The sequence below is a fragment of the Mytilus edulis genome, chromosome 14, assembly GCF_963676685.1.
Source record: "Mytilus edulis chromosome 14, xbMytEdul2.2, whole genome shotgun sequence".
NCBI lineage: Eukaryota > Metazoa > Mollusca > Bivalvia > Mytilida > Mytilidae > Mytilus > Mytilus edulis.
Window position 1 is genome coordinate 36,858,866 of NC_092357.1, and position 54,235 is coordinate 36,913,100.

General features: G+C 32.3%; 3 protein-coding genes across 3 annotated transcripts; all 3 read left to right on the plus strand.

The window, feature by feature from the left end:
• The first annotated feature begins 21,303 nt into the window (after window positions 1-21,303).
• LOC139503073 (uncharacterized) lies at window positions 21,304-27,881 on the plus strand. The gene is made up of 2 exons (XM_071292745.1): window positions 21,304-21,372; window positions 26,051-27,881. Exon 2 carries the CDS (start codon window positions 26,131-26,133, stop codon window positions 27,844-27,846), a length of 1,716 nt encoding a protein of 571 aa, XP_071148846.1. The 5' UTR covers window positions 21,304-21,372; window positions 26,051-26,130; the 3' UTR covers window positions 27,847-27,881.
• A 1,068-nt stretch (window positions 27,882-28,949) lies between these two features.
• LOC139504169 (transcription intermediary factor 1-alpha-like) lies at window positions 28,950-30,664 on the plus strand. The gene is made up of 2 exons (XM_071294233.1): window positions 28,950-29,910; window positions 30,492-30,664. Exons 1-2 carry the CDS (start codon window positions 28,950-28,952, stop codon window positions 30,662-30,664), a joined length of 1,134 nt encoding a protein of 377 aa, XP_071150334.1.
• A 3,273-nt stretch (window positions 30,665-33,937) lies between these two features.
• Window positions 33,938-38,201, plus strand: LOC139503760 (uncharacterized). The gene is made up of 2 exons (XM_071293636.1): window positions 33,938-34,528; window positions 36,181-38,201. Exon 2 carries the CDS (start codon window positions 36,266-36,268, stop codon window positions 37,985-37,987), a length of 1,722 nt encoding a protein of 573 aa, XP_071149737.1. The 5' UTR covers window positions 33,938-34,528; window positions 36,181-36,265; the 3' UTR covers window positions 37,988-38,201.
• The last annotated feature ends 16,034 nt before the right edge of the window (window positions 38,202-54,235 follow it).

The following is a 54,235-nucleotide window of genomic DNA, read 5'->3' on the forward strand; positions in this document are numbered from 1 at the left end:
TTGACATGCGCCAGTGCGCTGCAAAAGGATCTTCTTTCCCTCTAATTCCAAAAATTGCACATGATTTTTTTTTCTCACAGAAACACATGAGTTATTTGGTAAATAAAACACTTGTCATTGTTTGAAACTTTCAGTAATAAAATTCGAGTTTAGCCTGTTTGAATGTTTCACTGATTGTGTGAAAATTTCAACAGAAAATGTACAAAACACTTGATAAAATTGCATTATCTGCAGAATTATTGATAAATTTCCTCACAATATATTCACAAGGACATAGAACTAACATATTGTCCATGCTATTCTGATCTGAGTTTTTATTCATACATATACTGGCATGGTTGGTGTTGTTTCAAGTTGTCTTCTTTTTCGGTTTCTTGAGAAGTATTTGTTTAACCTGTTCAGTCACTACAAAGTGTTACAATTCTTATTTAGACGCAACACATAAATAGTGACCAAAAAGGTACTGCTTACACATGAGAGAAGCTAGAAAAAAAATTAAATGTACACATTTTCAATATTTTTGTAGGACTTACTATCATATGAAATTAAGTAGATATGTAGTTATAGACTGCTAAATAGAAATATGTGGGTTCACCTGATACCTATTTTCAAATTAGTCCATATTGAAGTTTAAAGGAACTTAAATTAAAATATGTTTGAATTCAAGTGACATACAAAAAAATGGTGTTTTTTATATGCTAAATATACATCTGTGGTTGTATCAGGCTGTGCGTGGCGAAGCATTTTATTGCCTTTAGGTTTGTACTTTTTTTTTGCTTTGGTCATGAAAATAAATGTGTAGTTCTGTTGTAAAGTTGTTAACATGAGAATACCCAAATTGCACCTAAATTGTCATTTTTTGAACAACTTTTTTTATGTACCAGACAAAAGTTTATTCTGTGCTTATTTTGTAGACTATATAAAAAAGAAGATGTGGTATGATTGCCAATGAGACAACTATCCACAAAAGACCAAACTGACAGACATTAACAACTATAGGTCACCGTATGGCCTTCAACAATGACCAAAGCCCATACCGCATAGTCAGCTATAAAAACAAAACAATTCAAACGAGAAAACTAACGGCCTTATTTATGTGAAAAAAAATGAAAGAAAAACAAATACATGTATGTAACACATAAACAAACGACAACCACTGAATTACAGGCTCCTGACTTGGGACAGGAACATACATAAATAATGTGGCGGGGTTAAACATGTTAGCGGGATCCCATCCCTCCCCCTAACATGGGACAGTGGTATAACAGTACAACATAAGAACGAAATATATCCTTGTTTACAATTTAGTTACACCAATTTAATTTTGAGTCCATGTAGAGTCATTGAAAATGGGTTTGAAATTACATCCAAACAATCCATGATACTGTAATGAGCCTCATTATGAGGTCAGTACCCAAATTCCATACATCATTACATGTATGGTTAATTTCAAATCCTTAAAACTGGGATATAAACAGAGATTTTGTTTTATTTCTTCAAATATTTCGAACAATTTGACATTATTCCATGCTTTTACTATTATTTTTTGAAGAAAAGTATGCTGGTAACAAATTTAATTTGCTCATTTTAAAAAGATGATAATTAGATAACTTCACATGGTGAAAGACAACTTGTAAGATTTTTGCAGTTTTTTTGGTTTTTTTTTGCTGAATAGGTGCAATTTGGTTACTGAGTACAATTTTGGTACTGTGATGTTAATATATAACCATAAGTGTGTATTGCTAAAAAGGTTGAAATGTGAACCTGATAGTGATATAGTGATAAAGTACTTGGTAGAGTGAAAATGTTTTGATCAGGTTTAAACTGATGCATAAAATATGCAGGCGACTGCTGCAGCTTGAATTTTAAAGGATGTAGCCCACATACTTCCAAGTATCATGCCCTGTATATACCTATCAAAGTCATGGTATTCTCATGGGTTATCATTATAACTCCGTCTTCCCATAAAATCCAATTTTGGACCTTTATGAAAAAATACCAACTACGAAACACTCAATTATGTATGATTTCCCAACTAAAAGACATTTCAGTATATTCGCCCAACTAAGAACTGGCTATACAGAACTCAATTACTACAAGAACCGAGTAGGCCAAACCAACGCCATAGAGTCATGCAACTGTGGAGCATCTGAAACGCCTCAACATTTCCTTCTGGGGTGTCCCTGCTATGAAAACGAACGAGAAGATATGTTACACCAAATATCCAAAGAGGTCGGGGTCAGAAACTTGAATTTAGCTACTATGCTAACGAGACTGGACGGCGAGAACACAGAAGAGACAAAAGCCAAAGTTTAACTACAAACAGTGGCACATTACATTGACAGAACGGGTAGATTTAATACTGCTGTTCTACAATCCCAATCTTAACCAGCGCATACCAATTTAAAGCACAGAGAAGAAAATACGTCGAGGAAAACCGGACATTGGGACGATTCGTGCCAACAGGCCTTAAGATTGAGGATTGAGGATTTGGACAATATGGAAGCATAATTATATATACAGTAGTCAGTTCTAAATGTACTACTCAGACTCAAGTCTCCTTTTGTGATTAAACTTAGAGAGAGAAAACAAAACAGTTTCCATCTCCTGGGACTGTATAAGGTGCGACATAATCAATGAAAAGATTTGTTGAGAGTTTGCCAAAGGAAGTACAAAATTAGAAGATTGTGAATTATTTGAATAATTTTTTATGTTTTAAACTTTTGTTAAGTTTTGAATTAGTCTGTGTGTTACCATTGGATCCAGAGGGGGGACGGTCCCCCTTTTCTTGGGATTTTTTTTTTTTTATTATATAGGGAAGCACTGAAGCATGACCGTCAGCGGGCCCCCTTATGAAAAATTTTTGGATTCGCCATTGTCTACAAGAATAACCGTGTTCACATCTAACAGTATAATTATCACTGGTCCTTGATGTGGGGAATAACGTGGCAGATGAACATCAGGCCCGTAGCCAGGAACTTCCAAAGGGAGGTTATTAGACCTCAAAAACTCGACTTTAGCAGTCACAATTTGAACAGAACGTTGACTTAAACAGTCCTTATTTGTTTTCAAGGGGTGGGGGGTTCGTCTGAACCCCTGAACCCCGCCCCCTTGTCTACAGGTATGAACATAAGTAGTCATGGTCAACCAGTGCACCGGAGTTTACCCCGCATGCCGCATGGCCATTATAAAAAACAAATTCGAAATGTATTGCTTGCAGAGGTTTTTTCTGTGTTCCCATGGTTGGACGGAACTTTTACGCTAAATATGTTATCGTTAACTATGATTGTGTGACTTTTAAATGAAGTACCTGTGATTATTTAGGTAATTTGTTTTTGACCTCACTGATAATGGAATGTTGAAGCAGACGAAACATGGCGTCAGATGTTGTTCTCCTAACTTCGGTAATTTCCGTGGTACAATAACATTTAAATAAGCTACACAAATTACCAAAATTTCTGAATTCTTGTTTTTGCAAACAAATAAAATTCATGTCGTATTTAACATCGAAATTATTTCGATCTGTCCCGTTTTTTCAAGATCGAGTTGAAATGTTAAATTCGGCCGCCATTAAAAAAAATAATCGTACGAGATTTAATGAGAGTGACGAAACTTTTCAGATGGGTCGTGTAGAGAGAGTTATCGTTCTTTATTCCAAAACGATGCTTCTACCTAAAGCTAAAGCTGGCATATGAAGACTTTAACCACGGATTTTGAGATTTTTTTCGAGGTTTCTAAATTTTGATAATTGATAAACTATTACAAGGTTAATAAGAGAACATCCATAGAATGCAGGTTCAAGATTTACCGCGCTGAAGTACGTTCATTATTCATTTTTCATTATTCAAAATTCAATAATGAATAATGAAATAGTTCATTATTCACTATTCAACGTTAAATGATGAATAATAAATAATGATATAGTTTATATTTCAGTATTCAAGTTGAAAAGTGCATAATGAAATAAAAAAAAATGACTGTGACACTAGTACTTAGTCTTTATCCCGTATTTCGGAACTCGTCGATTTGGTGCTATTCAACAAATATTCAAATTAATATACTAAGAAAAAAAAATCACCCTTTGAAATTTTCCTCTTTATCTATTTTTTTTTCAGTTTCGGAGCTTAAACTAGTTTATTTCCCTAACCATTTTAACAGAATTTTCTTTGTAAATGATAATAAACGATATAAACGACCTACATACCAAAAGAGTAATAAAAGGTATATAGTTAATATGTTCCACGACACCTATTGGAAGAGTTACGGAGAACCTAAATGTCGAAATACGCGTGAACATTAAAAAAATAGCTTATTTTGAATAATGGACTGCTGCGACCCGCCATTCCTTACGGACAGAACACTTTATACACCTTTTGAAAGCTTGTTGATAGAAGAACAAAATGGATATAAACAATATGTGCCACAGTGACCATTGGAGGTGTTACGGAGGACAAAAATGGCAAAATACGCGTGAAAATTCAGAAATATCCAATTTCAAATATTGGAATGGATATTTTAAATAAGGAAATGGATTGCTGCGACGCTTTAGCCCCGGCCGGCCCTAATTACAGATATGTCTTATACCTTATTCGAAAGCTTCCCAATAAAAGAACAAAAGGTATATAGTAAATATTTCAGCAACGCGTATTAGAAGAGTAAATGGAGAATCTAGATATCGAAATACGCGTGAACATTCAGAAATAGCTTATTTGGAATAATGGAATGGACTGCTGCGACCCGCCAGGCCTTAGACAGAAGACTGTATACACTTTCTGAAAGCTGGTTGATAGAAGAACAAAATGGATAAAAACAATATGTGCTACAATGACGTTAGATGGGTTATGGAGGACATCAATACCAAAATTCGCATGAAAATTCAGAAATAGCCAATTTTAAATAATGGAATGGACATTTTAAATAAAGAAACGGATTGCTGCGACGCTACATAATTACAGATATGTCTTATACCTTATTCGGAAGCTTACCAATAGAGGAACATAAGGTACATAGTAAATATGTTCAGCAACGCCTATTAGAGGAGTCACGGAGAACGCAAATGTCAAAACACGCGTGCATTTTTAAAAAAATAACCTATTCTAAATAATGAAATGGACTGCTGCGACCCTTAAGCCTGTATTTTCATACATATATTATACCCACTTCGAAAACTCATCAATAGAGTTACAATGGGTAAATAGTAAATATGTTCTGCAACGCCTATTAGAGGAGTAACGGAGAACCTAATGTCGAAATACGCGTGAACATTAAGAAATAACTTATTTTAAATAATGAAATGGACTGATACGACCCACTAGTCCCTTTATTAGAAAAGTTTATACACCCTTAGAAAGCGTGTTGATAGAAGAACAAAATGGATATGATAAATATGAGCCGCAATGACTATTAGAGGGGTTACAGAGGTCATGAATACCAAAATACGCATGAAAATTCAGAATTAGCCAACTTTGAATAACAAATTGGACTGCTGCGACACTTCGGGCCATAATTACAGATGTATTTTATACCTCATTCGAAAGCTTACCAAAAGAGGAACAAAAGGTATATAGGTATAAAGTAAATTTGTTCCGCAACGCCTATTAGAGGAGTAACGGAAAATATAAATGTCGAAATACGCCTGAACATTAAGAAATAGCTTATTTTGAGTAATGGCATGGACTGATGCGAGCATCTAGCCCCTATATACAGAACAGTTAATACACTTTTTAAAAGCTTGTTGATAGTGGAACAAAATGGATATACACAATATGTGACTGAATAACAATATTAGGGGTTACGGAGGGCATGAATGCCAAAATAAAATTAAGAAATAGCCATTTTTGAATAAGGGAATAGATATTTTGAATAATGGAATGGACTGCTGCGACTCTTCAGCCCTTATTATTTATATATCTTAGACCTCATTCAAAAGCTAATCAAAAGAGGAACCAAATGCATAAAATAGATATGCTCCGCAACGCCTATTAAAGGAGTAACGGAAAACCTAATGTCGAAATACGCGTGAACATTATGTGGAACGCATCTATCCAATCGAACTAGAGATAAAGGATACTACAGATACAGTTAAGTCGGCTTCATATCTTGACTTACATCTAGAAATTGACAATGAGTGTCGGTTGAAAACAAAACTTTACGACAAAAGAGATGATTTCAGCTTTCCAATTGTGAACTTTCCATTTCTAAGTAGCAACATTCCAGCAGCATCTGCATACGGGGTATATATCTCCCAATTGATACGATATTCCCGTGCTTGCATTTCCTATCATGATTTTTTTGATAGAGGTTTGCTGCTCACAAGGAAGCTATTAAACCAAGAGTTCCAAATGGTGAAGTTGAAATCATCCCTTCGTAAATTTTACGGACGCCATCACGAGTTGGTTGACCGTTATGGAATAACCGTTTCACAAATGATATCGGATATGTTCCTTACGTCGTAACTACAATCCCCTTCCCTTTCATGAATATGACCTACCGAATTAGACTATTTATCGGATTTGTAATCGCATAAGCAACGCGACGGGTGACACACGTGGAGCAGGATCTGCTTACCCTTCCGGAGCACCTGAGATCACCCCTAGTTTTTGGTGGGGTTCGTGTTGTTTATTCTTTAGTTTTCTATGTTGTGTCGTGTGTACTATTGTTTTTCTGTTTGTCTTTTTCATTTTTAACCATGGCGTTGTCAGTTTGTTTTAGATTTATGAGTTTGACTGTCCGGTATCTTTCGTCCCTCTTTTAAGAAATAGCTTATTTTGAAAAATCCAATGGACTGCTGCCCCTTATTACTAAAATATCATATGCCTCATTCCAAAGCTTACCAATAGAGTATTTAGGGGCATGCTCATATGCGGATTTGGACATATAGCTTCAAATCTATTTTGTTCCTCTATCAACAAGCTGACAAGGGTGAATAAACTTTCTGTATAAAGGGTTTGCGGGTCCCAGCAGTCCATTCCATTATTTAAAATAAGTTATTTCTTAATGTCACGCGTATTTCGACATTTAGGTTCTTCGTTTCTCCTCTAATAACCGTTGCGGAACATATTAACTTTATACTTTTTGTTGCTCTATTTATTAGATTTCGAATACTTCAAGTAAACAGAAAAGCTGTGCATCATGTCACTTTAAACCTTCTTCTTGGAGCACATGGGGGTATCTGGTTTGATAGCTTATTCTTAAATGACTTGGTTAGAATCTTAAATAGATAATATAATCGCAATTTTACATTAGACGTTTTACTAAAACACTTAGTAAATGACAATAGGGAAGGAAAAAGATGGAGAGAGGGCAGAACAGCTCTTCTTATTCCACTGATTGAAAAGTTCTAACAGACTTTTTTAAACTGCTTCTGCCCCGAAAACTCAGTGCAAAAAATTGCTGCTGCAATTCATTCACTTTATATCAAACCAATGTATCGTTCTGTCATTAATGAGTTTTATTTACTTAATTCAAAGGAGTAAATTCACAGCGACATATAGGTGCAGAAGATTTTATGAGGTTATTGGATGAACTTAAAACCTGTCATGCTCATTATTTAGTGCACATTTTACCAGTTTGCATTTGTTTGAGATGCAATGAATATAGACATGAAAGACTAAATCAGCTTTCAGAATGTACTTATGTGACACCTTACCATAGTCCTATTACAAATAGTCCTTTCCGTCATTTACCAGGAGAACTACAACAGATCATGATAAATGATTAGTACACAATTGATTTATTGATAGAAAAAACATACTGAAAAATAATAAACAGGAAAAAAGATTTGAAGAGGCCATATTTTGAATGAACATTCAAAATTATTGTAGCATTTTCAAAGGTCTCAAGGTCTATTGATTCACGGAAATGTGTTTTTTTTTGATGTATTAATAAAACAATTTCTCATTAAATTTCCAAATATAGGCAACCAATGTTCAATAGTCATAATTCGATAAAAAGGAAACAAATCAAGGCTGCAAACAAAAACTAAGGGAAATGCATCAGTCGCTAAAAGAAAATAAAGGAACAACAGAAATACTTAACTCCAAGAAAAAAATCTATGTAAAACAATCGCTAATAGCCTGGCCAAAACAAACGCTCGAAAGCTTATAGATACGGACCAACTAATAAACAACTGTCAAATTATTGACTTGGTACAGGCCATTATTTAAAACAAATAAAAAAAATGTTTTAGTTTAACCAGGTTTATGTGTTTTTATTGTTTGTTATTGTTTTGATGTATTATTGTGTTTCATTTAGCTTGTTGAATTTGTTGCTTTGTTGCTTTGTTACTTGTGTAGCTCATTTGACAAAAGAATGTCCTTTTCCAATTACTGTTGTACAGGGGACTTAGACTCTCTTGATTGGGTATTTGAAAGTTTCTCAACGTGACAGCTTTATTTCTTATTTTCCTCCTTCCAAAGTCATTAACCCTATACCTGGAATAACTTTTATAGTTAGGTAATGAGGTTTCATGATTGCCAATGGTCTACTCTCCAGCCAAAGACACAAGGATATGAATATTACAGTATAGCCTTCATCATGAAAAAAACTCTTTGATTGTATTTAAAGCAACAGTAGTATACCGCTGTTCAATAGTCATAAATCTAATCAAACAATAAAACAAATTTGGGTTACAAGTCAAAACCGAACAATCAATTATAAGAGGAAAACAGAACATCAAAAGTACTGAACTACAACGAAAACAAACGGCAAGTTGAACATACATAGAAGCTGTATAGTCAGGAATAACATTTAGCCTCAGAAACAGTTCAAAGAGATTATTCTAAAGCAGAGATCAAGTTAAGTGTAAATGTTGAATAAGCTTCTAGCATATCAAATCACACAAAATATCAGAACCCTATCATTTCTGTCATCAATACAAGTGTTCTCCAGAGATAAAAGATAAATTTCAACCAGTGAATAAGCCATATGGTACTAGAATTAAACATCAGCTCACTTTACAAACCTTAAGACAAAATTATAAGCATTCGCCGAAAATTGGAGGGTTTGTTAGCATTGATAGCATGTAGAACTTGCATTACATTTCATAAACAATGCGTCTCCGGAGTGCTTTTATGGATGCTTCTTCAGCGGCTTCCGCTTGATCTCTGATTTTGAAATGTCGACTTATTTTTTTTGTTTTGTTTCGCACTTTTCTCTAATGGTTGACATTCTTCCTACCCCAATGAATGAGAAAGTGAGCTTAACATGCTAAAGTGGAAGAATCGGAATTACAAATAAATAATCATGCATATTATATATACACTCGGAAGCATCTGTATTTTCTTCCAAAAATCACTGAACGAGTTAACAAATACTACACTATTGCAATTGCTATTGTGACTATGTTGAACGCATCTATCCCATCGAACACGAGATAAAGGATACAACAGATACAGTTAAGTCGGCCTTTATCTTGACTAACATCTACACATTGACAATAAAGGTCTAAGTAAAAACATTCTAGCAGCGCCTGCATACTGAGTATATATCTCCAAATTGATACGGTTTTCCCGATCTTGTATTTCCTATCAATATATGATTTTCTTGGTAGAGGGTTGCTACTCACAAGGAAGCTATTAACCCAAGAGTTCCAAATGGTGAAGTTGAAATCATCCCTTCGTAAATTTAACAGACGCCATCACGAGCCGGTTGGCCGTTATGGAATAAAAGTTTCACAGATGATATCGGATTGGTAACATCAATCCCCGTCCCTTTGCATGAATGTGACCTACCGAAATAGACTATTTACCGGGTGTGTAATAACATAAGCAACACGACGAGTGCCACGTGTAGAGCAGGATCTACTTACCCTTCCAGAGCACTAAGATCACCCCAGTTTTTGGTGGGGTTGTGTTGCTAAGTTTTTAGTTTTCTATGTTGTGTCATGCGTACTATCATTTGTCTGTTTGTCTTTTTTTTTAGCCATGGCGTTGTCAGTTTATTTTCGATCTGTCCCTCTGGTATCTTTCGCCCCTCTTTTGCAAACAAAGTTTACCTTATATCCTCCTCCTGCGTTGTATCATATATTTCATATTACATCACTTATGAAAACAGTTTGTGACTGAGGTCAGACTAAGATAACCGTTGACAACAAAATTATCTGCAATAGTAAAAAAAAATGAAAATAAGGTATATATTGCATGTGTCCGAAGCGCTATTCCGGGTTGATCTTAATCATTTACGCTCAGAGCCTGATATTTGAAAGACGAGGATGTAAAAAAAAACAGAAACAGTTGAGGAGCTATTCGACCAAGAGAACAAAAAAAATAAGACAACATAGTTGACGGTCAGCAGCAATTGGTGGACTTGAAATATTAGGTTTTTTTTATTTAAATATTTAAAATTGAACAATTGAAGGGAATTAAAGGAACTGCAGAATCAAAACTCCTTTTTTTTTGCAAGCACGGTTTCTAAAAAAAAAATCGAAATTATATCTGTAATTACCAATGTAATTTCAACTGATCTTGCGCTTTAATTTGCATATGGACAGTCTTTTTGAAGATGTGTGCGATAAGGATGATTTCCGTTACAATTATTATTGATTCTAATCACTTATCAGTGTCACCAAACGGATATATAAAAGAACTGACGGTATGATCCTAGTATGGGACATATAGTTGAACACTAATTGATGAGTGTATCACAAAACACCTGTATATATACGGACTGGTCCATGATAAGCAAACCGGTTAAACCCCGCCAGTCAAGTGAAATAAATCAAGTATTAACATCGGAGCAGTTAAAAGTAAATTAGAAATATATTATAATTGCTTCCTTTGTTGAAAAACCATTTAAAAACAAATAATATAAAGGTCATACAATTATTCAAGCATTTAGGAGACAAAAGTCAAAACATAAAAGCGCTTTTAATGCTGAACTCACCTGAATGTTTGAAAAGTCCTTGATTTATCCTTTGTCTAAAGCGTTTGAAAGATAAAGAATTTTGAAGACTTCAAAATGGCGCAAATTTATATTTTATTTATAGTTAAATGGCAAAAACATCAAATGTTTCTGTTTTATAAATTGCAATGAGAATTTTATTTAGAGAAAGAATCATACCAAAACAGGAGGAAACATCAGGAATCTTTTACGTGAGTATTTCTTTATATTTGACTTGTTTATCTAGTTTTTATTTGTATGAGAAAATGTAAACAAAGTTTCTACTGGATCCATATGCTCGTGTACAAGTTCTATAGCTGATATGTATGTTCAAACAGCTCAGTCAATTGTTGATTGTTATACATTTTTTTCAATTATTTTTTTATTCATATTTTGGACATCTTCACTCGCCTGTCCAAAGCCAAACTGATCCCTCTTTAGGTTTGTCTTGTCTTGACTTAATCTTAATGGTTTATATATTGTTTTTAAAACAAACGACGTATAATATATGTCGACACAACATATAATAAACAAAACTGCCTGGTATACAATATGAATTTGAAGTATACAAAAGGAGGATGATAACAAACATTTAGCGATAATACCGTGTCATAAACATACAAATGCAGCTATTGTGTTTCTTTGAAACCTACATGTAAATAAGTACCTGTGTTACTTACTACTCTTAAATCAAGATACAGGGGCAGATCCAGCCATTTTCAAAAGGGGGAAAAGGGGGGTCCAAACATAAATTCCAGGAGTCCCCCCTAATCCGCCCCTGAGACATAATATACATAACACCTCATATGTGAAATATTTTACATTTACTGTATCATCGTACAATTTCTAAAACTAAAACTTTAGCATTTTATATCATGTAACTTTAATATAATAAGAACTTGTTCAAATTTCGAAGATTGCTAAAATTTTAGTTTCATAAATTAAATCGTTTTTTGGCAGCTAAAATTTTAGCCGTAAGAGTTTTGAATTAAAATTTCTGTAGGCTAAAAATTTAGTTTTAATATATAAATTTATTGTGTATTATATATAAAAAGGGAATGCTAAAGTTGTAGCAAACATGTTATTTCTTTTCTTTTTATTGCAGGATGATACTAAACCAGTTCGGAATTGTTTTTTCTTGTTTCTTTTTATCGATAAATTGTATTCAGCTGAATTATTGAAAAGCTGAATGCAGTTTCTCTGGCACAAAAGAAATTAAGGTTTTTCAACATAGATGCGAATTGTTTCTCTTTATGGAATGGTTATTTAAAAAGATATATGTAAGTAATCATACATTAAATTTAAAACACAAGTTTTAGCGAAAAAACATAGATTTTTAGCCATTTTGCAATGATTCAAAACAATCCATTTTGAGAATGAAAATTGCAGAGTATCAATATTTATTGCAGTCCGTTATAAACAAACGACAACTACTGTACATCAGATACATGTTTTAGGTATGTGACTTTGTTTTTTTCCATGCTTAAACGATTAATTACTTTTGAACAACGGTATGCTACTGGTGCCTTAACTTACTTTTGAAAATTAACCGTGTACATTGTACTTTATGTATATTTTGCACGGATGTACCAAACACGATAGATCACTTACTGTGGACTGTCATATTGTAGCAGACCTCTGGCACCATCTGAACGCTAGGATTTTTAAGGTAACACATATTCACAATTCCACTTAATAACGAGTTGGTTAACCGTTACCATGGTTACGGAATAACTGTTTCATAGATGATATCGATATGTTCCTTATGTCTACAGTCGCCTTCCCTTTTCACGAATGTGACTTTCCGACTTATACTACTATTTACCGAATTTGTTTTTTAGACATGGCGTTGTCAGTTTATTTTGTGCCCCTTTGGTATCTTTCGCCCCTCCTTTGTTGGTCTTTATGAATATTTGAACTTATCTTTCAATTACGTAATTTCACATTTAGATTTTGGTTTTTTTAATTTCTTATGATCAAAGATTCAAGATAAAACGCCCCTTTCAAAGGTATTTAAAAATCATATCTAAGACAATTTAACTTTTAAATGTGTTCTAGGAGCCATGGATGAATACAGCCTCAATGTTAATCAGGAATTTTCAACGCATACATGAGATTGCAGATGTATTCAAATTATTATTATATTAATGAAAATGTTGTACTTCGTCCATATATTGTATTATGTTATATCGTATTATTTTATTATTTGTTTTTTTCTATCGGTTGTTTGATTATGTTTATGTATCTGTCTTATTGTAATACCGTGCCACTATTGATGAGTATATGTAAATGCCTGTCAATACCTGACGAAGAAAACAAAAAATTTCTATAAAAAAATACTTTACAAACATTCCTACAGTTTTATTTCGTCACCTGGTCCGTCGTCACCCGTCGTCGTTAACTCTTACAATTTGCTTTCCCTCTGAAAGTACTGGGTCAAATGTTGCCTAACTTGGCAACTTCATTTGGGTATTCAGTTTTAAAAATGATTCCAATCTCTCAACCAACCAATCAACATTGCCGCCATGGCTAAAATAGAACTTAGGGATACATTTTTGATTTTTGCTTATCTCTCAAAAAAAACAAACCATTTACATATAGAGCAAATATGGCAAGGATAACATTGTTTATAAGGAAAAGATCTATATGCCCTGACATTTTCATACAAATCGGACAACCGCGTGTTGAGTTGCTAACCCTGATTTGGTAATTTAAGGATTTTTTTCGATTTTTATATGCCAGTTAACTGGACATATTCTGGTATACCGATGTCTGTCCGTCCGTCCATCTGTCGTCAACATGGCCATTATTTAAAAACGCTTGAACTATTTCAAATGAAACTTTGGTGAATTGTTTGTATTTATAAACTGCTGAGACAAATTGAACCAAACTTGGTCACAATCATTAATAGTGTATCTAATTTATAATGTGTCTAATGACCCCGCCTGACAACCAACATGACCGAAATGGCTAAAAATATAAATAGGGGTAAAATGCAGTTTTTGGTTTATATCTCTGAAACTTAGGCATTTAGAGCAAATTTGACATCGTAAAAAAAAATCTAATGTTCAGCAAAGTATGATCTACAAATAAGTCAACATGACCAATATGGTCAATTGACTCTATAAGGCGCTATTGCACTTTAAGGACAAATTGAACAAATTTCGTAAATCTTTGTAATCTTGTACATAAGTCTTCTCCTGAAATAACTGAGACAAACTAACCACACTTGACCACAAAAAGCATAACGGTACCTAGTTTTCAAAATGTTTCCAATGACCCTGCCTGCCAATCAAAATTCAGACATGGCTAGAAATAGAACATACGGGAAAATGCAGTTTTTTACTTATATCGCTTGAAACTAAAGCAAAAGTATAACGGTTGCATTATTGCATGCATCAATTGTAAATATAAATAATAAGTGAGCGACAGAGGCTCATTGGAGCCCCTAGTTTTATTTATTACGAACAAGTTCATTGTATGTTTAATATTAAACTGATTGTAGTATCTTTTAAAGTAAAGCAATAAACAAATAGTTAAAGACTTTCAAAAACAATCATACAATATGATTAGTTCTTTGGTATGCAACACCTTCTAACATAATATATCCTTAAGTCCTTTAGTCTATTATACTTTAGAAATAATAGTTTTTATGACATTGAAACTGGATCGTTTATTTTTTTTAATTTAAATGTCATTCATTCAATTCTCTATATATATTAAGCGAATTAAAGTACATAGCCTTGATGCGTTCATAGTTAGATGTTAGAAAGGATTTGAATCCAACCATTGAGAAATAATACACAATACTTGATGTGATCTTAATTTGACTTTTGTGAGATTGAAAGATAATTTTTTTTATGTTATTTAGTCGTTTGACTGTAGTTTACCTTTACACGTTCTGAAAGAGGTTCAACCTGATGCACACTAATGTATTTTTGCTTTCCTTTTTGATATTACAGGTAGTTTCGATAAATAATTGATATCTGAAGTCTATATATTTGAAAATCAAAAAGCTTTTAGACACAGTGAAGAGCTGAAAATAACAAAAAATAGCTGAAGCCGTTGTCAAATACAGACAACAAACCAGGCATATAGTTGATATGGACATATTGCTATAAAATTTGTAAAAATTTGGTTCCTCAGAAGAAGCTCATCAATAATTTGTTTACATCATCATTTAACTTAGAAAGTACCATGATGGCAAATTATTGGACACAACCAGCTCACCACTATCCTTTAAAACAAATTAAAATATCCGGAAGGTATAAAAAGTGAGACGTAACATTAACTCATTCCAGCATCAATCCGAATTCCGAAGGCAAAAAAAAATAAAAAATATCCGGAAGACTCCGTGTTCATACAATTAGTATTTCATTGTAATCATATTACAAATTGATAATAATCACAGGGAATTCGGATTGATGCTGGAATGAGTTGATGTTAGGTCTCACTTTTTATACAAAGCTTGTTTGCTTTTGAATACCTTATAATGTGGGTCTTAACCCTGATTGATTGGGTTAACATCTCTTAGCTATATATCTTAATAAATGTAATGCTACCTACTTTATCGTCTTACTTACTGCACTTACAGGTACACATTTCTATAATTTATATTTAAATACTCACCCTAGCAGCAAATCAATGTATATAGTAGAATAAAATTATCACACTATTTGTCCGTATATTTTGGTACAGAATCCATCTTTATAGAAGATCAGAATTAAAACAAGAATCGATCTTTTTTTTCTTTAATACACATGCACGTACTACATTGTACTAATAATCCCTTGAACTCGTATATCGTTCTAGTATATATTTTAATATGTTGTAATTCATGCTTGAGCTGTTAAGCGTAGTACGATGTAGTTAAATTAATTTTAAATATATGACTGATGCGTTTTAAAAGGGTGATTTTAAGGTAATAAACAATAAAAACTTTGACATACATTCTGAATAGAAATCCATGTAACTTTTGAAAAAGCTTCTGATGAATAACCGATTGCGTCTGAAGCGATTTTGAAAGTTCTTTTTTTAAAGTTAGTAACCGTAAAAAGACTTAGTTTTCTTCAGTTTATATCTAAAAGAGGGACGAAAGATACCAAAGGGACAGTCAAACTCATAAATCTAAAACAAACTGACAACACCATGGCTAAAAATGAAAAAGACAAACAAACAACAGCACACACGACACAACATAGAAAGCTAAAGAATAAACAACACGAACCCCACCAAAAAACTGGGGGTTATCTCAGGTGCTCCGGAAGGGTACGCAGATCCTGCTCCACATGCAGCACCCGTCGTGTTGCTTATGTGATAACAAATCCGGTAAAAAGTCTAATTCGGTAGGTCACAGTCACATTCATAAAACACTCTATTTTATCAACTGAAAATAGTTTTGATTAAAATAATTAATTTACCTAACTGTATATAGCTGGTTGATGAACTTATCAATGTTTAGTTTTTAAACTCCCAGTAGCAAGAGTCCTAGGTTTAGGTTATAATAAAAGTCAGGTATCGAGTGTATTGGTTTTTAGGTTATTCAAATAATATGTGTTCGTGGTCCCGCGGATCCGAGTTAAAGTGTATTCCAAACTAATAATTAATCTCATTATCTGGTCCTAAGAATTCCTGTTGAAGGTTACTTAAATCATCATATCTAGAACGTCTGATTGTTGTTTCAACCATCAGAACCTTATGGTCTTAAGTCAAGGGTATTGTAAATATCAAGTTTCCTAAAAAAAACTTTCGATGGAACCCTGGTGACTGTAATTAAAAACATCACGTCGCGAAGGCTCTTTATGTTTGCTAATGGCTAGAAAAGATTTTTCATTTATTAACCAACAAAAGCATTTTGCATAAGGGAGTGCCACTTGTTTGTTGAAAAAAAACCTTTTCTAGACGTAGCAAATATTTTGTCAATCATGAAATCAAACATCTTGATAACTTCAGTTAATTAGGATTTTTGGTTTTAATCATAGTGACTTTTTATCCAGATTTATGAAAACAAGAGGTGGTGACTAGTAATCACAAACAGAAATATTGATAAAAAATGCAGACCTCAAACAATTTAAGATTCACTTTCCTCTATAATAGTGTCATGAATTTTGGAATACTGTTTTGATAAAGATATCCATACAACATATGTTTGCAACACAAACAAAATCGGACTTCTCGCAGACTTTTGTTTCAAAATCTTGCCGCCACCCGATAAATATGTGCCAGTAAAATAATCAACAAATAAATAGAAGATCTTTTTTTGTGAAAAAAAAAATAAACCCAGAAAATTATTAACAATAATAGTGCTCTGACGAATAACTAGACATATAGAGAACGAATTCACGAACTAACTTGATTGTAGGCTACGCCAAGAACTTGTTTTAGACAAAATTACATTGCAGGAATAAATGATATTTGTTGTTGTTACTAATCAATAAAAAAAATCATGATTTTGCTTAGAGTCCCATTGTTGATGTTAATTATGTATATATATTTATGATATAGCGAAATTTATTTGACCACAAGATTTTTTTATAGATATAGCAATTAATGAAACTGCAAAAAAAAAACTGATGTGGCTGTATAAACACATATATAAGATAAATTGTGTAAGAAAAAAAATCACAAAATACTAACCTCTGAGGAAAATTTACAACGGAAAGTTCCTTATCAAATGGAAAAAGCTCAGATACATCAAACGAATGGATATCAACTGTCATATTCCTGACTTGGTACAGGCATATTATTATGTAGAAAACAGTGGATTAAACCTGGTTAATATATAGCTTACTAAACTGCTCACATGTATGACAGTTGCATCACATTTTTTATATTGACAACGATATGTGAACAACACAAACATACATAATAGGTAAAGATGTCAAAAATACGAGAATAGCATTCAACATAATGTTACAAAATGTTTAATAAATAACTACAGAATTAAACAAATATGTACCAAAGAAGCACAAAGAAACATATAGACAAAGCACATTCGCAATAATGAAAGACAAGAATACTACAATCTACAATATCAATAACATATTTACGGGGTGTATTAGCATTTGTATATATATAAAAAAAAAAAGTGTATAGACAAAGCACATTAGCATAAATGAGAGACAAGAATACAAACATTATTTTGAAACAATAACACAAATTCGGGATGTATATAAGTACATAGCCACGACATATATATCAAAGATACACAAAAATCCATATAGGCAAAGCACATTATCAAAAATGAAAGAGCTGCAATCTCTTGAATACGGAATAAGTTGGGAAATGTATACCCCAAATGCAGGCGAAGTTGGTGTATTGCTACTAATATAAGGTGAGGGAAATTGATAATCTTAAAATCAAAATCGTCCCGTTTGCCATACATTTTGGTACTGAGATGACTCTGTATGTCAAATTTGATGTTAAAGTCTTTAAAATGAGGCGGAGAATGCTACGGCTGTTTTTACTTTAATGTTTAGTTCTGGCGAATATATTAATGGAACCCAATCAGGAAACTTCGGATTGTGAGTGGAAGGAACGTCATCAATATTTCTGAATGTGAAATATAATAACCTGGCTTCGTTTATCTTCAAGATTTTGACAAGTGTCTAAAGGAACTCCGATTCATATGAAAATAAGAAAACGTTTTCTCTATTTAAATCCCAAAGATATTGAATGTGGAAAATATGAACCAATAAAGTTATATGTATGGTTTGTATTCAGAAAGCCTATGCAAGAATCTTTTACAATGTAAGTAATACATTAATTACAGAGCATACATCATTCAATTGCATTAGCATTCATGACTCTGAATAAATAACAATATATTTTAATAAACCTAAAGTTTGTGACAGTAATTTGTCAAGCTTTAATTTATGATCAATTTTGGGGGGAAAACTTCTTCAATCTATTTAATTTAGACAATGGCCAATCGTTGATTTTAAATAATTGTCACATGGTTAACTGTTTATCCGTCACTAATTGCCAATTTGGTAACGCAAGTATTCCAATGAACACGTTCAAAATTAGGTTTTAGTTATTAAAATCACACAGGAATTAATTAGTTTCAACTGTCATTCATTCAAGCCAAACATTTGCATTTTCGAGTCATTAATGCAGCAATACATTTTATTTTACATGCAACATGTAAATAATTTAGGCAGAAAATAAAACATTCATTCTTGAACTCATAGGGATGATTTGTTATCTTTTATTTTGTCATCAACGTCGCATTATGTTTGATACATTGCTGTTAACCAAGCAGGGTCAGCTAAAGCACCTTTAATAATTTGTTCTTCTGTAGTTAACAACTTACTTAATATTTTAAAATGTAAATCGTCTTGATTACTCAAACATCTGTTTGTTTGAGCTTTCATTTTGACATACAGTTGTTGTTGCTTATACCATTCGAATTTTTCGATGACATCTTAAAAAGTCTATTTATCACGTGTTTTTGTATATTTAACTTAAAAGTCAAACTTATTTTGTATACGTGCGTACAACCACTGCACGGTTTACGCATCGAAGTAAAGAGATGTAGTTTGCTAGCAAATGATAAAATTATCCATCAGATTTCAAATACATAGTAAGTAGAAATATATATCTCTGTACGGCGTTCAAGAATGAGAAAAAATCCCATATCGTATAGTCGATTATAAAACGCACCAGCTTCAAAAATGTAAATTGTTTCAAACATGTAAAGAACAAAATAATTTAAAAAAAACATGGAGCAGGCACATTTAGAATGTTGCGGGGTTTCAAGTGTCTGTGAGCACTCAATCCTCGTCTAATCAAGGACAGTATTGTAACAGCACAATATATAAGCAAGCTGTGAAAATCAGTTGCAAATTGGCTTAACCTAAAAGATCGGCAAGAAGACTAAGTACAAAAACAACTAACATAAGCAGATATAGTCACAAATATACATTTAGTTCAAAACCATTGGTGACTTGTAAATTAAATTGTCTCCAAGACAAAGGTATTAATTCGTAGACATAAGAAGGGTTTAGTAAAACTACATTATAATTAGTTTGAGAATTGCATGACCATATGCAATGTCAAAATATATGCAAACAGTATAGACAGGATGTATGACTATCCGTTCATATAACTGTACATATATAAGACCAAACATCAACCTGATTCGGACGGGAGGACGGGAGGATAAACAGACAGACGCATACACCGAAAACTTAATGGGCGTTTTCTATCAAAGGCAGTGCTAACAAATATCCATGCTAAATCATATTGTCAAGGATGTAGATTTTATTTTAAAAAATCTATCCTTCGTTTGTGGCTTGTTTCTGACATCCTGAGGATCACCAGAAACCTCATTATGACTGTTATATTCAAATTAATTCTGTTCCCTCCCTTGTCATTTGAGTATCTTCTAATTAATCATCAACACAATAAGTATAAAGGAAAGGCGGTCCAGTCTGACATTAGAAAGGTTCAAAACTAAAACTAATAAGATTTAAAAAAAAAAGAAGGAAATATTAAAAAGAAAAAAAAAAGGATATAAAAATAATGAGATTTGGATGATTACAATGAGAAAATTACCCACAAGGACCAAAGGACACAAGATATATTATTATAACAGTTGAAAAACAATGCGAGAAAACACTGCAGCATGAGTCATACTTAAAAATTAAAAAAAAACTAGTATTTAGACATCAAGACATCCTTCGTTTGTGTTGTTATAGATAACTGTCGCATTGACATATACATTTGTATATACATGTTGCAGGATTTTCTTACTTTTTATTTCTGTAAACCAACTAATTTTCGCGGATACTTTATTTCGCGTTTAGCCCTTTCTATCCAATTTCACGGCGATTTAATTTCGTGATTCTCAAAATTACTTGATGTATTCTAGTAAGAAAATCCAAGTTCTACATATTCGTAATAATTAATTATAAGTTGTATTGAAAATTATCTACGATGAGTGAATTTTTCAGTTCTTTTTCTATATGCTGCGTTTGATAATTGATGATGATTAAAATAGCGATACTTAATGTTTAGTAAATATATGAGTTAAAATTTATTATTAGGAAATTAAAAATATGGCCATATTAATTCATAAACACTTGTCATTAATGTATCGTCAAACATGTGCACCACATCGAAAAGAAAGCAATGACAGGACATAGATAAGTTTGATTTAATTAAATGAATTGCATATTTTCCCATTTGAAAACATTGATATATTGTGAGGTTCTTTTTCATTTGATCTCATAGAAGATGCAAACAAATTAATTGTACATAAAAGAATGTCTGAGAATTCACCTACAAATATTAGTGAAAATTGTAGTAATGAACATGAAAAGGGGGGACAACAAATTTCTAAAACATTTTTAAAAAACTATATGACCTACTTCGTATTGATTGTTTATACACATGTACATATGTTACCACAACAGGTAAAATCAATAATTGTAGATAGTGTAGCTTAAACCTTGTACACAACATCTCAAAGTCGAACAAAGATACAAGCAGGTAAGAAAAGAAGTATCAATAATGGATCCTAACTTAATAATGGTCAATATCTGTGCTTGATTTGTATTTGAGCAACATGTCAGATTATCGAAAAATATACCAACCAGGAAAAGAATATTACACATAACAAATACTATGCATATAAAGAAAATAGTACACACAATTTGATGGCGTTTAAAAAAGAACATATATATTATTTAGGTTATATTTTGGTTAACGAATTAAACATTAGTACAGATTCATTAGAAGGTTTTTAAAACGAAAAATATAACGATTACTTAGGTGGTACGTATGACCTTATATTAGTATGCCATTCGTGGCATGGTTCGATAACATGTGCGTACATTAAAGATATACGTGTATATGTGTTTTATACATGCTGTAGACATATATAAATTTGAAACCGCACCGTTATTAAAGACGAAGATGTCTGTATAATAAAACAATGGAAAAGGGAGAGTCATTAAATCATATGCATGTGCCTGCTAATACACTTTGACGTTTTAAACAATACTGTCACGAAAAAACATTACGTTGCTGTCGTCATAAAAACTTATTTCCCAAATTTTGATACATGTAATTTAATTATAGGTTGCACTTTGTAATTACAGCTGTTTCTCAAAACACGCCTCTTTTGGGGAGATCTTGAATATTCATAGAAAATTTATTTTGTTTACATACAGGTTCCCAGTTATGCTCTCTGTGTTCCATCTCACAGAGACATAACTTGGGAATGTTACCAGTAAATAAACATGTGCATATTGTTTTACATTGAAATCTGTGGTAACCTTTCATTCGAGGTAGGGGTAGTTAAGAAAATTAGTGTTAGTTTAAACTCTGAGAAGTTCGGGGCATCTAAACGTTGAAAATATGCCGCACAGCCCTATATTTTGACCTTTGAAAAAAAGGTGGTGCATATGAACTTTCAATTCTAGGATAAGATTTTTTTCAAAACTTCATAGTTAAAGTGGTGCAGTTTTAGCCGTAAAAGGAGTTCCTATGGGAAATTGCATTGTCAATATTTACAGAAATGCAACATATATAGGGTGAAAAAGTGGAACATTCAGAATTTAACCAAATTTGCTTTATTTCATAGATTTTTGAAGTTTTATAAATATTAAATGAAGATGGCCTTATATATGATGACTCAGCATAAATTCAAAGTTTACAGTATGCATAGTTTACTTTAAGTCCTGGATACAAAATTAATTCATAATATTTGAATATTTGTAAGTTAAATTGTTAAGAAGTGCTTATATTTACTCTTCGCAGTCATTGAAACTCATAGATCCTTCCTGAATATAATTTATAGGGTATTTGTGTCCTTTCGATAACCCAAAAGTAAGCCGCAACACCTAAATCTGCCTTTTTTGTCACCACGGCATATTAAATACAAGCTAGAAAAACAAAAATGTCTCAAGAAAACTTACAATAATGTTTTATATCCTGAATATGTACTAAATATTCCAAATTGCTAGAAACAGCAGAATGATTTAGGCAATTTGAGGCCCCAGGGGCAAAAAGCATAGAAAATTGTCTACCCCCTGGGTCATAAAACAAATAATTTAACTTGTAAATGCAATGATTTTATGAATTTTAAGTTCTTGTTCTTAGAAAACAATAACTATGCTTGGAAGTTATGCCAAAATTAGATGTTAGCAGTCATTTTTACAACATTTTAAGTGAATTTATATCTCAGACTGGTATCTGCATACATACAACTATTGTAAAATATGGCTTTGTTTGAACACTTCTAGTATATATATAAGCTAAATTGTGTCAGATATATGGTTACAGATGATACTGTTGTGACAAGAATTCTAAATTGACCATTTGAGGCAGAAAATGTGTTCTTTAATTGACAAATAGGCATACAGGAAGATGTGGACTGGAGACAGAGGCTGGATGGGATACTTCATATAATCTTAAATGTTGGAATGATTGACTGCTAAACATTACATTTATAGTATTCTGATATTCTTTCAATATGTTATTAAAACAGTTTTAAACAGGTTCTAGGCATTTTTTTTATCAGAAAATATGCAAATAGGGTAAGCTGGCAATAGTTAAAGTCTTGTTTACAAATTGTTTAAAACCTTGAAACAGGGGAGGGGGTATAAAATGTATAGTAAAGAAAAACTAAGAGTATACACAGTGATTTCTTTAAGACTATAATTCTGATAAATGAGTATTAATGCGAGAAAAACTGATTTTAGAGAGTTTTCTATTTTAATAAATGTCTGTATAGGTTGCACTTTGTAAAAAACAGCTGTTTCTCAAAACACGCCTGTTTTGGGGAGATCTTGAATATTCATAGAAAATAAATTTTGTTTACATACTGGTTCCCAGTTATGCTCTCTGTGTTCTATCTCACAGAGACATAACGTCGGAATGTTACCAGTAAATAAACATGTGCATATTGTTTACATTGAAATCTGTGGTAACCTTTCATTCGAGGTAGGGGTAGTTAAGAAAATTAGTGTGAGTTTAGACTCTGAAAAATTCAGGGCATATAAACGTTGAAAATATGCCGCACAGCCCTATATTTTGACCTTTGAAAAAAATTGTGGCGCATATGAACTTTCAATTCTAAGATAAGATTTTTTTCAAAACTTCATAGTAAAAGTGGTACAGTTTTAGCCGTAAAAGGAGTTCCTATGGAAAATTGCATTGTCAATATTTACAGAAATGCAACCTATAGACTTAAAAATGTTGAATAACTATTCCAAATTTTAGGAAAATTTGTAATTTATTTTACAACAAAAAGGTTTTTAAATGTGTAAAGGCATTCTTTTTAAATGTTTAAATGCATTCTTTTTTAAATGTTTTAATGCATTCCTATCTGAAAGGTATAAAGGTATAACAATACAAAATCCTTGACAGATGACGTCACATACACCCGTACGTACCTAAATCGTTTTGAAAACTATACACAAAAACACATATTTTAAAATACAGTGTTTTGCCATTATGCAAATCAAAGGATGAAAGATAAACCGAAGGAATGACGAGAATTGAAAAAAGATTGTCGACTGGAGGAGCGTCTCTTGTTGTTTATATATTATCCGTCATGCGAATTAAAACAGTGCCACTTTAAATTTGTATATTTGAAAACTAAAGAAATCGTTCAAATATTAAAAAAAAAAACACGTTTCATTGCAAAATTTCGGATACATCATTAGTAAGATTTACGCTTAGATCACTTTGTAACACTGTAATTAGATCTTTGAATATTGTTTTATTAGTATTAATATTAATTTTGTTATCGGTGAATTAGAACCAAATTTAGTAGCACTGTTATATACATATGCACATTCATGGCTCTTCAATCTGTTGATACATATATCTTGTAATTGCACACTGTCATCTTTTTTCTCTGACTTTTATGACGTCTTTACACGTAATCCATTGGATGTTATATGTGTACTGATTGATAATTTTGTCTTAGATACACGATTTTTTTATTAGTTGTAGTTGTCTTCGAACTAGTTGTCAGTTAATACGAGTACTGTCAAAAATGTTCTAATATAAGTGTATTGTTGTTGTTGGGCTATACCAGTTGCCTTCCACGTCTACTACATGTATGTGTTTTTGTTAGATGTATTTTTAATTGTATTCATCTGATTAGTTAAGCATTTTTCAACTGATTTTTTAAAAAGTTTTTTCCTATGTTGTACTGTTATACTACTGTCCGATGTAAGGGGATGGTTAAGCGCTAGTTGAAAAGCGGGACGAAAGATACCAAAGGGACAGTCAAACTCATAAATCTAAAACAAACTGACAACGCCATGGCTAAAAATGAAAAAGACAAACAGAAAAACAATAGTAAACATGACACAACATAGATAACTAAAGAATAAACAACACGAACCCCACCAAAAACTAGGGGTGATCTCAGATGCTCCAGAAGGGTAAGCAGATACTGCTCCACATGTGGCACCCGTCGTGTTGCTTATGTGATTACAAATCCGGTTAATAGTCTAATTCAGTAGGTCACATTCATGAAAGGGAAGAGGATTGTAGTTTCGACGTAACGAACATATTCGATATCATCTGTGAAACGGTCATTCCATAACGGTCAACCAACTCGTGATGGCGTCCGTAAAATTTACGAAGGGATGATTTCAACTTCACCATTTGGAACTCTTGGTTTAATAGCTTCCTTGTGAGAAATGTTTAATCCTACTAATTACTGTATATTCTTGTTTCAAGTCAGAAACCTATTATTCGGTGGTTGTTGTTTGTTGCTGTGTACCATATATGTTTTTCGTTCTTTATCTTAATTATAAAGTAGGCTGTTAGATTTCTCATTTAAATCGTGTTACATTTGTCCTATCAATTACTGTTATAGCTGACTTTGTGATATTGGTTTTACTCACTGGTGAAGGACTATGGTTTTACGGTGACCTATAGATGTTAATGTCTGTGTCATAAAGTCTGTTGTGAAAATTTGTCTCATTGATAAGCATACCACATCATATTTTCATAATTGCTCTCAAGATAAAAATAAAAGGACACTTTCTGCATTACTTAAATTTTGTAAATGGTTTGACAGGGATAAAGTGTTAACCATCACACCTTTTTTTTTATTTTTTTTTTCCGATCTAAGCATTTCAAAGAAGAATGTATATTTTGCTCTTTAGTTAGAATATTATTTTATATTTATATTTTTTTCTAGATTCAAAGTGTAGAGGATAGGTATTTTCGATATTACATGTAACAATATAGGACCCTAACTAAGACAAACTATTTATAGGAATGGCTACTATCGACAGTACACCATTTTGCGACATTTGCCAACACAGGGACCTCAACAAGTCAGCGGAAGAATATTGTCCACAGTGTGAAGAGGCTCTTTGTGGTGACTGTACAGAACATCATAATATATCGAAATCAACAAAATCACATCAGACAATCTCTATCGAAAAATATAACAAATTACCATCCTTCATCAAGCAAATTAGCCATAACTGTCAGGAGCACGGCTGTATCCTTGAATTTTATTGTAAATCTCATGACTATTTTTGTTGCAAAATTTGTTCAATATCAGCTCACAAAGAATGCAAGGAAATCATTTATATAGAAGATTTTCTTCCGCCTTCAAAAGGACACCAATCAGTAGCTTTTGATAACATTGAAAAAGTACTAAAAAAAATCGAAAGTAACATTTCTTCTGCTATAAAGGACAGAAAAAGAAATTTGACTGAATTACATGAACAGAAGCGAGTAATTTCTGAACATATCAAAGACAAGCGTAACGAAATTAATGTACTTTTAGCCCATTTAGAAGAAGAATTACTAGAAAAGGTATCTGCACTTGAGAAGACAAACTGTGAGAAAATAGCAGAAGTAATAACAAAATTGGAGGACGAAAAAGAAAAAGTAGGAGGAGTTCAAAAAGATGTTGAATCTGTTAAAATGTTTGCATCCGATTTGCAAATCTTCATGGGAACAAAGGCATTCCAAGAAAGTATTTCAACCAATGAAATCAACGTCCAACAAGTATATGGCAACGGGAGCTTAAACAACGTGACAATGAAATGTACTTTTAATGAAAAGCTAGAGGGGTTTATAAAAGACATAAAAACATTTGGTGATATAGAAATTAATAATAGTGAAAAACATGTTTCTTTTTCATGGAAAGGTGACAAATCAGCACAAATTTTCAAACCAAAGTCAGTAGCAAAATCTATTGAAACCATAAACGTCAGGTTAGAACGGAAAATAACCATAGATTGCTATGGTCTGTCTGGATGTGCCGTGTCAGAATCTGGACACATGCTTTTTCTACAAGCATACAGCAACAGAATGATGAAATATACGCAAAATGGTGAATTCATTTCAGAATCACGTATCAACCCAGAGGCAAATGGCATTGGGTATGACTTTTCAGTGATCGATTCTAATACAGTAGCTGTATCAAATGGTGGAAACCATCCTCAACAGATTCACTTGATTGATATAAATAGTACAAAAACGAGTCAAGTTTTTCAACTGAGGGACTGGTGTTGCGGTTTAAGCTACAGCAATGATTTATTTATTTGTTGCACGTATCATAATGGCATAAAAATATATGACAGGTCGAACTCTAACGTCCGGATACTTCCAAATTCTCCCAAATCGGCGGATGATACCTACGTTGCCTCAAATGCAAATCGCATTTTTCATACCAATTGGCGTGAAGATTCTGTTGTGTGTTACGATTTCAGTGGGCAGGTACAATGGAAATATGTCGATTCCAAATTGCTTAGAAAACCGTTCGGCATCACACTAGATGCTAATTCGAATGTTTATGTTGCTTGTTTTGACTCGAACAATGTAGTCGTGATATCTCCAGATGGAAAACAGGCGAAGGAGCTCATTGGAGCTAGTGACGGACTTGCAAATCCGCGTGCCTTGTTCTTTCATAAAACAAAACACTTGCTTCTTGTAGCAAACTATAATAATGGCGCCTTGGTGTATGATGTTATTTAAAGCATAAACATACAATAAACCTTTTACAACTGGAATCACATCTTTGTTATCATGTTCAGAATTAAATCAAAGCCTTAGAGTAATTTTATCAAGCTTATAGAATAAATCCTATTTTCAGGCTTTAATGACAACTAGCGAGCCATCTTACACACATATCAATTCCTCTTTTATAGTGAATAATTCTTAAGTCACTTTATTGGTAACAAAAGTAGTCGAATGAACACGGTCATTATAGCGTATTTATTAAAAAGATGCAAGATTGCATAGTACTACTACATAAGTGAAAAATGTCTGTCTTTAACTCAATAACTTCCTGGGCAGTCGGTTGAAATTCGTAACTTTAAAAGAAATAATAAAAAATAGTTCAGGAAATCATTTCGTCTTGGCTCTTAAACTATATGTCAGTAAATGCAAGTACTGCCAGATATGTACTAAGTGTCTAATTCCTAATTGTGTCAATCTGATGAGTTAAAAAAAATTCAGCTGATTTATATACTCTGTTCCTATGTTGTACTGTAGGTTGGGCGCTAGCTAATATATTTAATACCGCAATTTTTGGTATATTCTTGTCTCAAGTCAGAAGCCTGTCATTCGGTGATGGTTGTTTTTTGCTGTGTAGCATAATGGTTTTTGTTCATGATTTTGTAAATAATAAATTGGGACGTTAATATTCTAGTTTTATTTGTTTAACATTTATTATTTTATAGCTAACTATGCGGTATTGGTTTTACCTCTTGTTGAAGGTTGTACGGTGACCTACAGTTGTTAATATCTCTGTCATGTGGTGTGTTGTGAAAGTTTGTCTCATTAACAATCATACCACATCTTCTTTTTATACTTACTCCCAAAGTAAAAAGGGACCCCCTACTGTATCTCTTATTTAAAATTTTAGATAATGGTATGACAGGGAGAAAGTGTAAAACCACCACACATTTTTTTTAGATTTTCCTAGCATATTAAAGAAACATATATATATGTTTGCTCTTTAATTAGAATATTTTTCTACATTTAAATTTTTCCTAGATTCAAAGTGTAGAGTGTAGATATGTTCGATATTGAATGTAACAATATAGGACCCCAACTAAGACAAACTATTTATAGGAATGTCTTCTAACGACAATACACCATTTTGCGACATTTGCCAACACAGGGACCTCAACAAGTCAGCGGAAGAATATTGTCCACAGTGTGAAGAGGCTCTTTGTGGTGACTGTACAGAACATCATAATATATCAAAATCAACAAAATCTCATCAGACCATCTCTATAGAAAAATATAACAAATTACCATCCTTCATCAAGCAAATTAGCCATAACTGTCAGGAGCACGGCTGTATCCTTGAACTTTATTGTAAATCCCATGACTATTTTTGTTGCAAAATTTGTTCGATATCAGCTCACAAAGAATGCAAGGAAATTATTTATATAGAGGATTTTCTTACGCCTTCAAAAGGATACCAATCAGTAGCTTTGGATAACATTGAAAAAGTACTGAAAAAACTGGAAAGTAACATTTCATCTACTATAAAGGACAGAAAAAGAAATTTAACAGAATTACGTGAACAGAAGCGGGTTAATTCTGAACATATCAAAGACAAGCGTAACGAAATTAATGTACTTTTAGACCATTTAGAAGAAGAATTACTAGAAAAGGTATCTGCACTTGAAAAGACAAACTGTGAGAAAATAGCACAAGTAGTAACGAAATTGGAGGACGAAAAAGAAAAAGTAGAAGGAATTCAAAAAGATGTTGAATCTGTTAAAATGTTTGCATCCAATTTGCAAATCTTCATGGGAACAAAGGCATTCCAGGAAAGTATTTCAACCAATGAAATCAACGTCCAACAAATATATGACAACGGGAGCTTAAACAACGTGACAATGAAATGTTCTTTCAATGAAAAGCTAGAGGGGTTTATAAAACACATAAAAACATTTGGTGATGTAGAAATTGATAATAGTGAAAAACATGTTTCTTTTTCATGGAAAGGTGACAAATCAGCACAAATTTTAAAACCAAAGTCAGTAGCAAAATCTATTGAAACCATACACGTCAGGTTAGGATGTAGGATTAACATTACTCGCGAAAGTATTTCTGGATGTGCCGTATCAGAAGCCGGAACATGATATTTCTTCAAACACAAAACAATAGTTTGATGAAGTATGCGCCTAATGGTGAATTCATTTCAGAATCACGTATCAACCCTGCGACGAGCTTCATTGGGTATGACCTTGCAGTGATTGATTCCAATACTGTAGCTGTATCAAGTGGTGGAAATTCCCCTAAACAGATTTACTTGATTGATATGAATAGTACAAAAACGAGTCAAGTTTTTAAACTGGGGGACTGGTGTTGCGGTTTAAGCTATAGCAACGATTCATTTATTTGTTGCACGTATCATAATGGCATTAAAATATATGGCAGGTCGAACTCTAACGTCCGGATACTTCCAAATTCTCCCAAAGTGACGGCTTATACCTACGTTGCCTCAAATGCAAATCTCATTTTTCATACCAATTGGCGTGATGATTCTGTTGTATGTTACGATTTCAGTGGGCAAGTACAATGGAAATTTGTCGATTCTACATTGCTTAGAAAACCGTATGGCATCACATTAGATACTTATTCGAATATTTATGTTGCAGGTTCTGACTCGAACAATGTAGTCGTGATATCTCCAGATGGAAAACAGGCAAAGGAGCTAATTGGAGCTAGTGACAAACTTACAAATCCTCGTGCCTTGTTCTTTCATAAAACAAAACACTTGCTTCTAGTAGCAAACTATAACAATGGAGCCTCGGTGTATGATGTTATTTAAAGCATAACATACAATAAACCTTTTTACAAATGGAATCACATTTATGTTACTAAATTTAGAATGAAATAAAAGCCTTGCAGTAAATTTTATCGAACTTATAGTATAAATCCTATTTTAAGGCCTCACATGACGACTAGCGAGCCATCTTACACACATACCAATTCCTCAAAACAATAGAAATATATTTCTATCTATCGATCACTGTTTCGTCAATGCTCAATCGTAATTATAATCACATGTTTTATAGTATGTGTGTCAAGTATTGTCAAGTCACTATATTGGTAACGGTCATTATAACGTATTTGTTATTCAACATTCAAGATTGTTTAGTTCTACTTTCTAGTGAAAAGATGTTGTCTTTAATCCAATACCTTCCCAGGCAGTAAGTTGAAATTTATAACTTTAATTTTAATAGTTTCAAAAATCAAATTGTTTCCGTCCTGGCTTTAAAACTACATCATTTCGAAATTTCCGTTGAAGTTTTTATAAATTCTTTTAAAAAAAATCTAAAAGTAAGAAGTACTAAGCTATTGGAAATATAAAATAATCAGACCCTTTTCTTCAAAATTTTATGCAAAAGTTTAATTGAAATTAATTGATAGAATGATTGCTACTTGTCCTTATGACGTAGTTTGTCGTTTTTAGTTAAAAAAAATTATAACGAGCAATAACAAAGGGAGAAATGTTATATGTCAATGAGGCAACAACCTAAAAAAACAAAATTAACCGAAAATCAAAAACAGGGCTACATACTGTCATTAATCATGCACACGTGTTCAATAGCACACGGTAAACGTCAATGATATATGTTACTATAGTAACAGAAACAGTATGATGGAGGGCGTAGAATTCTGAAGAAAAAAAACGTTTCTCAAAATTTGTAAAAAAGATTTCTTTTTTGTACCAAAAAAGGGAGAAACATTATAAATGGAGAAGTAAAGTGAAAAAATCAACTGTTGAAAAATTAAATGATGTCAGTGAAGTAAATGAAAATAAAGATATCGGTGACAGCAGCTAATGTTTCTGATGTCAGTATCCAAAACCATTTCTTAATTCGTAAATAAGCATGTCAGATGGAAAACTTTCTAGTTGGATAATGTTAATTAACAACGTAAAATTGACTAAAGATAGTTTTTTTCTTTGCGTCTAGTGGCAACAACTTTCGCATTTAAAAAAAAAAAAGCAATTGATAATAAAACACAATTTTTGCATATCGCCATTGACAATAAGTAATATTTATAGAAGGGAAATGGGGGTGAATCTTTCAATATCTGATTATACTGGTTTCTTATTCTTTTCGACAATTGGTGTGAGTCGACAATCATATCACATCGTATTTATAAAGCTATATTTCAAATGAGAATCATCTTCGTTCGAGTTAAATAACAGATGGTTTCAATCTTATATGGTATAAAACTGAGTATGAAGTACGGTATCATCTTAATTTACTGATAACTTGCTTTTTGCGCTATGACAAGAGCTAACAATAAAAAAAATCATGCATTTTCAAAATCATCAGTTAAAAACTACAATTAGAGCAATTTTAAGAAATTTTCCTTTGATCTTACTGACTGATAACTTCCTTTCTCGTCACAGTGTTATGAAAAATTGTCGCTAGAAATTAAGGGCGCAATTGTCCGATGTCAATGAAATTAACAAAGTCGTCATAAGTAAAATAACGATAAACAGATTATCATTGGTCATCTCAATTTGATTGCTTTCTAATTTTCGGTTTACCGGCGTAGGCAAGAAAATCAATCTCTTTGAGACGATAAACGATAATCTATAAATGGCAATACTATCATGACCAGTTATAATATTTTAAGAATAAAACATATAGTATCTTGATTGGTTGACATGCGTATAACGCCACTGTGAGCACTAGTGTCCTTTTCGTAGTTTTTATTGATGGAGGAGCCGAATGGTCTAGAGTGAACCACCGACCTATGGTCAGAAAATTGACGATCACAGTCAATAAAGATTTGAGTCGATAGACACAAGTGTTTACAGACTAATAATACAGTAGTTCGACTTATTATACCACTCGAACATCTTGTTACATTCTATGTATTTAATTAATGTTGAAAACCAAAGACGTATGTATTTAAAAAAGTATAGTTTGTATTTGTGTCATATTAAGTTTAAGTAAAACAATGGACCAAACGTTGTGTACTGGGGTACTACTGTACTAATATATATGTAGGACTCAAATCTATGGCGGGTTCCAAATCTATGGCAGATTCCTAATTTATGGCAAATGTGACGTGACAAACGCCAAACAACTCAAATCTATGGCAGATTTTTGTTTTTTCCAAATCTATGGCAGATTTTTGTTTTTTCCAAATCTATGGCAGATTTGGGGGAAAGAGTAACATATAACGTCACAATTGAATAACGCCGCCATATTACATCCTTGTCGCCACTTACGATGGCGGAACCCATAGATTTTAACACTATTCAAGATGAAGGTATTTCCCTGACAACAATTTGTGGATGGTTTCATCTGGGTGGTTTAAAGGAAGATGTCACCTATTATCCTGAAGAGGGACAAAATATGCAGTACCAGCCGAAGTCCGTGCTGAAAAAGGGTACCGCTGTTTTCAGTACCGCATATTTTAGAAAAGGAGTTTTAGCAGTAGTTTACTGTCTACGGCTGGCACAGTTTATAAAGTGAAAGATAAAATTAGCAGCTACAAATTTGATTTAAATCATCATGATCCATCATCGAATAAAAAGATGTATTTACGATATCGCTGAAAATATTATTTGAAAATTCAAACTGTTCATTTTCTTTGTTACTTTTTTACTTTTTGTTTTTATAAAAAGCGGCCTTTTTGTTTGTTAAAGGACTTATTAGTTGGTTTAATGAATGAGTTAAACAGGTATCATGCACAGATTAATAAATGTTAATTTTTACAGAGCACAACATTTAATCTTTATTAAGGTATATGAATTTATCATTTCAATGATGATTTTTTTTGATTGACCATTATGGAATGTTTATTTAACAAATGTTTATAGACATGCTCCCGTTGTCGTTAATTTCAACTTGCTTAAGACAAGTCATTGGTCGAAAATGTACAGTACTGCATTGTTTTCTATTTGCACAAAATTTGCAATAGATTTGGAAACAACATAAATTCGCCATAGATTAGGACATAACACAACTTGCCATAGATTAGGTTGTAAAAAATCTTGCCATAGATTTGGGATGACATGACGTCACATTTACCATAGATAAGGAATCTGCCATAGATTTGGAACCCACCATAGATTTGAGTCCTACATATATAAAGGAGACAAACTGTTTACATGTCAATTATGTGTAGTTTATATGTTTATTTGTTTACTCAAAAGAGATTGGGTCAATATATTCTACATAAACAAAGGCAACAGTATTTTACCCCTGTTCAAAAGTCATAAACCGATTGAGAGAAAACAAAGTCGAGTTCCAAAATGAAATACACATATTACAGTCTTTGTAGTATATCGTTAAAATTCGTGAGGAGGATTTGAAGTACATGAACGACCGTCTTCATACAACATGTCTTATTTTCACGACAAACTATTGACTTGGTAAACTTTCAGCACAGAATAAATGTCGATTAAAGAAAAAAAAATCAAAATCTATCTTTCATTTATCGGTCAAACAAAAAGGTACTTAAATGAACGTTGTTAAATTACGTAATCAATAGAGAGAAGGTTATCCAGATATTTCTGATATCTATATGTGTCCCACTTGAACTGATATTTAACACACTTGTGTACGTGTATTCTTACAGGTAAATCAATAAGTATAGATAGAACAGTTTAAATGTATGAAGATACACAACAATGATGTATGATGTATAATGTTACAATCAGGTAAGAACAAGTAAAGTTCTAAATTCTGAATTTGGTAAAGGGTCATGTCTGTTTTTCAATTGATCGTCCTTAAATTAAATTTTTGAAACCTTTAATCCAGCAATAACAAGAGTATACGCAAAATCACACCCGTAGATCAAACAGTACACAAAGTATGGCGGCCTAGATAAAAACGAGAAACAAAGAAAACACACAAACAAACGACAAAGTTCACATCAATTAATGATAAAAATGATTAAGAATTTATATATAATTAACCAAACGATATCAACACGTAAGAGTATGATGTCCTTGGTCGGATAACAATGCGTGCAAGATACCGCAGATCAAACCACACATGGTCTGTTGATTTTTTAGAAATAAACTCGGAAACAATTTATCTGGTAATTAGATTATATTACGGATTACAAATGTGTCGAGGTTTCTGATTGGATAACAACACAGAGATGTCAGTATATATTCAGGAAACTGCCGGGGTATATACGACGTTTTATTCCCAATTGGAACCTCAAAAACGTCATCATAACACCGGTTACTATGTGACGTAGTCATAAGCTATCAGACTGTCAGAGGTTCACAGAGGGAAAATAATGACGTGCTTCAGTCAATAATACATTTTTGATACAAAATCACGCAATTAACACTTTTAATACTTTAATTTGATGTTAAAAGTGTTATTATAAATTATTACATACACGATAAATTATGTTCACAGCAAATTAGAAAATCCTTCACGTATACCGAACATATCAGGTTGGGTTTTTCAATATAATTAACCTTCGGCTCAGGGGATATAAACTCTAAGCCGGGAATGTCGCAGTATATACCCTGTCTGAGACCTGAATAACATATAATATTGTGCGTATCAATTTAGGATATGCGTGTGCCTTTCCGCTTCTATAATTGTTCGTGTAATGGGGTTTGCTCTTTCAACCCTATATCTTAAGAGCTGCCTACATTTATCTGGCACCTGAGTATCTACTATTCCTATACAGTTTTACAATTATAAAAGTGGGCCAGCAAATAAACTACTTTTTTTATATTTGAATAAAACTACAAAAAAAATCAAAGAATTTCATACAGTGTTTGCAATTATCTGAAATTCTAACTTCTCAATTATTGCTCAATATTGTCCAATCAAAATCAGCTGTCTGGTTTGAGTCAACAGTAGTTTTAAAATATTTCTCCAAATCATAACAATTCATGTAAAAAATGCGAATCAAAGTGAAAAAAATATCCATGAAAAGGAGGTGAACCAGGCTTGTCAATATGGAAAACAGTTTTTTTGTTATGTATGCATGACCTGTCGTGCGAAACTAAAGTAAACCATTTTGTCCAATTTCCACTACTGATGCTACTTTTATTTCTCTTTAATTTTTAAACATCGTTAAAGACAAAACATTGCATGCACTTCACAGTTAACTGTACTCTTAGGTCATATAATTTTTCAATACCTCAATTTTTAGGTCGGACTTTTATTGGTTTTTTTAATTAATTTTGTTTACAAGTAAGTTTAAGTGACTGTCGGACTTGTTAGCTGTATATAGGCATCCACAATAGGAATGGGCATTTCAGTTTGGGTTACTTTACCAAGAAACATTTATTTTAGGTTTTTAGTAAACATAATTTTCTGTTTTCATATTTTTTCATAGGATGAAAGTGTTGATGGTAGATTGGGAGAGGTGAATATTATGAGGCACCATCTTTGACCTTAAATACGACAGAACAAATTCAGATATGGCCACTAAGGAAATAGCAACATTCTGTGATATTTGCCTAACCAGGGACCTAAATAAGTTGGCGGAAGAATTCTGTCCACAATGTGAAGAGGTTCTTTGTGGAGATTGTCGAAATCATCATAAGATATCGAAATCGTCAAAATCACACCAGACCATCTCCATAGGCAAATATAACAAATTACCATCGTTAATCAAGCAAATAAAGCATACATGTGAGGAGCATGACTGCTCCCTTGAATTTTATTGCAAATCTCATGACTCTCTTTGCTGCAAACTGTGCTTGATATCAGGTCATAAGGAATGCAAGGAGACTATTTTCATTGAGGATTTTCTAGGACCATCTTCAAGACACCAGTCAGCAGCTTTAGATAATGTTGAAAAAATTCTGAAAAATCTGGAATGTAACATTGCTTCTGCTATTAAAGACAGAAATCGAAATTTGACTGATTTACGCGAACAGAAGCAGGTGATTGCAGAACAAATAAAAGAAAAGCGTCTAAAAATCAATACAGTTTTGGATAATTTAGAAGAAACATTACTGAAACAGGTGTCTGCAATTGAAAACGAATACGGCCGAAAAATAGAAGAAGTCATTGCAAAATTAGAGGATGAAAAAAAGAATGTAGACGAAATTAAAGAAGATGTTGATTCTGTTAAAATGTTTGGATCCAATTTACAAATCTTCATTGGAACAAAGGAATACCAGGAAAAAGTTTCAAACAACGAAATTAACATTCAAATGTTGAACGATAATGGAAGCTTAAACAATGTGACAATGGATTGTGTTTTCGATGAAAAGTTAGAGGGGTTACTGAAAGAAGTAAAGGCATTTGGTGATACAAAGGTGAACAACAGCGAGAAGCATGTTTCCTTTTCTTGGAAAGGTGATAGATCAGCACAACTGTTAAAATCTATCTCGAGGGCAGGATCAATTGAACGTATGAGCGTCCGGCTTGTTAGTACGATTAACATAAATCGCAATGGTCTCACAGGATGCACACTGTTAGAATCTGGAGATATGTTATTTGTTCGAGAATACAGGAATCACCTGCTTAAAGTTTGTCCTAACGGTGAATTCCATTCTGAAATACGTATCAATCCTGCTCAAAAGGACATTGGATATGACCTTGCAATGGTTGATTCAAGTACGGTAGCTGTATCAAGTAGTGGAAATGAACCATACAAGATTTATCTTATTGATACTAATCGAGCAGAAACACGTCAAGTATTCGATATAAACGACTTCTCTTACGGATTAAGCTATTACAATGAATCATTTATATGTTGCACATTTAACAATGGTATTATAACATTTAATAGATCGTATAAAAATATACCGAACATCCGGATACTGCCTAATGTACCCAAACAGTTATCAAAACACTACGTTACTTCAAATGAAAATTGCATGTTTCATTCCAACTGTGATGACAATTCCGTCGTATGCTACGACTTCAATGGGCAAGTACAATGGAAATATTCCGATTCAATGCTTAGAAAACCATATGGCATCACTTTGGATTCTTATTCCAACGTTTATGTTGCTGGGTTTGAATCAAACAACATCGTAGTGATATCGAAAGATGGAAGGCAGGCGAAAGAACTAATTGGAGCTAGTGATGGAATTTTAAATCCTCGAGCCATTTATTTTCATAAAACCAAAAACATACTTCTAGTAACAAACTATAACAGAACTGCCTTCCTATTTGACGTTATATAAACATATTGATGCAACATGTACCGTAGATATTCTTCTACTGGAAACACGTGTTACTTGTATTACTATCAGATAGCAATATAGAAAAGACATAACTCTCATCAATGACACACTATTTTGGAGTTCATTGATGTATACACTGGACGAATAACTGACGACGTTTTATTGTAATTCATGCACAGTTTATTTTAGTATAAGTCCAGTTTACACATATATCAATTAAAGAATAAGCATTAAATCAATCTAATTTTCTAATTGATCACTAAAAGATAAACAGTCAATTGAAAATACTGATAAGCTGTGAACGTGTCAAATGCTATATTATGAACAAAAGTAGTCGAATGAAAATAACGAATAAATGATATGTGCATTAATCTTTTTCAGAGTGATATACTTTTAAACCATTGTTAAAAGTAAAATAACAAAAGTACTAAACTCAGAGGAAAAATCAAAAGGAATACACTTGACACAGACAAGAAGTTGCCTTAGTGACTGTTTATTACCGGATTTGACTAAATACTAAAAAGCTCTATTTCCAGAGGTAGATTTTCTAGATAATCCAACTTGATCTGTGTTTGCTTTTAGAATATCATATGACCGTTGTTCTTGGTCTCATTTACAAATATGCAAATTGTAGGGTACTTTATCAATCAAATTCTTCAATTTCCAATGTCAGTTAGTCCAATGGTATAGCTTGAATTAAATATACGGATACAAGTAAGCAAGATAGCTTCATTTGGTATATAATATTATATAGCGTGTGCAAATTTGGAGGTCATGACTTAACATTGGCAGGTTTATGCAATGAAAATTGGGTCGAAAATATATATTGATAATTACAGTTCACTTACGCTGTCGTCTTAAGACTAAAAGACCTCAGGTTTTCAGTGTTCATTTGAATACGATATACAGAAAGCAAATTATTGTACAGTTCACTTTGTGTGTACAACCTTTTGACGAGATATAATTTTGTTTATTTGCATAATTATTCTAAGGTGATGTGTAATCCTGTATAATGCTGTAAAAGTTTGTGTCGTCAAAATAAAATCAATGTTATCGCTATTCAAATCAACTATTTACTCAATATTTTGAGATATGATTGTTCAATGCCCACTTCATAATTCTGAGTTTTAATCACACTTATATATTCAGTTTGATCAAAGGTATTATACAGTTCGAACATAGATTTATCACAACTTATATTTATCAGTCAGACAGTGTGCACTTGACCCTGACGTAATATCCTGTTTTAAAAACCGATGTGTTTCTGTTCATAAGACGCTTCTCGACATTTCCAGATAACGATCAAACTAAATTGGGACATGATTGTGTATTTTGTAGTCCATAATTTAACGTTAATGTTTTTCTGTCTCTTTTGATTATAATCAGAAATGAGGGTAGTCATCAATAAGACAGACATTTCGTCCAGAGGTAGATTTTCTAGATAATCCAACTTGATATGTGTTTGCTTTCAGAATATCATATGACCGTTGTTCTTGGTCTCATTTACAAATATGCAAATGGGTAATTGTTTAGTTTTAATCACACTTATATATTCAGTTTGATCAAAGGTATTATACAGTTAGAACATAGACTAACTGACATTGGAAATTTAAGAATCTCATTGATAAAGTACCCTACAATTTAATTTAGTTAATATCTAAACTGGTTAATAATTTTCCATGTCATTTTGTCTCTAGTGGAGAGTTGTCTCATTATCATTCAATACAATCTTGTTTTTTTAAATCAATTTTTCAAACAAACAAAAAATCTCCTTCTTTCAATTTATTTAACAAATTATATGAATCTTATAAAGTATACAACTGTCCTTCTCGAGATTGAAGAGGTGATTTTGACCAGTCAAAACATGGACAAAAAATTGGTATGTATGAAGTTGCCAAACAGAATCAAAGACACATTTAACATAAAATTGTCCATATTTTGAGTAACAGCTCGTGATATTTCTATAAAGTTGTTAAAGAATTGTACTAAAAGTAGAACACCCTACTCAAGACACTGTAAAAATATTATGAGAGAGCTTGGTGCGATAATGAACTAAATGTGTCTCCTGATTCCAAAAACATATATTTATTTTCAAATTATATGATTGTTTATCAAGTGTTAATTCAGGCTGACAAAACTTTTGTTACTAATAAAAAAAAATGTATTCAAGATTCGTTATGTTGAAGAAAAAGAGGATTTACCATGTCTATAACATAACTCATACTGTTATGTAATAAGCAATTTACGTAGGATGTGAGTCTGTTACCAGTGAAACAAATATTTTTTTTTTCATTTTTTTATGGATCAGACCTCAAAACATTTTTGGTCCTATACAAGTGAAATAAGCACTGTATTTGTTATAATGAGAGTTGAAGATATTTTGCAATAGTTAGTTATTGATTCGAAGCGGTCCTTTACAAAATTTGCTGTGTGGAATACTACAACAAGGGTTAATTTTAGAGAAAAAAAACGGCTGTCACAGGTCAGGGTGGGGTAGGGATCCCGCAAACATGTTTAAACTCGCCACATTCTGTATGAATGTGCCTGTCCCAAGTCAGAAGCCTGTAATTCAGTGGTTGTCGTTTGTTGATGAGGTACGTGTTTGTTGTTTTTCGGTATTTTTTGGTACATAAATTAGGCCGTTAGTTTTCTCGTTTGAATTGTTTTATATTTGTCATTTCGAGGACTTTTATAGCTGACTGTGCTGTATGGGCGTTTCTCATTGTTGAAGGCCGTACGGTGACATATAGTTTTTAATGGTCTGTGTAATTCGATCTTTTGTGGAGAGTTGTTTTATTGGCAATAATACCACATCTTTTTTCATAGTTACTCAATCATAGCATTCCAGGACACACTTTACTATGTTTATATAGCTGTCTTCGAGGTTGGATCCGTAGCGGACCTGTCTATTAACGCTATTTTTTTTCGGTAGTCAAAATAACAGTTCAAGTTTGCTTTTTGGATTTCTTTCCTAGGACTTAACCTTTAGTAAAAAAAATAGTTCATGAATACTTTAGAAAAATGTATACTTTTTGCAATCCGCATTCAATCAAACGATCACTTCTTTTAAATTAGAACTTTTATAAGAATTACAAATTCTAAAAACATTGAAAAGGGCATTTTCGAAAATATTTACAGATAAGTTTAGTTTTTTTAAGTATGCCAAATTCTAAATATTTCTATTTTAATTACTTGCCAGAAGATAATGAAGAAAATATCTTATATTAATCTGAATTATCCAAATAACGAAAAACAGTATTTCACTGGTTTGAATTAAGACTATAAACATGATAAATGATTAAGTTCAATATTAAAGACATATTCTTTAAACATGTGACATTTTTAACAAATATTTCTATATTTCAGTTACTATCAGTAGTCAACACAGTTAACGAACAACAATGCTAATACTACTAATATTTCTAGGCGGTCAAGGATGCAAATTTATAGGATTACTTCTTATAAACAACATATAACCAATAAAAATATATTGGGTATATCTCTACGACACCGAATCAGAATATCAACAGCAAAAAAAAACCGCAAGAATTAAAGGAAGAGCGCTGATATTATTGGTCTTCCATTCAAAGTCACAAGAACATTCGTCAATTATAGTTCGTGAGGCCTATTTGAAATACCACCGTGTTTACACAACATACTTTTCTCCCGAAAAAACACCAATCAGGTAAGGAAGGATATCTCTAAATTTTTAGTTTCAAAATTCTTAAGTCTTTTCTTGATTTCAACATTGTTTTTGTCGTTTCCACAAAATGTACTACAATAACCAAAGTCTGAGTAAACTATTTAGATGTTCACCTCATGTAGTAATTGTAGTGAATTATATCATACTCGGTTGATAAAAGGACAGTAAATTATCTAAAATGTTTCTGATATCTTTGTTTTTCCTACTTGAAGTGATAATTTAAACACGTTTGTACATGTAAAATCATAGTTTAAATCAATAAGCATCATGTGAACATAGATAGTACAGTTTTAATGTATGAAGGTGCACAACAACTAAATAGCGTACGATAATAAACTCAAGTAAGAACATAAAAAACAATCATTCTAAAAAGCATAATGAATCATCTTTGTTTTTCAAATGTTTACGTAAAATCAGATTTTCAAAATCTTCCTGTCAGCAAATACAAGATTACCCATATTTTTGTCTTGTTTAAAAAATGTAATTGATTGTGGGAAACTTTGATGGCTTATGCCATAACGATTTGTTGTCTTGTATTGAAGAACAGCCTTTCAACGTTTATTTCACTAACGTGAAATATATAGAATAATTCATTAATGAGCATAATTTTATTCATCCATATTTTTTCCTCAGGTCAAAAGTTAATAGCAGATGAAGAAATGTCGCAATTATAAGGAATTCTATTTAACATTAGCGAAGACAAACTAAATATATATAAAACTATATTGAGTATGCGGCTATATCGGCGGTTGGTCTGTTAATCGGGTTGGCTAATGTCTGTTAATCAGGTGTTATCGAGAAAATCATTGAAAGTTCAGCATGTTTCATTGTATAACTTTTTAAATATATTTCTATCATTAAAAATTATTCATGTCTAACAAAACAATTCAATGTACTGAATCCAGTGGTGTAATCATTATTTTTCTAGCTTCGATGTACGATCTATTAAAAGAAAAGGTGGATTACTCATCAATAAATTTATACACATTTTACACACACAAAATGTACACAAAATGACACGTTGGTTGAATTTACTTGCATGCAGTATGTTGAACATCGAAAAAAGACAGGCATTATGTTTATTAACCATACTGATATCATTGTGTGAAAAATTCACACGAAAATCTGTATTTTGGTGACATAAATCAATCTTTATTTAAAACCTGGTCTGTTAATGGGTTGGATGTATGAAACCCGGTCTGTTAAGAGTTATGAATGGCAATAAAAGTATAATTTTATTGCTATATGGGGTGTTATCGGATCAAATGGGTAGGCTGAAGACGAGCGGCTAAAATATACGGAAACAACACATGAGCAATGAAACATCAAATATACGGAAACAACACATGAACAATGAACAATTAAGACAATGGAAATTGAAAATTGATAAAAATGGTTCCAAAAAGTGTAATATTAAAGTAATATTGATTTCATCCAAGAATGTGTGTTCTGTTTAACTATCATGAATGACACTAATTTGTCATCTACATTGGTAACCAGTATATAAATCAGAGGTAAACGTCGTAATGTAACTAAACATCAGTAAGTAAAATATATTGGGATTCTAAAATATAAAGAATAGAGAAAAAATAATGAGTAAGATAAATAAAATGTAGAGAAAAGTGACATAACAATTTAAAGAATACAGAAATAAATAACACCTCCAATCCGGACCCTCATGGTATACACGAGAATCTGGATGGAGACGCAGAGTATAGAATAATAGATAAGAACATAAGAGAGTGATGCATTGCTAAAAGAGAGAAAAAAATCATAGTTGTTTAAGAATACAGACATGAAACACCCTGGGTGTTGAAACAGTAACGGATTGCGATGTACTCATATTGGTGATAAATGCTAGAAGTTTACATGCGGACAACTGCAGTTCTCCTCTGCACTTATGTAGAAAGGAACTAAACGGAATAAAATGAATTAAAACTTAAGATAACTAAATGTAGCTGCATTCGCTCCTTTCCATTTACTTCTTTAGAATGATTTGTAAACAACATATGATTAGGTAATAGAAGAAAAGAACCAATTGGATTATGCTGACGAATTAGGGTTTAACGTCCAGTTACAAATATCATGTGCATATGAGAACGATAACACATTATATGTACCCTGTGTTGTATTAGAAAGACACTTTCAGTCTGATTGAGAACGTGCTACTTTGAACAGACACAAAAATAAAGGCTGATTGAAAACGTTAATAATAAATTCATGCATATTCCAGCGGCCAATCCATATCACGCTATATTGAAGTGACACACCCTTCAATAAAATGCAAAGCAAGTCAAAATAAAAATGCTCTTACTAGAAGGATACTGTTGCACCGTATTTTTAACTCAAGAACATCTCATTCTTAACTTTTTCAATGGGAAAATATAAAGGTAGCAAAACTATTGTCGTGGCTAAATAACTCTTAACTGACACAATTTCAATTGTCCAACCCATTAACAGACTTTATTCCCTTAATTTTCACTAAAACGTGGAATTATTCACGTTATATTACAATTATGAAATATTTACCAATTACAATTTATTTTTTAGAACCAAAGTGTATTTTTGTGTCCTTTAAATGATATCTAAAATTGTTTGTTTCGCTTTTTATTAAAAAAATTTGCTATGCGTATAAGCATAAATACTACATACTTGCGCGACGCCTTTTAGTTTTACTGAAAACTGCGTAGACTATGAAATGTTTGTACAGGTGGAAAATGTTCTATAATAGATATCATTTTGTCAGACACTTTTCTTTTTTTGATTTGGTTCTTATAATATGCGAAAAATCTGTATATTTAATAGAGTTTAACATTAAATTGTCCGTTTTACTCTAAACAGACGTATAACCAACCCGATTAACAGACCAATCGCCCATATAGCCGCATACTCAATATAGATTAACCGACCAATCTCTCGGTTAGCCGAGTGTCGGCCGTGCTTTTAGTAAATTCATTTCAGAATCACGTACCAACCCAGCGACGAGCAACATTGGGAATGACCTTGCAGTGATTGATTCTAATACGGTTGCTGTAACAAAAACCTACTTCTTGTCACAAACTATAAGGGATATGCATTCCTATTTAACGTATTAAAATAACGTATATTTTAAGTTATCTAAATAAGGCATTCAAACATCAACTTAAACTACTGGTCAACCGGTTAATCGGTCGAATGATTATTCGAGTAACCAGTTAGTCAAAAATGTACGATTTGAAAACATATCACAATCTTTTCTTTCTGATCTTTTTCTTCCTGCAGTTCAAAGCTGTTGACTTGTGATTTTACCACAATTGAGACATACAGGAAGTTATCTAAGGGACTGTTTATTTCCAGATTTGAATAAATAGTTATTATTTGTTATGTCGGTGATTTTAGAAATGGCATATCATTGTTGTTCTTTCCTCATTTACACACATGGCTAATTGTAAGATACTTTATTTTTGAGAACTAAGTATACCTGACTTGTCCTTTTAAATGAATTTACTCCATTGATTGTACATGTTGAATGTTGAATGTTATAACAGAGTTGAAGTAATCATGTTTAAATCGACGGTTTCACTCAATGGTATATCACAAATGAGGTGAAAAATATTATAGTAATTGGAATTCGGATACGCTTCCGTTCTTTAACTAATGCATTACGTGTAAAGTTTTGTGTGTTCATTTGAACGCAAAACAGAAGGCAAACACATTTACAATTCACTATATGTGAGCAACTTATTGACGAGTCATTAAGGTTTGCATATCTGCATAATTACTCATAGGGAATGTGTAATCCTGTATAATCCTGTAAAAGTGTCTGTCGCTAAAATAAAATCCATGTTATCGCTATTCAAATTAACTATTTACTCAATATTTTGAGATATGATTGTTCAATACCCACTTTATTATTGTATAGTTTTAATACATTTTTATAACATGACTTGCAGAATCATATTGTTATGTAATAAGCCATTTACGGAGGCTGTTTATCTGTTAACAATAAAACCAGTAATAGTATTTTTTTCATTTTTTTATAGGCAGATCTGAAGACATTTAATTTTCTATACAAGTCTAATGCGCACTGTTTTTATTATAATAAGAAATTAACACAATTGAAAATAGTAAGTACAATGATTCGAAGTGGTCCTTGTTACAAGTTGTTGTGTGGAGTACCAGAACAAAGGTTAATTTAAAAAAAAGTCTAACTCATTCATAGCTTTCCGATTTACACTTTACTCTGTGTATATAGCTGGCTTCGAGGTTGAATTAGTAGCACACCTGTCTATCAACGCTAACTGTCGGCAGTCATGTAACAGTTCTATATTCAAGTTTGCTTTTTATGTTTATTGGATTTCTTTCCTAATCCTCAACTTTCAGTCAAAAAAGTTCATGAATACTTCAGAAAAATGTATACTTTTTTAATCATACGATCAATTTTTGATAACAGAACTTTATAAAAAAAAATTATAAGGTTTAAAAACATTGAAAAGGACATATTTTTAAAATGTTTATAGACGTGTTCTAAGTATGTCAAATTCTAAATATTTCTATTTTAATTACTTGCCACAAATTGAGCAAATATCTTATAGTAACATGAATTCTCAAATTAACGAACAGTATTTAACTGGTATGACATAAGACTATAAACATGATAAATGACTACGTTCAATATTAAGGACAGATTCTTTAAACATGTGATACGTTTAACAAATATTTGATATTTCAGTTACTATCAGTAGATTAACACAGTTAATGGACAACAACAGTATTGATATAATTATCAATATTTGTATACGGTCAATGATGCAAATTTATAGCACGACTCCTTACAAACAAAATCTAAGCAATAAAGGATATTGTGTGTCTCTCTGCGACACCAAATTAGAATTTCCACAGCATAAAAAAACCTGCAACAATCAAACGAAGAGCACTGATATTTTTTATCTTCTTTTCAAAGTCAAACGTCCATTCTTTAGTTAAGGTTTGTGATGTGGATTTGAAATACGACCGTGTTAATGCAGCATTATTTTTTTCCCGAAAAAGAACACCAATCAGGCAAGAAAGTACATAGCTTAATTATATATTTTAAAATTTTTAAATATTTTCTTGATTTCGACATTGTTTTTTTTTATGTCGTTTCCACAAAATGTACTACAATAAACTAAGATAGGGTAAATAATTGAGATGTTACCCTCATGTAGTAATTGCAGTGAATCATGTTATATTCGGAAGATACATGTAATAGAAAGCAGTTAAATATCTTTAATAATTTTGCTATCTTTATTTTTCTTACTTAAAGGCAAGATCAACAAGTATCATGTGAGCATAAACAGTAAAGTTTAAAGGTATGAAGATGATAAAGATGCTATCTTTATTTGTCTTACTTAAAGGCAAGATCAACAAGTATCATGTGAGCATAAACAGTAAAGTTTAAAGGTATGAAGATGATAAAGATGCTATCTTTATTTGTCCTAATGATCTTTTCCACACTATGAACGAGTGAACTTTTATGTTAAATCAATAAACAGAAGGGTGCATAGATAGTAAAGTTTAAATGTATGAAGATTATAAAGATGCACAACAACTAAAAAGCATACAATGATACATTCAGGAAAGAACATAAAAAACCATAGTTCTTAATTTCATAATAAATCATATCTGTTTTTGAAATGTTTGAATAAATAAAGGCAACAGTAGTATACCGCGGTTCAAAACTCGTAAATCTATGGACAAAAAACAAAATCGGGGTAACAAACAAAAACTGAGGGAAACGCGTTAAATATAAGAGGAGAACAACGACACAAAACCAAAATGTAACACACACAGAAACGGACTAAGCATTAGACAAAATCCGATGACAATAACAAATATAACATCAAAACCAAATACACGAATTTGTGATAGAAAAGTACCGTGACACGTCTTATAGTAATGTGAATTCACACTTAAATATAAGAGAAAACAAACGACACAACGGAAACACAACGTACAAATGTTACACACACAGAAACGAACTATAATATAACAATGGCCATTTTCCTGACTTGGTACAGGACATTTTTAAAAAATAAAATGGTGGGTTGAACCTGGTTTTGTTGCATGCCAAACCTCGCACTTTAATGGCAATGTTAAATATAACATTAAAATGACAACATAATATTACAGGACTACAATACAAATGAATAGGAGAACGTATTAGGCAAAAAAACACATGAATAATATCAGATTTTCAAAACCTTCCTGTCAGCAAAGACAAAACTACACGCAAAATAACCCTAACAAAAACAAACAGTACAAAAGGTTTGACGGTGTTTGTAATTAGACATCAAAATCACTGGTGTTTCATCATGCAATTTTTATTTCAGCAGCTACAGTAAAGAATCTTAGATTTATTTTAACATGTTTAAATTGAACCACAAAGTTACTCAGGAGATTCACCGTAAGTGTCTGAATCTTTATCAGAATATCAACGCATACATTTTTACTGCATGCAAACTATGCACGCATGTTTTGTAGAAATATATACGCGTATATTATTGAAATACAGGTGTTAATTATTCGTCTTTTGATTAAATAATACACGCATATAAACTCAGATGATACGCGTATCTTTTCACTTATTCAAATTTGTTGTTGATATGGTTTGCTCTTAACGATACATTATCTTAAGAGATGTGACCTTTACCTAGCACTTTCGTTCATACTGTTATTGTTAAGGAAAGTTGGACCGACAACTAACTATTGTTGATTTATTACATTGAATGATTGAAAATAAGATAAAATATTGAAGAATATTTACCAAACAAAGAGGGGTCCATATTGCCGCTGTATCCTATACGTTAGTTTGACTTTAGTTCTTATGCATATACCAAATTTTCTCGGCTAAAAATTAAAATTATTTTGCTCAATGCCTAAAACAAGAGCCTAACTGAAAAGTAGCTTCCTTGGCATCACATATTTCCAATTGGTACGATGATTCCAAATAAATGCTTGAAGCCTTGCAATCAGAGATCCATTTTTTAATTGTGTCCCTTGGGAAGAACATAAATTTTCCTAAACAACGGAGTGGAAACAGCAATTTGTCTGTGCGTCTGAGTTTTTCGAGTTTTTCAAATCTCTTTATAACATTTAACTTGTATTTCAGGTAAATACTAACAGAACTTATTTTTCACTAAAAATTTGTTAAAACGCCCATTTTTCACTTTTAACATATCATGCTACTTGTTAGCGAATGTCAATTTTGCCAAGAATAAAACCATACAACGGTTTACAAGTAATTTGTTGTAAAAGTGTGTAATAAAATCAGTAATTGAAAGTGATCTATTAGCTTATATTTTTTTGTTATGCAATAGAACTAGTACTTGCACCTGAAAAATTGATGTTATAAACATCCTCGATATACAATAACAGTTAAAGTGTGTGTGACTGTTTTTTTTTTTTTGGTCTCTAAATTTGAACATATTACCGGATTTAAACAAGGTTGAATAAATGTGCAACAAGTGTATAACGTATCATTTAAGTGTGGAGCTTATTTGGCATATTGCATCGCACTAGTTGCAAATCGTCATTCAATGCACCATTCTTATAAATTATAAAACCAAATCCAATATTTAGTTTTTAAAAAAGAATTAAGGTATATAATTTTACATGAAATTAACCTATTATCACGTAAAAATAAAATGATTTGCATTTCAATTTGAAATTCATGTGAATTTACAAATTAAAGTGTTTTCAAATCATATCTCAATTTTAAATTTAAAGTAATATCATGGAAATACCAATTATGTTTTTTTTATAAAATAAAAAAAAATGGTATAATAGCCAATGACACAACTCTCCACAAGAGACCAAATGACACAGCAATTAACAGCTCTAGGTGACCGTACAGTCTTCGACAATGAACAAAGCCCATAACGCATAGTCAGCTATAAAACTCCCCAGAATGACAATAAAAAACAGTTTAAACGAGAAAACTAACGGCCTGACTTGGGACAGACACATCCATACAGAATGTGGCGGTGTTAAACATGTTAGCGGGATCCCAACCCTCCCTTAACCTGGGACAGTGCTGTAACAGTACAACATAAGAATGAACTATACAAATCAGTTGAAAGTCGTAACTCATGAGATACATACAATTAGAAATACTTGGACGTGGCAAATAGAGACTGAGCTTTGTAAAGTTCACGTGAAGTTTACATGAATGTTTCACATGTATGCTCTTTTGATGTGAATTTTACGTTAAATATTTGAAATGAATTTTACCTGAGAAGCAAGTGACTGGATCAAAGTGTGCCCTGTAGGACACATGATAGTGTCTTAAAAGAACCTGTAATGGAATGTTGGAAAACTAATGCATGTATTGTGTTTTCTTGAAGGACAATCTTTATAACCTGCCAGTTAACTAATATTAAACAGATAGTATTATTCTTTAGTTAATATAATTCATTTATTCACATTTTTTTCAGGTTAAATGTAGTTTTTGCAGATTAGGGAATGTTGCAATTATAAGGCAGTATATTAAACAACGACAAAGACAATCAATTACCGAAATGGCCACCAAAGAAAGTGCATTATTTTGCGTTATTTGTCAATGCAAAGACATTAATAAATCAGCGAAAGAATACTGTCCACAATGTGAAGAGGCTCTTTGTGGTGACTGTAGAGACAATCATAAGATATCGAGATTATCAAAATCACATCAAACAATCTCTATAGACAAATATAACAAATTACCATCATATACCAAGCAAATAAGCCATAACAGTGAGAAGCATGACTGTATCCTTGAATTCTATTGTAAATTTCATGACTCACTTTGTTGCAAATGTTTTTTGATATCAAGTCATAATGGATGCACGGAAACTATTTTCATTGAGGATTTTCTAGCACCATCTTCAAGATACCGGTCAGCAGCTTTAGATAACGTTGAAAAAGTTCTAAACGATCTGGATGATAACAATTGTTTTGCTATAAAGGACCGAAATCGAAATTTGACAGAATTACGTGAACAGAAGCGGGTGATCGCGGACCACTAAAAGAAAAGCGTCGAGAAATTAATAACTTTTTAAACAATTTAGAAGTAGCAATACTAGATATATTATCTGCAACGAAGAAAGAATATTGTCAGAAAATAGAAGAAGTGATAGAGAAACTGAATGAGAGAAAGGTGAAAGTAGACGAAATTAAAAATGATGTCGAATCTATGAAAATGTTCGCATCCAATCTGCAAATCTTCATGGGACCAAAGACATTACAGGACAATGTATCTACTAATGAACTGAACCTCCAAGGTTTGTCACAAGAGCTTTGACAACTTTAAAATTATATGTATCTTAAATGAAAAACTATACGGAATAATCAAAGAAGTTAAGACGTTTGGTCATATAGATGTTAACAAATGTGAAAAGCATGCTTCTTTTTCATGGAAAGGTGACAAATCAGCACAAATTTTAATGACTATGACAGGAGACAAGTCGATTGAAAACATAAACGTCAGGCTAGTACGTAGGATGAACATAGATGACAATGATATTACTGGTTGTGCCATTTCAGAAAGTGGAGACATGTTCTTTCTTCAATAACACCATTATAGCATATTGAAGTATCGACCTAACGGCGAATTCCATTCCAAATCACGTTTCAACTCCGACCAGTACAATTTTAGATATGACCTTGCGGGGTTGATTCAAATACAGTAGCTGTATCATGTGGGGGGAATGATCCAAGACAACTTTTCTTAATAAGTACAAATAGTACAACAATGCGTCAAGTTTTTAACATTGTTACGGCTTTAACTATTACAACGGATCATTTATTTGTTGTACAGCTGGAAATGGCATTAGACTATATGACACGTTGCCCGAAAAATTGACTAACATGCGGATATTGCCCAATGCAACCCATATGACAAAGGAAACCTACGTTACATCAAATGAAAACAGCATGTTTCATTCAAACTTTCGAGAAAATTCTGTCGTATGTTACGATTTCAGTGGACAAGTACAATGGACATATTCTGATTCATTACTCAGAAAATCATACGGCATCACCTTAGATTCATATTCCAACATATATGTTGCTGGGTTTGATTCAAATAATGTTGTAGTGATATCTAAAGATGGGAAACAAACCAAACAGCTCATTGGAGCTAATGACGGAATTTTAAATCCTCGTGCCGTATTTTTCCATAAAACCAAAATCGTAATTCTTATTGCTAACTATGATGGAGTTGCCTTTCTGTTTGACGTTTAATACAGGAAACATTCTGCTGATTAAAACTACAATGTTTAATGCTAAATATCAAATGAATAAACTAACACGTTAAAGGCCAGGGCTGACCTAGATAGAAATATGGTTGGAGAGCATTTAAGCCAATAAGGAAATGGCAATGGCCTAATTATCTTATCACTTATTAATAGAAGTTAACATGGTTAAAGAAAACAAACACATGTGGAATTTACCTTTTATGTAGAAATTTAAAATCCTGACTAAAACTAATAACTAAGAAATAACAAGATTATGATGATCAAATATATTTGCATGATAATAGGTAACACTTGTAAATTTATTGCATTAGTGTATTATTCTGTTTTTAATATAAACTAGAAATGTAGCGGTTTGAAATGTTTATCCTGTAATTATATGTTAGTTTTTTGTAAATTTTCTTTCCTTTCTGTGAAGCTGGTGCATCAGGATTCCTTGATTTCCACATTGATGTAAAGCCTCTGTCCACATTCTCATTCCAATATCATACTGTCAAATTTGATCTCAGTTTATATTGATCATTATAATAGCAAATTCTTTTGTCTTGAAATATGTTCACAATATTATTGAAACTTTCAACATAAAATGTGTCTTTAGCGAGAATGTAATCTTGAGGATATTTATAAAAAGTTGAACTTTTTATAGCAATCTGTAACATTTTTCTGACTTTTAAATTTGTAATTACAATCCTAGATGGCTCATACGTTGAATCAAATTTGCACCTTGATGAATGATGACAATTTTCATGGTTATTACAATAGTGGTTAACAATGTTATCCAAACTTTCCTTCAGTTTTAGAGAATTTTGCTCTCAGTTACGGACAGCCCAGTAAGGGTGTGTTGCTATGGGTTTAACTTTATCTCCTAGCTGTACACTCCAACTTATACCCTCTGAACGTTTGGTATCTCTGAAAATCTTGGTGATAGATTTTTTTACAGCCGTGACAGCATGCCATAAGTCATTCTGATTGACAGTAAATTGAGTGTCCCTCACAAATTTATTTACAGCCAAATTTATATCATGTGCATGAATTTTTATGGACACGTATTTTTTCGGCAAATTTTCATAAATTATTTGTGTTTCTAGTCTTTCGTGTCGTTGGGCAACTTTATCCTTTGACTTTGTCATATGTTCACAGTCCATCACTTTGTGTTTTTTTTTCTCCTAATGCTACAACTGAAGTATCTTTCTCATTTTTCCTCCAACCATGTCTAGCATCTATCATGATGTGAATGCCATCTAGGTCGTCATATGAAGAAATTTCATCATTTATGGCATTGTCAACTGATTGAACACTTTCATTTTCAGCATGTTCTTTATATGTTCTAAAGAATTTTGATCTTCTCTCTTCAGTGATGCAGCCAATTCCTGTCCCATAAACAAATCTAGTGTAATGTACTGGCAAAAGTCCATTGCTATAAAATGCATGACAAATCCTGTGATTGACCAAGAACTCATCAATCGGAAGGTACGATGATGACGAATATAAATAGAAATGTGATTTCTCCTTGGCCCACATCAGTCTTACAGATGGTACATGTGCTTTCATAGTTCTTTTCATTACTTTTAGCTTTCATTTACAAATACTGGTATTTGCCATAAACAGTTCTCCATATGTATCCAAAGATTTATCTGCAGTAACGAACAGTCCTTGGTCTACATCATGGCTTCTTGTTTATGAATAGGTGAATGGAAAAGGATGAAGTTCTTTCGAATTGTCACTTCCAAGTTGTTGTTTAATCCAAAAGTCTAAAAGTTCCTCTACAATTAAACTATTGTTAACTGGCTTATTCAAAGTCAAATAACCCTTTACTTTTTGAAGTTTTTCCAAAATTCCACTTTTGACAGTTTCGTAACCAGGAATTTCTGTTCTAAAATTGGGTGGACGTTTTCGTGAAGAATCTTGTTTTTCAGTAGCCATGACTTACCATGAAAGAAACTGAAGAAATGAGCAGAAACGGGATATGAAATAATCAGGAGATTATGTTTCATGATATTCAGTTTCAACTTAAAAAAATTTTCTCATGGGTTCATGATAATTGATTTTTTATATAAATAAAAGTGATCTATGCAAATTTCTTTGATCATTACATGGCTTTTTCAATGAATTATCTTTTTTATTTTTTTTTTAAATCTTCTGTGATTTGTTGTAAAAAAAAAAGTATTTCATTTCTTGCTAAATGAATAACTACATGTAATCCCCTAAGTGCCACTGGACTTGTTTACATCTATTCAACAAATTTATGAGGTCACCTGCAGAGTCAGCAACTTTCTATACACATAACCTGGTAAT

Coding starts and splice junctions, on each gene's coding strand:
- LOC139503073 (XM_071292745.1), top strand. CDS start 26,131: ATGGCTACTATCGACAGTACACCATTTTGCGACATTTGCCAACACAGG.
- LOC139504169 (XM_071294233.1), top strand. CDS start 28,950: ATGTCTTCTAACGACAATACACCATTTTGCGACATTTGCCAACACAGG. Junction 29,911..30,491: donor CATACACGTCAGGTTAGGAT/GTAGGATTAACA, acceptor TTTATGTTGCAG/GTTCTGACTCGAACAATGTA.
- LOC139503760 (XM_071293636.1), top strand. CDS start 36,266: ATGGCCACTAAGGAAATAGCAACATTCTGTGATATTTGCCTAACCAGG.